The sequence below is a fragment of the Prosopis cineraria genome, unplaced genomic scaffold (genome assembly GCF_029017545.1).
Source record: "Prosopis cineraria cultivar Desert tree isolate PC_DT_omini unplaced genomic scaffold, ASM2901754v1 PC3, whole genome shotgun sequence".
NCBI lineage: Eukaryota > Viridiplantae > Streptophyta > Magnoliopsida > Fabales > Fabaceae > Prosopis > Prosopis cineraria.
Genome location: NW_026555334.1, coordinates 20687427 through 20759515, shown reverse-complemented (window position 1 = coordinate 20759515; position 72089 = coordinate 20687427). Strand labels below are relative to the sequence as shown.

Here is a 72089-nt window from a genome sequence, read left to right as displayed (position 1 = left end):
TATCACATGCAACAATATGGAAGTAAATGTATTATATCATTAAAACCTCATAAAATAGCTTTTATATCACATATCTCATTTCCTTTCTCAACGTTTCCTCAATCACAAAGGTTTCCATGTTATCTCAACATATTTCATCGTATCACATAACATGCTAGCATAATCTCTACCAATCAAACCTCTAAATCACCCTGACATGAAACCATAGACTCATCTTAAACCAATGTACACTCTCATTAGTCTTGAGCTCACCTGCAGTAGTAGAATCACCTAGCTAAAGATGTTCTAATGCACAATACAGACTATAGTTTTCCCTAATACACATGATAGGGCATCGTTGACTCCAACACCATATTACAAAGACACTAAGGAGTCTCTCATCTTTAACACCATACCTTAATAGACACTAAGAAGCTCTTTTTCGATACCGTACCATTCAAGGCACTAAGGAGAATTGTTTTCAACACCGCACCCTAAAGGGTACTAAGAAAATCTTGCTATATGGTCTTTATCATCTCCTACACTTAGGTGAACTCTCAGCCCTATGATCATGCTTTGCCGAACCATTTAAGGTTCTCATTTACCATTTCATACTTTCTTACACATAATATATACAATTAATACTTTGCATTATAAAACACACATTTTGATGCTTAGTTCAACAAAATCCATTTCACATAACAATAACTCAATGCTATAAAATATGCTCAATTTAAAATCATTTCATACACTACATAGAATACTAAAATACAATTAAAATAAGCAGTCAAACAAAGGAAGTTTTTCGGTTACCTCAACCTTTTTGTCACTAGAAAGGTTACCCGTAAATTTCAACTATCACATAAGCTTATCTCAAGCTTCCTTTCTCTATTTATGCGTCCAATATGCCAATCTGAACACATTAGGTACATTTTAGTCATTCAGTCCATTTTGACCAAAAACTTATTTTTTCTACTTAGGACTAAATTCATCCGTAAACTCTTTTCCATTAATCCATTCTAAGTTAATGACTATCTAATTACTACTTAACATCACCTCAACCAGACTTATTTCACTCAAATTAAATTTTTACCCTAACATTCTCTCTCTAAAGGCTAAAATTGAGTCTATGAGTTTAAAGCTCTACTGTTTAGCTCTAAACCAGTCATAAAGCTCTAATATAACTTCCAAAAATCTTTTTATTACTATTGGGCAAGAATCAAACTCCTCAAATTTCACCGATTCAATTTTCCTAGAACTCATTTTTTGAGAAATTTGTGTAGAATGGAAGGTAAGAGTTATACGTAGCTTTCTTGACAAGTTATCAATGTGAATCACCTTTTACCACTTCAAAATAGCTTGACTTAGCTTGTCAGCCCTTTACCTTTCTCTATCTTATGTGTTTCTCAATTTTACTCGTCTAAATTCTCCAAAATTTCATGACTTATGAAGGCAATTTCTGGTCTATATGTCATGGTACATGCAGCACAAGCTGCAGTGCTTGGACAATAAGATTTATTCTCACCACATACACCTGCTTCAACCCAAAACATACTTCTTTTTCCTGTATTTGCTCATACAACATACAACAAGTCAAAATATCAATTAATCATCCGAATCTCTAATCCCACACTAACTTTCACTTTACCCTCGATTAATCTCTAAACTCAGGATGTTAAACAATTATGGGAAAAAGCTATCATTAAGAGAGAAATCTAAACCTTATCTTAGTTTTTATATTTTGGGCATTTACTTCAAAGCCTTTTTGTTAATTACAAATAGGGGGAGAAGTTGTCATGAAAAATATGTTTTGCTAAACACTTGTTTTCTATCATATAAGCATAATTTTCATAGGTGATTTGTCATCATCAAAAAAGGAAAGATTGTTGGACATAATGACTTCTAATATTATGTTTAGTTTAAGTATTGATGATGACAAATATAAATGAGTTAACTATACTTATGCCTAATTGTTTTTATATACAGAGTAGTTAACTATGACTATAGAACAAGTGATTTTAAGTGTTTTTATTTATGTTGTTTCATATTACATTAGATTTGGAAAAATGATTTGTATGCATCAAAGCTATTTTATACTATCATATTTTTCTTATCTTAAATTGATTCTATATCTAAGAATGTTCATAATATTATCCTTCATAACTTGGATATACGTATATTGACACTTGGACTAACCATTTTATTCATGATATATCATTTAAGATTGTCTAAAATGAAGATGAGAGTAAGAGTGAAGAGGAATAAAGTTGAAGTCATCATTTACATGCTACACTCATGATTAAAGAACATAAAGATAAAGAAAAGGTTGACCCAAAAAGAGCTTAAGAAGAATGAAGACATTCATACAAGCTTTGATGTACCTTGGAAGCCTTGGACTTAATAGGTATAATACAATTAGGCTAAAAGTTTTTTTATTAAATTCACTGATTTAGATATAAAGTATTGGCTCAAGATATCTTAAATCAAAACATGCATTTTAGCTCTTAAAAGAAAGTTTAAGATGTAATTTTTTATAATCATGACTTTCATCTTTCATCACATATGTCTCACAATAGTTGAAATATTTTGACTACTAGCTCTATAAAGTTTTCAAATTTGTTTTATTTATTCAAAATGGAGTTAAGTTAAAAAATTCATGAATACTTAAAAGTCTAAGCTTTAAAAAGGCAATTGTGTAGAAAATTAGTTTTGACCTTTGGTCATGTTTCTTCTCATATCTCTCACTATAAAGATCATTTAGACTCCAACAACATCTTTTCACTAATAGTTTATTTATTCAAAATGTAGTTCCATTGAGAAAGATATGAATTTTAAAATTTGAGTGTTGAGATATTGATTTTGCATAGTTTTTGGTCTTGACCTTCATTTACTATTTTGATGATATCTCAAAATTTACATTTCACTTCAGTATGAGACTTCTTTCATTGAAAACTAGACTTCAAGACTTTCTAATAATATATAATTTGTCAAAATTATAGTTATATTGAGTGAGTTAGGACCTTATGAAACTATGAACAGTGATACCTACAAAATCATACATGAGAGCATTTGAGATGCATGTGTAATTTAGCATGAGCGTCTAAATCTCACATGTGAGCACCTTGTACGCGTGTGTGAACTTGCACATAAGAGCCTATTTTTGTACTAAATAGCCTTTGTAAGCAAAATCACATGTGAAACACCTTGTACGCACATGAGAAATGACCTTTAGAGCCTCATTTCTCATTCTATAGCCTCTATGGTCTAAATCACATGGGAAGACACCTTAGTCCCTTGCGTGGTTTATCTTATAATCACTACCACATGCAATTTCCTGTATGATTTTGTACTGGTTGCTCACAAGATTTTGCACCAATGGCTATAATCATTATGTAATATCTATAAATAACTATTGATGTCTCTAATACTTATTTCACTATATAGGCTATAAATTTAACACTCCAAACTCATCTTAACAAGGGAAAAACCTGAGAAATCATCAAGCTATGAATTCATGATCATATTACTCTTGTTATATGAAAATCATTGTTCTTGAGCCAATATCATCTATATCTTTATTATTTAAGTATTAGAGCTTCATTATACTCATCATTACTCTTAGAGAGAGTTTCAATTGAGTGATTCACATACTCAAAACCTTTATAAAGGTGAGGGAGAGATTTTTCTTGTAATCAAGAGAAGTTGTTTTCTTAGTGAAAGAATCTCACTAGTGAAGCGAGTTGGTATAAAGGCTTACATGTGCCTAAACTAAACTTGTAGATGTACTGAGGTAGTAAATACTCACTCAAGCTTATGTTGTAGTGAAGAAATCTTAACTAGTTGCTCAAGGACTAGATGTAGGCTTAAAAGGACGAGCTGAACTAGGATATATCATTGTTTGCAATCTCTCTTTCCTTAACTCTTTATATTTCCAATAACCTTAGTTAATGCTATGTTTTTATGTATGAAATTTGATTTGATATATGTACTTGCTCTTACTCAAGCTTCCACTTAGAATTTTTTTTTTAAAATATTGAGCTTGTGAAAAATAACTTTAGCATTTTTATACACAAAGTTTAGAACTTAAATTTTTCCTAAACTTTCCTTTGAGCATAGTTTTGCTAAAAAGTTTTAAAAGAACTAAAAAAATTCAATACACACCCAATTCACCCCCTGTTGTGTGCGTTGCCATATCTAATAAAATCTTTAGTCTATAGTGGCTAAAGGTGCTCTTGGGTGGGGCTACCTCCTACTAGTAGTGAGCTTGGGCTCGTCCAATCACATGGACTTGGTCTTATCAAGTTATCAGTCCATTGATTCATTCAAAAGACATAAGGAGGATATAAGGTGGTGTGTTGATCATGCATACCATGCTATAGCTATATGTGTGGATTTATGTAACTTGTTCCATGTTTTATTATGCCACTTCACATACACACAAACTATTCTCACACATGAGTAGTTGATTAGACTATTTAGATACTAAGTCCTTGACTTATCCTATGGTTACATTTTACAGGAAAAGGCTCTAATAAGGGTAATGGAAAGCAAGGTATGACTAAGTATCAATGGGACTGGCCAGTGGCTATAGAGTTTATAAAGAATGTTGTATGTATATTCCAACTTAGGACATATATATTATTTCATGATGTATTTGCATGATTCCTATTGTGAACTATGGGTTTCTCAGCCTGAGATATTGTATTTGTGTTGTAATGGCTATGAGAGGTCAAGATACTAGTATAACTGTTAGTTTTGTATTGATTCAGGTGTTAGATTAGCCATTAGATTAATTATGTAAGCTTATCACCCCTTGTGGAATTTATGTTGAAATTGGGGTTTTGGTGGCCACATCTTTTCTAGACTATTATTGTTATGATTTGAATGTTTGTACAAGTTGTTTGTGGTCCCTTTAAGTTAGTTCAAGTGGTTACAAGGTTATTGGCACTTATTTTTAGAGTTTGGGCACATTGGTAGTGGTCTTTGAAAGAAAATGTGTCATTTTGGTTTTGGGTGTCCAAATCTCATTTGGCATAGTTTGGGTGTGAGACTAGTATCCATAGTAAGATGGCTCTAAGAGTTATGTGTGGGTACTAGAATTGCTCGAATCGGATGTTGGATGGTGAAATGGCACACTCAAGAGGTTGACCCAATGAGCTATCATTATTAGGATAGGCTAGCACCAAAGAAGGGGTAAATTGGATGACACTTAAAAACTTTTAAAAAATTGAGACAAGTAAAAAACTAAAGAGTAAAGAAAGAATATAAGACACATGAGATTTATACTGGTTCAGCCTTAAACTTGGCCTACATCCAATCCTTAAGATCATACTTGAGATTTTCAACTAAGATCACAAGCTTCAATAGGTATTTGCCACCACAGTATAACTCTTAAGACTAAACTTATCTTGACTCACTTAACAAACCTTACTACAATCTAGCAAGTTATTACAAATACTTGAAAAATTCCTGTTCAAGATTTTTAAGAAAATAAGATAAGCTTTTACAGAAAACTGTTTTAAAGAGTATATGAGAATATAATTGAAAGCTTTTAAATTTATGAGAGCTTTCCACAATTCCTTTTAAGAATAATGAATGAATGCAAGATGTAAAAGCACAATTTGAAAGCTCTTTAAATGCACAAATGATAATTTATTTAAGAATCATTAGTTCTTGTTCTCATTCAAAATGAATTACTTATATAGTTTTTAGAAGTTGAGAGACTATTAGAATAGTGATTCTATCTATTTGTGCATTTTCTTATGAATAACTAGTATAATCACACATGTATTTGTACTGGAATTGTTTCAAAAAACTAACTATGATGAGTCATACGTGAACATCTTGTCCACTCATGTGTGGTTTTGCACTTTTGAATAACCATCCAATTCTGTGTGCTAAAACTCGCATGGTCCCATATTGCTTTCTTCTGTGGTTTTACATTTATGAATATTCATTCAATTCTGTATGCTAAAACTCGTGTGCTACCTCTTTTCTCTCTCTGTACTTATAAACATACTTACATATTAGAGTACTAAAACTTATGAGTGCACCATTAGCTCTCATACACAGTTTTGCACATAAGAAGCTATCATTAGTTCTATGTGACAAATCACACGTGAAGCCTCTTCTCTCTCACGTGTGAAATGGCTGGCAGAATGCCAAAGCCATCTTATGTGATCAAAACTCGTGTAAAGCTAGGAAGCTATCATATGTGAAATTGCAAGCACTAAAGTATAAACTTATTTGGTGTATTTTAATGTGTGGAACTTCACATAACTGAAGCAAGATTTTGCATGATCAAGAGATATAGATTTGTGAATCAATGATTATACAAATAAAAATTTTTAGCTTGGCTTGAGAAGACTTAAGACTCAATAAAATAAATTGTAATTGTGCAACAAGTGACAAATCACGTGTGGCTACCATAAGTCTCATGCATGGTTTTTTACTTCAACATAATGCAATGAAGCACAGATGCTAAAACTTATATGGACAATAAAGCTTTTCGCGTGTGGTTTTACATGCAGAAACAAAGCTTAAGGCATCACACAACAAAATGCTTAATAAAGCAAGAAGCACTTCTTCATATTCGTGTGACCTAGCAATCAGTATACCTAAAATGCAAAAGCTCATGAGTAACCTGCAAAATCACATGTGATTTTATCTCTCACCATGCAAACAGCTTCTATGGAAATCAACAGGTAAGAAAGACATTATTTACAAGCTTTAACATACTTAGATGAGTCTTAATGCATATAGATCATACATATGATGCATTCACTTAATAATTATGAAACATGATTAAACTCTCTAAGTTTTCATATTGAATCTAAGAGAATTTAAATAACTTATCCTAAACTTCTTCATCTTCTCTTGATTCTTCATGCTCTTGAGGTTTTATTTTCATCCATGATTCTTTATATCTGTAAACATAGCAAATACCTCTTCTTTTGGTTTTGTAATCATCAAAACACACAATCCAACAATCATGATAGCAGTTTGCTGTCATGATAGGGGACATGCACCACGGCACATTTGTCAAGGTATAGAGAGGGACATCTCCTCCTATGCAGTTCACCACGGAGGACAATGCACTGCGTCACGACCTACTACGGCTTTATGGCTAAAAAACTTTATTTTGCTTATTATTTTTATGCATGACAAATTTCCTATACTTTTGTTGTTTTATTTATTTGGTTTTAAACTATAGTTTGAGCTCAAATGACTAATAAAAAGGGTATTTCTTGGGATCTTATTTTCTTAAATATTCTTTTAACCCTTGTATTATGATGACTATTTTCTTGGGATTAGACTAATCCTAGTTATCATAATGATGTTCCTTGTTTGGTATCCTATGTGTTTGGTAATCTCAGGGATGACATTACAAAAAACATATACAGATTTTGAAAATACCACATATAAATTTTGAAAATCTCACAGCAACGCTTATTAAAGGAATTCATCGCATGAAGATACTATAATGTAATCAACCATAACCCAACTTAAATGAAAATTTGACCTGACTTTGGTACCACTGTTGGATAGGGAGGCATAGTGGAACAATAAAATTTAAATCCCTATCCTGATGTGGACTGAATGAACTCATTTAAGTTAAGGTATATACAAGAATTACCTTTTAATTTTGAGCTCCTCACATGTTGTCTGCAAGTAATTGAATCTCAAGAGATAACAATGTAGATCTACTCTCTCTACTAGTATCCACACGAACAGCTCTCTAACTCAAATAGCATGCTAGTGCTCCTAACATCCGTTCATCTTTGAATGTCAATTTTCTTTTCTTTAGGGTGTTTCGTGGCTCTCAGAGTGTTTAGCCTTCAAAACTTTTCTAACTCTCAAAACCTTCACTCAACACGTCCCTATTCTATATTATATATAGATTAGGCTTTTCTCCCTTCTATTAATGAGCCAACGAAAATATTAGAATAAATTTATCTCATAAATAAAACTTATAATACCATATTTAATTTGAATTTATCTTAGACATTCAAACTATAGAATAGATATGATATTCTCTCATATTATGTTAGTTATTAAATTTAATTTATCACGTAAAATTAAATTTAAAACTAATGCAATATAAATATATATATAATATATAATTATATTATATATATATATGTATACATGAAAATACACATGTATGTATATATAATTATATTTTGAATTTTATATTTCACATAAATATATATTTTTATCAAATATATATATATATATATATATAATTCATTCACCCTATATTACATTCATTGAATCTATACATATTCTAGATTCAATGAACTTAAACATTATAGCTCGAGTTGGGCTGTTCCTGTGTGCGACCCTAAAGGCCTATATGAAGTTGGCAGTAGGCTAATTGCACTGTTAGCCCATAAGTCACAAGTAGCCTCTAACAAGACATTAGAACTTTGCAATTCATATAAGGATTGATGATCCGATGCAACCTATCATATAACCATATCACATCCTTTTTTTTCACGCAATATTTTGGTCAAGTATGAGACATGGAATTCTCATTCTCCTTTACTTGACCATTACTTTCTTAATCTCTGCGTAGACTGACATAATAATGGAAAAACACTTTCTATTGTGGTATGACCATATATTTTATTAGTCTTACATATCGAGGGGCCTAGTAATATCTCTTAATTAACATAAGGGACAAATTTCATCTTGATCACTTATATTCCTCTGCATGAATATCACTAAACTCAATCATAATCTTTTATGATCACCTAATCAAAGGTGACTTTTGACTAAGTCAAAATTCAGTAGTTATCATGTAAGAATCCCTAATGATCTCAGGTTAAAAGGCTTAATAATATGGTTACATATAATATAAGATTATGACTTATACCATACAGCTTTTTCATAGCGGGTCGGTCTAGCACCTTGTACACTTTTAAGTACCTATGTCTTTAATTTATATCTGTATAATTAATCAAAGTCATACTAGTCTTGCTTCATCTATAATCCCTCATAGATGACTGATCAAGGACATTTAGGACAATCACTATAGTTGGTCTAAATATATAGTTATGACAGTGAACATGCATTTGATATGAAAACAAAAGATAAATTTATTAAATAATAATATGCATAGTGCAATAATTGGCCCCAAGACACAATTTCCAACAGTAAATGTTGGTCAATTAGGTGTGAATGGTCTTTTGGACTTAGTTTTAAGCCAAAAATGGCTTAATGAGACATCGTGATCCTTTTGAACTTGGTTCTAAGCCCAAAGCAACGCATGCTTGAAGTTCACCTCAGTGAACTGTCATATAATAGTAAAATCCTGACATGTGTGCCATGCTTTCTTTTTAATTTTTAGAAAATCAAATCAAAATTATTCAACCCTTTGAGTAGTTTAATTCACATTAGTTAGCTTTAATTAATCATAGTAAGCCTCATCAAGAAAATCTACCTAGATTGACTATTATCTACATAATGTGAAACTTATTACTATTTTGAGAGTTAAGGCAAACTCTTTCCAAAAATTTGGTGTTGTTGCTAGGGAGGCATAACTTTGATTAATTTGGTTAATTAGTGTTTGTAGTGTATTTTTTGTTTTTCTATGTGTTTTTAATTTTTTTGTGATTTTTGTGTGTTGGTTTGAGCTTTGATTTCAAATGAGTCAAAAACTAATTTTCTCTGTTTCTCCAACTTTCAAGTTGAACTTTAAAAATTCATCCAAAATTGCTCTGTTAGAGAAAAATTCTCAACATTGGTATTTTAAAATAATTTTATGTTGGTTATTGCCAAATTTCAGATTTTTGGACTTATAATTTGCTTTGTGCACATTTTTAAATCCAACAAGGTTAAACTACCTATTTTAGAAAAATCCAAAGTATTGAGGAAACTTGTGTGGTGCATAAATCTTTATGTACTTTTCCAAATGGGGTCATTTTTAACTCATTGTTCTAATTTTTTATCTTATCTATAACTTTTGTGTTAAGGGTTTTTAGTTTCAAAGTCCCCAACATTTTTGAATTTGAGGAAATATAATACTAGGTCATTTTGGAGGAAATTTTGTCTCTAGAGTGTTGAAACCCAAATTCAATGAATTATTGGGAGGTTTTTATCTATTCAAAAATTCTAAAATTTTAGTATGCCTTTGGCTTTATCTCCCTTGTTTTCTTGTAATTTCTCAGGTTGATTAAATGGGTGGATTTCTCTAAGGAAGGCAAACAAGCTATTGAATGTAAAAACAAGACATATCTTCAAGTGTTGAAGCTTCATGAGCCTTTCTAACTCTCTCTTCATTTCATTTTTTTTTATTTTTATCTGTTTGTTTTCTTGATTTTCTTTGTTTATATTGTTATGATGCATTTTCACTCATACATTTGTAGTGGGCATATCATTTGTGGTTCCTTGGTCATTCAATCATTTTGAGCTTAAATTTGCATCATTACTTATGGATATAAGTCTTATTGCATTTTATGGCTTGGCTTTATCATCATGATTCATTCCATCCTTCATTTTACATGAATTCTCATCCATTTCTAGAACATAATATTGGTCATACATCCCATTTCCATAATCACCTTCAACCATATACTTTGATTGTCTACCACATATTACGATAATTTCCATCCAAGTCACAATTTTGAATTTTCAAATCCCATAAGTTATGAATCCCATCTAAGTGCTCATATTGAGCATATACCACCCATTGACATTAAGTATCTTGAAGTATTACGTATACAATGGGGTGAATTTTATTGTGTGCATTGTAGGGCTACCTCCTGTAATGCCCTCGCTGACATTACCATGCACTCCACTACAATTTTAATAATCAAATCAAAATCATTTACTTTGAAAACATTAAAAGCCTTGGGACCCCAATAAAATTTTTCAAAAATCATTTTATAACTCACTCAAGTATAAATCTTTATACATACAGTGGAAGCAATAAACCTATGTGCATTAAGGATTTGGAAAACATGTGCATGACTAAAAAATAAAGTGAAATTTGGCACCATGTGTTGTGGATTGTGCCACAGAAGCCATAATCGCTCGCTTTGTGCCGTGTGCCACGGCATGCAAGTACATGAGCCGCAACATACACACTTGAATTTGCTATCAAATGGCAGTTTTTGATGTGAAATTCAAATGCATGTCATTTCCTCATACGATGTTCGATGGGGATGGTTTAAGTGCCCATGCGAAGCTTGTTTTGAAATCTAACTAATGACATTAGTTTCATTACAATCCAATATCTATATCAAAAATTGGATACCCAAGTTTATTTTGACCAATTTCTGCCAAAATTTTGCCACTCAAGTGTCTCAATTCAAAACCAAATATAATTAGCAACTTTCTAGGCCTTGACTAAGTCTAAATGGAAAATACACACCTAATTGACCATACACATGTACAATATAGCACACATACATAAATTTAGCTATAAATCACCCATTTCACCCCTTAGGCCAAATTTACTTTTTCATTTCTTTAATCTCATATATGGCAAAATCACTACATATAATCTCCACCCATCTCATATTCGCACATAATTACATCCATCCACTAGCCCAACCAGTCATTTCATTATTCACACATATATATAAGGGCTAGGAAGCTCAAAATCAAAAAACATACCACAATCGTATCTTTATACACATGTACAAATTCTCTGGTAACTTATACATTTACAAGACTAATAACAAACCAAATTCATTACACCAAAACCTTAAAGAGGCATAGTGAAAAATCTCAACTCAGCCAATGTCTTTCCCCTTCAAACTACTAGCACTAGAGCCTAAAAAATGTGAATAATCACAGGTGAGATAAAAATCTCAATAACGAATATAGTTCATTAAATGCTTATTTCCACATACAACGATGCCAATATAACAAAATAAAGTAATACCACACACACACACACACACACACATAAAAATATGAAATAATTCCTCTTTTCAAAACAATTTCACAAAAATACACACTAGCATGATCGTCTAGCCACCGAACCTCCAATGCTCCCCGACATGAAACCATAGGCTCTACTAGATCAACCACTTGTTAACCCAAGTACACTTTCGGTGGTAGAAACACCTGGCTAAAGGTAATTTAACCCACATATAGACCATGATTTTCCCTCTTCACAGACTTGTAATAGAGGCATTGTTGACTCCTAACTGCACCCTATTGAGCACTTAGGAGTTACCAGACTGCCCAGATGTCTTATGGTAACAGTGCCATAATGTGTTGTACCGGATTACCCATGGTACCAACCCCTCCATACAGATTTTTACTCACATATCTCTATACATACACATCCCCACATATCCTGGGTGAACTCCCACCTTCTATGATCATGCTTTTTCATAATTTTCACTACTTTTTCTTCACATTTCCACATCACAAACTATTATACATAGTATATCCATACAAATGAAAATCAATAGCCTTTTACAAATTGATTTTCATGTTTAAATCATTTACAATATCAAATTATGCACAAAACCCTCCAAAACCACAACTTTATCATTTGTATTGACTTCTACACAGTTAAAATAATTAATAAACACAATAAACTATATAGTTACCTAAACTCTTTTTGTTTGATAGAAAGGGTTAGCCGTGTAACTTTAACCTTATATAAGCTCTCTTCTTACAATTTGTGCGTCACACACTAGAATCTACACAGAATTAGCATTCAGAGTCAATTCCTCTATTGACCAAAGGTACCAATTATCATATTTAAACACTTAATCACTATCAATTCTACGTTTCACACTCAATTACACACATTACTATTGATTACCCGTCATTCTAAGCTTTAACATTTTCTACTAATTTTCTCTCACTACGCTCTCTCTAGATTAGGGCAATTCTTGCCTATAACTCCAAAGCTTTATTATTTCGACTCAAACTAGTCACAAAGCACCAGTTTAGTTCCAAAGAACCCTTTTATTACTACAGGGTAAGAAATTAACTCTTTAAAACTCCTGAATTCACTTTCTCACTATTTAAAACTAAGAGAAAATAAAAAGGGTAGATTCAGAGATTAAGGCCGTATGTGACTTACCCGATAAGTAACAAGTTAGAGACACTGTCCTTGCTCCTAATTTAGCTTGCCCTAACATAGCCCTTGCTCTTCTCTATGTTTGAGCTCTCCTCCTATGTTTCTCCCTTTTGTTTCATAAGCTAGACATGTCATTCTTAATCTGATTTTTGCTCCATACACTGTGGCACATCTATCCCCTGCCACTGCACATAGCACAGTAAGAAAAAAATCCTCACTATGCTTACACATGTACTTCAAGATTCCGCTCTTCCACTCATATCTATTCATATAATACCCCAATAGGTCAAAATAACACTTTACTACTTAGAATCATATTCCCACATTAAATTGTTAATCCATTCTTAATTAGTCATTAATATAAGATTAAAAATTCAGGACATTACACCACTATAAAAAAATAGTGGATTAGTAACGGAATTTAGTGACGGAAGTTTCTGTCGCTAAAATTTTATCATTATTCTGTCACTAATCTGTTGAAAATAATTTACTGACAGAATTTACCAACACAAAATTCCATCACTAATGATTAGGATATCTTTTTTTGATTTAGTGACAGAATTTGCGATGAAAAATTTCGTCACAAAGCTCTTTGTCATAATTCTGTCGCTAATTATTCTTAATTTAATTTTATTATTTATAATATATATTTATATATAATTTATTTAATAATTTATTATTATGCTATGAATAAATAATTTAAAATAATTTATTATTTTAAATGATTTTATATTATTAATAATAATTTAAATTGTATACTTAATTATTCTTATTTAAAAATAAAAATAATATAATATAATATAATATAAAAATAAAAATATTATATATTATATAGATACGAATTATAATATAATATATAATGATAATAAAATATTTTTCAATTTAATATTAAATTTATTATCAAAAATAATTTTTTTAAATAAAATATAATAGAAATAACTGTTATATATAAAATTATTTTTCCATATTAATAAATAAATATAATGTTAAAAAAATAAGTAAATTTAAATACTATATTTAATAATAATTTAAATAATATTTTTATTAATATATGTGTGTGCGGTTAAGTATTATATATTTAATTTTTTAATTAAGACTGAAGATTCCTTTCAACTCAACTGGCAATAAGGTGGATGTAAAGGCACATGGGAGAATGAGGTTGCAAGTTCGAACCTAGCTAAGGAATAATTGAAGGTAATAATATTTGACATGGCAGTGACAAATGGCGTGGCGGTGACATGGCAGTGAGATGGCACTAGTCCACTGGGTGACTAGATAATGGTGGGTGGCATTGATCCATCAGGTGATGTGGCAATAATATTTTAGTCCACCTAATAAATTTACGAGGGAATTAGCGATGGAATAAGCCCGTTGGAAAATTAGCGACGGAATGCATTCCATCACAAAGTCAGAATAACTTTTTCCTTATTTAGTTACAAAAAATTTTCATCACTATTTCATCAAAAATTAACAATAAAATGCAATTCCATTGTAAATTCTATCGATAATGAATTAGTCATGGTTTTTTACCGACAAAAATATTTTGTCGCTAATCCATTTAGCGATGAAATTTTCACTGATTAGCGATGAAATTTTTCATCGCTAATCAGCTATTTTTTTATAGTGCAGCTCCCACTTCTATTATAATTTTCCTATGCTCAACAAATATTATAAACCACATAGAGTATCCTAAGCCCTACAAGAGAGCAATTACATGCTTGAAGTTGAAGATACATAAAAAGTTGCTTATGAAACTATTAAGATCATAAATATACCTTAAGCCACTCAATCTTTAAAAGAGAAAGAGTCAATCCAACCTCTGCTTTAAAAGGTAGTTTCTCCTATTCTGAATGAAGTGGATTCTTCTTGGTTTTCTACCTTGTCTAATGAGTTGTCAAATGATTTATATAATGTTGATAATGACATAAATGAGAAAATCATATGTGTGTCCCCTAATATATTGGAGAAAGAACATGATAAATTGATGTTACATAATAATTGTGCTGTGAAAGATTGTGATGTATCTACCAATGATATTATTAATGAATCTTTGGAAATTTAAGCACATGTTTCTTGTTCCATTTGTGATGATTAGCATGAGTGTGATGCAATTTTTGAAAATAATGTGTCTTATGTAGATGAAACCTAAAATATTTCTTGTGATATTGTTGATAATGCACCTACACTTGCTTATAGTAATCAACATGTGCTTGAGAAAGGTTTTCTTAATTCTTTTGTAGAAGAAAGAGCCATGGAGGCCAAGGTACCTACTCTTTCTTCTTTAGAGATTGATGTTCAAAAGGAGCCTATGTTAAAAAAGGAAAATTTTTATACATTTGGATATTGAGGCTAAGGCTAATTAAGGAGCTAAGTGTAACATCCTAAATTTCTTAATCCTAAGTTTAGAGGTAAATCAAGGTAATGTGGAAATTAAAGTGGGATTAGAGATTCAGAGGATTAATTAGTATTTTGACTAGTTTGTGTGTTGTATGAACAGATATAGGTGATAGGAGTGCGTTTTGGGTTGAAGCAAGTGCGTGTGGTGAGAAGAAGTCTCACTGTGCCACATGTCGCGGCATGTGCTTCGTATGCCGCGGCACATAGACCCAAATTTGCCTTCATAAGTCATGAATTTCAAAAAATTTTAAAAGAGAGAAATTGAGAAACACATGAAACAGAGAGAGGAGAACGGCTGAGGAGCTAGGTTAAGTCATTTTAGAATGGTGGAAGGTGATTCAGATTGGTAACTTGCCAGGTAAGCTACATATAACTCTTACCTTCCATTCTACACAAATTTCTCTGAAAATGAGTTATAAGAAAATTGAATCAGTGGAATTTGAGGGGTTTAGAGCTTAATAGTAATAAAAAGGTTAATAGTAGAGCTTTATGACTGGTTTAGAGCTTAATAGTAGAGCTTTGAACCTAGAGGCTCAATTTAAGGTCTTTAGAGAGAGAAAGTTAGGGTAAAATCTGTCTTGAGTGAAATAAGACTGGTTAAGGTAAATGTAAAGTAATAATTAGGTAGATATGGACTTAGAATGGATAAATGGATAAAAGTTTATGAATGAATATAGCCCTAAATAGTAAAAATGAGTTTTTGGTCAAAGTGGGCCAAATGACTAAAATGTGCCAAATGTGTTCAGATTGACATGTTGGATGCATGAATAGAGAAAGGAAGCTTGAGATAAGCTTGTACGATAGTTGAAATTCAAGGGTAACCTTTCTTCTGACAGAAAGGTTGAGGTAGCTGAATAACTTCCTTTGTTTGACTTTTTATTGTAATTGTATGCTAATATGCTATGTAATGCATAAACTAGTTTTGAATTGAGCATGTTTTGTGGCATTGAGTGATTGTGTGTGTAAAATGACTTTGGGTTGAAATGAGCATCGAAATTTTGTTTTGTAATGTAAAATGATATATATATATATATATATATGTTATGTATAAGAAAAAATAAATTGTGAAAAGGGAACCTTAAATAGTTCAAGAAAGCATGATCTGAGTGGTGGGAGTTAAGCCGAATATAGGGGATGATAAAGACCATATGGCAAGATTTCCTTAGTACCTTATTAGGGTGCGGTGTTAGAAATAATTTTCCTTAGTACTTTAAAAGGTGCTATGTTAGAGAGGATCTCCTAAGTGCCTATTAAGGTACTGTGTTGGAGACGAGAGATTCTTTAGTATCTTTGTGATATGGGTGGGAGTCAACGACGCCTCATTATGTTTATTAGGGGAAAAATCATATTCTATATTGTGCATTAGAACATCTTTGGCTAGGTGATCCTCTAATTGCAGGTGAGCTCAAGACTAATAAGAGTGTACGTTGGTCTGAGATGAGCCTATGGTTTCATGTCGGGGCAATTTGAAGGACTGGTTGGTAGAGATCATGCTAGTATTTTATGATATAATAAAATATCTTACGATAGCATGGAATCCTTCAGGATTGATGAAAAGTGGAAAATGAAATGTGATATGATGTAAATACTACTTTATGAAGTTTTAAGGGTATATTATGTTTACTTTCATATTGTTGCATGTGATAGTCAATAGGAGTGAGTTATTCTGTTATTGAGATTTTTATCTCACCCCTGTGGTTACATGTTTATAGGATCGGGAAGTGAGTAGGCTAAGGGAAGAGTGTCTGGACCGGCTTGAGTTAAGAAGCCATGTAATTTGAGGTTGTATAATGAACTGAATCAAAAGAGTATATCTATAAGTGTATATGAGTTGCCATAGGTTGCATGCATATATTGAATTGAGTTTTTATGAAATCAAGTTGAATTATGTATATATGTGTTGTCTGAGATAGAGGGGGCTTTGATCTGAATATGTTTGTGTTGCAGTGATTATGTGTTGGTGAATCTTAAGCCAAAGGACAAATTATGAGGAAATGAGTAATTTGGGGGCTAAGATTGTATTTTGATTGTGATGAGTAAATGTTAAGCCAAAATTATAATGAAATGAGTAATTGGAGGCTAAGATTGTATTATAAATAGGATTGCATATGTTTGTATATGATTAAGTTGAGAAGTAGCCAAATGGGTTATGTTATGCAAAGAAATGGCATAGTTTGTGAAATTAGTAAATTGTGAAAATTGGTCGTAGAGGGGTCAAATTTTGATATATGTGTATAATTGTGATTAAACATGGTCAATCAGGTGTTTTAAATCCTTTTGGACTTAGTTTAAGGCCTAGTGTGGTCTAATAAGAGAAAGGGATTAATTTGAGCACTTGGGTACGCCAAATTTTCAAAAAAGTGACTTTTTACACCTGAGTGTCTAAATTTTGATCGAACCATTAGATCATATCCAAACCTATCTCATTAGTTAGTATACGAGCTAAGCTTCATATGGGCACTTGAAACACTCCAATCGGATTTCGTATGAGAAAATGGTGCAAGTCAAAAGTTTGTCATTTTGCTGTCAAAATGACAGCAGAAAAACAAACAAGTGCACTGCAGAGCATGGATGCACATGCTGCAGCGCATGTCACAGATAGGATGAGTATGTGGCTCTGTGCCACATGTCGTGGCACACGGACCAAAACTCAATTTTATTTTATGTGCTAAAATACATACATTTGAGTTAAGAATGCTAGTAGGTCATGTGCACTATGTGTTTAGAAAGTGTATGATTTATTTTCACTGTGTTTTCTCTGATTAAATTGTGATTTAATTGTTTTTATAAAGTAAGTCTTCGACCAAAGCTTTTGAAATAGATTTGACTATTATGTGATGTGAGTTAATGGTAACACCATAGTCTTCTCTTCTATTAAGTGGATATATGAGAAGAGGTTACACTAAGTATGATGAAAATGTAGTAGAACATGAGGTTAAGTTATTTTGTAATGAACTTGCTTTATTTAGTTGTGATCCATCTCTTTTTATCTCCACAACTTCTTGTTTTTATGAAGATGATTATAGATGTAAATATTGTGTGGATCTTGAAGAATTTTTGAATGAACTTGAAGCACCTTCCTATGGTTTGCTTAGTGATAATAGAATGTCAACTATACTTGAAATTTTCTTATGTTGATATAGGTACCACTATTGAGACTGAAATCTTGGAGTCACTACTACTCGAGCTTAATGTTCACTTGATTCCCAAGATTTTGGAAAGTGATTCAGCAGTTGATGAGATACAAGATATGACCTACATTAGCTTGGTGGTTGAAGAGAATGAGAAGGCTAAGGAGCCACTTACAATTGGCTTTAAAGAAAGTGTTAATAAAGGTGTTTCTAAGGGTGCCAAGCAAGAAGGAAAAAAATCTGTACTTGTACTTTTGGCATGCATGCATCTATATTAATCTTACCTTGTCATATCATATATCTTGTATGCATTGAGGACAATATATAGTTTAAGTGTGGGGAGAGTGAGAACAAAAAGATTTGTTCTCCTTATATTCTGAAAAAGAAATTTTTACTTGTTTTGTTTTTTTAGAGTTATTCAATGATTGAGCCTTTGATTTAGAGCCTTGATATTTGATATGTGATGATTTGTGGAGATTGAATTGTTGTAAAATGAACTTGTTCTTTACCTTGATTTAATAGACTAAAGTGGCATATTACCCTTTGTTAGAAGGAGCCAAACACTCTTGTATGATTGTTCCCTTAGTTTGGTTTTCCTCTAAAACTTGTTTCACTTCTTATTTAAGACCACATTACTTGTACTCGTTTGAAGGAAAAGGATAGATAGCATTCATGAAAAAATAGCCAAGGACCAAATGGCCAACCCTTACATGATATGTCCTTTGTTAGCCACTTTGTGACTTTTGAAAGAAATGTATCGTTCAAAAAAAATTAATCCCATAATTTCCCATGAAATCCATGTTACATTATTCTTAATATATTTTGCATAGCTTGGTTCAAATAGTAATTATCTTCCATCTTCCATCTTTCATAGTTCAATTCATATCTTCATTCCCTCATCTCACTATCCCCCAATTCAAAAAAGAAAGGTTCTTATTTCCAAAGAGCTAGAGCAACTCAAAAAGAAAAGAAAGAGAAAAAGAAGAGAAAGAAAGTTGAAGAAAAAAAAAAGAGAAAAGAAACTTATGGAATAAAGGTTGTTAGTTCAACATTATTGCCTGACTCATTCCAATCTCCATTCCTACTTACACTTCTAAATATCGCCACCTATTTGAATTTTGTTATGCATTACATATTAAGGGAGTATCATTTTGGCCAAAACTAGTTCTTAAACTACCCTATCATATCCTACATTACATCCATAATAAAGTCATCTTGATTCTTGATTGCAAATGCTATACTAGTAGTAAAGATGTAGAAGTGTTAAAAGCCCATGGTAGGGCAACTGTCTAAGGCTACTCTTTGATATTGACTCTTGGTAAAGGCTTGTTTATAAAGTGAAAATTCTATCACCAAAATTATCACATTGATTTCAGATGGGTGATGTTTATTGGGCTTTGGAATTGTCAACCTTGAAAACATTGTTTCTTTCTCTTTTGCTTCAGTCTTAGTTTTGAGGGTTGGAGGAGCTTCTTTGTCCTTGTTTTGCACGGAGTGAAGAAGATAAGTGTAAGGAAATTTTCAATAATACACACAAATGAACCAAGATTATAGCCCAAATATATGATGAAATAATCCAAAATTATGGCCTTACAACATTAAGACATTGAAGAAAACTAGGGTAGAGTAATTAAAAAAAATAAAGAAATGTTAAGTGTGGGCCTTATCCTCTTCCTCCTCCTCTAAGATTGTAATGCCCTCCCTGACATTACCATACGCTCCACTACAAAAATCACTAATTACTTCTAATCTTTGAGTTAAAATCATTGAAAACATTGAGATTTCAATAAAAGATTTCTAGAAAACTTGTTATAATCATTTGGGTTATTCAACCCATATATAATTGCATACACAGTGGAAGCATTTAGACTTAGTATAGTAAAGGTCAAGAAAACATGTGTATCACTTAAAAATAATGTAAAAATTTATACCGTGCAACACAGCCTATGCCACATGCATCATGGCATATGGCACAAAGACTACAATTGCCTGCTCTATGCCGTGCAACACAGCGCACACACCTGAATTTGCTGTCAAATGGCAGTTTCTGATACAAAATTCAGATGCACACCATTTCCACATACTAAGTTCAATTGGGGTGGCTCAAGTGCCCACATGAAGCTTATTTTGAAATCTAACTAATGACACTGGTTTCATCCTAATCTAATATTTCTATCAAAAATTAGACACCAAAGTCCACTTTGACCATTTTCTATCAAATTTTTGTCACTTAAGTGTCTCAATTTGAAACTGATTGTCATTAGCCACTTTTTAAGCCTTAACTAAGTCCAAATGGATAAAATACACCTAGTTGACCATACACATGCATAATAACACACACATATACAAATTTGGCCTGTAAGTTGCCCATTTCACACTTTGGGCCAAAACCTCATTTTTACTTTTCTAGTCTCATATATAGCCAAATCACTCCATATAATCTCCACCCATTTCACATACACACATAATTACATCCATCCATTAGCCCCTTCAATCATTTCATAATTCATTCACATATAAGGCTAGGGAGTTTAAAATCACAAAAGTATACCATAATCATATCCAATGCACATGTATAAATCCTATGGCAACTTATACTTTTGGCTCATACTATACAAATCATTATACCATATCTTACAAAGATTTAGGTGAGAGATGTCAACTCAGCTTATATCATTTTTCTTTGACCCACTAGTAGCAGAACCTGAAAATAAAAATAACCAAAAATGAGATAAAAATCTCAATAACCAAATATAGATCATTAAATGTCTATTACCATAGATAACCATACTAAAGTAACTAAAAACATTATATTGCTCACACATACATATATATATATATATACACACAACATATCAATACTAAATTATCTTTTTCACATATAAATCACATTTCAAATACTTTTACACCACAGCATGATCAACTATCCATGAATCCTTTAAAGCTTCCTAATGTGAAGCTATAGGCTCTTTTGGATCAACTACTTATTGACCTGAGCTCACTTTTGGTGGTAGAAATACCCAGCAAAAGGTAATCTAACCCACCTGCGGACTATAGTTTTTCCTCTTTACACACTTGTGATAGAGGTGTCATTGACTTCTAACCATACCCTAACAGGAACTTGGTAGTTGCCAGATTGCCCGGATGTCCTATGGTAATAGTCCCATAAGATGCTATACTAGATTACCTATAGTCACAGCCTATAAAATGCTACACCGAATGTCCTATGGTGCCAACCCGACCATATAGATTTTTCACTCATAAATCTCCACACACATACAACCTCACATATCCTAGGTGAACTCCTACCCCCTATGATCATGCTCTTTCACAACTTTCACTATGTATACACCTTTCCACAACATATAAATATATCCATTGAAATCAATAACTTATCAAATTCATTTCACAATGCAAAGTTCATGCTAAAACTCATAAATTTACAATTTAACATTTAACATTTACTTCTACACAATTATAATAGTCAATAAACATAATAAACTATATAGTTACCTCAACCCTTCTATTTGTTAGAAAGGGTTACCCGTGTAACTTCAACCCTATTCAAGCTCCTCTCTTATAATTCATGCATCCCACACTAGAATCTACTTAGAATTGGCATTCATAGTCATTTCTTTTATTAACTAAAAAATGCCAACTATCATAATTAAATACTTAATTGCTATCAAATCCATATTTCACACTCAATTATATAGATTACCACTAATAATCCCTCATTTCAAGCTTTAACATTGTCTAGCAATTTTTTCTCACTACTCTCTCTCTAGATTAGGGCAATTTTTGCCTAAAGCTTCAAAACTTTATCATTTCGACTTTAACCAGTTACAAAGTACTAGTTTGACTCTATAGAACCTTTTTATTACTATTAGGTAAGAAATCAACTCCTTAAAACTCTTAAATTTACTTTCTCATTGGTTAAGACTAAGAGAAAATATGGTAGATTTGGAGGTTAAGGCAGTACGTGACTTACCTAATAAGTAATGAGTCAGAAACACTATCCTTGCTCCTAATTTAGCTTGCCCTAGCACAGCCTTAGCTCTTCTCCACACTAGAACTTTCCTCCCACATTTCTCCCTTCTATTTTTTAAGCTAAGAACATCCCTATTAATCTGATTTCTACTCCATGTGCCACGACGCATCTGCCACCCATCATAGCGTGTGGCATAGTGAGGAAAATCCTCACTATACTCGCATGCTTTACTTCAGGACCCCACTCTTCTACTCATATCTATTCATATAACATTCCAATAAGCCAGTATATCACTTCACTACTCAAAACTCTAATCCCTACATTAAATCATCGATTCATCCCTAATTGGTTATTAACACAGGATTAGAAATTCAAGATGTTACAAAGATCCACAAGCTCCTTAGCCTTTAAACTCCATGAAAGACCTCTTCTTTATGCTTTGACCAAACTAAAACTCACTTACCATTGGAGATAAAAACCTTGGATAGATGAATGGATAGAGACTAGGGTTGTGTATATGTGTTTTTGGTGTAATATACGTGATGGATGAAATTTATGAAGAGAGATGGAAGAGAAGAGATAAGAGAAATGAATGGATGAGTTAATGGAGTGAGTATTAGATGAAATTGCTTCACCATTGAATTAGTATGGATGATTCTGTGCCACACTTAAAGTAACTTGTGATCAACGTCAATCTACATAATTTAGCACCATAAATCAATTACTAAATTGACCGCAAGTACTAATTAACACAATTAAACTAAGTTAAGCTTGCTTTAAAACTTAACGACTTCTAGTTAAGAATCTTAACTCCAATCTACCTTCCTAATGCCATTATAATTTCCATTAATCTTCATATGATCTATACAAGCCTTTTTACTGTTTTAAACCTTCTAAATTAAGCGAAATTAAGCCTATAGCCTTAAATCTTAGTCATAAATCCCTAAACCATAATCTTGGACTGGGGTTAGTCAAGGTATTAGCTAAGTCTTAGTTAATATAAATAAGTCACTAAAACTAAAGAAAAGAGAGAAGAAACCAAACTAGTGAGGTTATAATCAAATAGGGATAAGTGACCAATTCCATATAGGAGTTCTTAGTTCTAATAGGTTTACACACATCCACTTCATTCACCTTAGAATTAGGTTAATTAGCTCATTTAATTTTGAGGTTAAATCTATCCTAAATCACCCTTAACTTGTAGCACACTTCAAATCTAATTTTTCAACTAAGCTTCTTTATAGAGATTAACCTAGGCTCATACTAGTACTACATTAGTGTAGCTTAGTATTATTTTGTTAGGGTAGCAACAACCTTAATTCAAAATTTGTCACTGTTGTTGGGGAGGCAAGGCTAGGACTTATTTACGGTTGATTTATGTTTAATTTGTCAATTCTATTATTTTTATATTTTTTGTGAATTTTTGTGATTTTTGGTGTTATTGTGAAGTTTAGGTTACTACAGGTGCAACTCTATGTAAACTAATTTCCTAACTTTCTTGGACAAATTTTGAAAATTCAATAAGAACTCCTCTTTTAGGGAAAAAAATAAAAAAAATTTGTGTAGGAAAATATTCATATCTTAGATTTTGAACAAATTTGGTTTGGTAACATTAGAATTTATATACTATTATAAGTGAATTTTTAAAGTATGATAGGTAATATTTGTTATACACTTATCTTAGGCATTTAGGATCACATTTCATGGTAGAAAACCCTAAAATGTGCATTATAGGTATTAAATTAGGGTTTTAGGCCTCAATAAGAAAGTATGCATGTTAAGGATATTTTGGTCATTTTTGCTATTTGTTAGGAATTCAAGGGCAAATTGGAAATTTTATGTGTGCATTAGTTTTAAGGCCATTTCTATATGTTAAGAGTCTCTATATGCATTGATATCACATTCTTAGTGCAATTTTGCCTACGTGTTCAAATACATGTATTAGGGGTAATTTATCATAAAATGCACTTTTTCACTAAATTAGGGTTAAGCTTGAGATTTATGTCTTTTGATGAGCTAAGATGGTTGGTCTAATTAAATTTCATTGATTCATCCAAGGTTGAGATCTTTTAGAAAAAGACAATATTTCAAGGTTATCTCCTTAAGGGTTTCTAATTAGCCTTTGACTTTGGTTCAAGCGTGTGCTTATCTACACTTGAGTTTTACGAGGCTTTCATATTCATTTTCCTTTAGTAATTTTAATACCTTGGATGAATTAAATATCTCCTATCTTAGTCTACTTAAATAAATGTCATACTATAGTTATTTGATTATTTGACTTAATTGTGATTTAGGTGAATAAGTATAACAAATAAAGACATAACTCAAATGGCATATAGGGAAGCTGTTGGAAATTGTACCCTAGGGCCAATCATTGTACTATTCACATTATTATTTAATAAATTTCTCTTTTGTTATCATAACAATTACATGTTCAATATGATAACTATGTTCTTGGACAAACTATAGTGATTGTCCTAAATATCCTTGGTCGGTCATCTATGAAGGATCATAAATGAAACAAGACTAGTATGACTTTGATTAATTATAGAGATACAAATCAAATTTATAGGCACTTGAAAGAGTACAAGGTACTGGACTAACCTGCTATGAGAAAGCTGCATAGTACAAGTCATAAGCTTATCTTATATGTAACTATATCACTACGCCCATTGACCTGAGATCATCATGGATTCCTACATGATGACCACTGAACTTTGACCTAGTTAAAATTTGATTGGGTGATCATAAAGGCTATGATTGAGTTTAGTAATATTCATGCAAAGGAATATGAGTGGTCAAGATGGAATTTGTCCTTCACATTAAGTGAGAGATATTACTGTGCCCCTCAATGAGTAAGACTAAGAAAATGTATGGTCATACTATAATGGAAAGGGTTTTTTCATTGCTACTGTCAATCCACTCAGAGATCGAGAAAGTAATGGTTAGGTAAAAGGAAAATGATAATTTTATGTCTCATACTTGATCGAAATATCACGTGACAAAAGGGATGTGATATAGTTGTATGGTAGGTTACATCGAATCATCGATCCCCATGTGAATTGGGTAGTTGCAATGTCTTGCTAGAGGCCACTTGTGACTTGTGGGCTAATAACGTAATTAGCCTACTGCCAATTTCATATGGGCCTACAAGATCGCATACAAAAACAGCCTAATTTGAGCTATAATGTTCAAATTCATTGAATCTAAAATATGTCTAGATTCAATGAATATAATATAGGGTGAGTGAATTATATATATATATATATATTTGAATATTTATTTGATAAATATTTATATATGCATATATTTATATGAAATATAAAATTCAAAATATAATTATATATGTATATTCAAAAATATATATATATATATATATATATTCATATGTGTGTGTGTGTATGTATATGAGATTGATACATATATATGATATATGTATATGATATATAAAATTAAATATATATAAGATAATATATATATATTTTTTGAAATATGTACGTGTGTATATATATATAATATAACATGTATATGTGATATATATTATATTATATTATATTATGTTATGTTAGTTTTAAATTTAATTTTATATGATAGATTAAATTAAACAATAACATGATATAAGAGAATATCATGTCAGTTTTATAATTTGAATTTATAAGATAAATTTGAATTAGATATGACATCATGGATTAAATTTATGAGATAACTTTAATTATATTTTCATGGGCTTTTTAAGTAGAAGACGAAAACCCTTATCTATACTATATATAGATAGGAACGTTCTTTATGAAGGAACAAAGAGTTAGAAAAGTTCTGATGTCAAAAATACTTTGAGAGCCACAAAACACCCTATAGAAAGGAAAAATAACATTCAAAAAAGAATGGACGCTGAAAGCACTAGCATGCTATTCGAGTTAGAGAGCTGTTCGTGTGGATATCGACAGAGGGAGCAAATCTACGTTGTCAGCTCCTAAGATCCAAAATCTTGAAGAGAATGTGTGCCAAGTTCAAATAATTAAAAGGTAACTCTTCTATCCACTTTCACTTAGATGAGTTTGTTCAGTCCATATTAAGACAAGGACTTTAAAATTTTAATCTTTTGCTACACATCCCTATCTAATAGAATCTTGAACAAGCAATTTCAGACCTGAATAGGCTTCAAAATGGTGTGATTTATCAAGCCTAATAAGGCACACGTGAAGGTTCCATGCACTTGCACACAAGGGATCAAATTGACTCAAAGCTCAAATTAATTACAATGTGTTTGAGAAGCTTGGAGGAAAATTTTAAATCTAAATTTGAGCTTCATTTAGAGTGAATTCCATGGCAATTAAGAAAGCATAAGAGCTTATCATATCCATGCACATATGGGATTAGAAGAGCAAGCATTGGAATTATTACCCAAGAGACTTGCAACCTAGACTACCCTTAACCTTACTTGACATAATGACTTGTAATTAGTTTTATGGCAACTTGTTTAGTAGGTGACCATTATATTTTCATCTACTAACACATTTATAGAGGATTAGATTGATTTTTCAGATTATTCACTCATGTTTTTAGATTTCAAGCTCCATGTTCTTCATTTTCTCTCACTTCTCTCTCTACACTTTTGCTCTCTCTCCTCTATATCTCTCAATTTAACCATCCAAATTTTACCAAACCACCACCATTCTCTTCCTATTTTCTTCTTTTACATAAACTAATAGCTTTCATTAGGATCAAACCAAGCTATCTTTAGGCAAAATCATAGTGAAAAAGACCATAATCGTAGAGCTTCATCTTGTTCATCACTTGAAGATGCAAGCCTAGATTCTTGAAGGAGCTGCTATATGGAGAAGGAAACCTTGGGTTTGTATTATTTTCTAGTTAGATTTGAACTTCTTCTCTCTACTTTTCTCTCTCTAGAATTATATATTTGTATGACTCTTTGATCTTGTAATCTCAAGTGATTATTCATTTAATTGAGAGAAGCTTGTTACAAGTTGAGTTTTGTTATATATAATGCATGAATTTTGGCCTTTTGAGTTTAATCCATAATTTTGGTTAGCTTGATGAGTTTATCATGTTTTCTTTCTTATTATAATCTTTCCAACTTGAATGCATGTGATTATCTTCATGAATTATAATCTCAAGTATGATAATTCCTTCATATGTGATTGACCTAATTGACTCATGTTTGTAACACTTTGGTTAGGCTTAATGCTAGCTTTGCTTTGGCTCACTCTAAGACCATAATCTTAGATTGGGGTTAGTTAAGGTATTAACTAAGTCTTGGTTAGTATAACTGAGTCACTAAAACTAAAGAGAAGAAAGAATAAACTAAATTGGCTAGGTGGTAATCAAACAAGGATAGGTGATGAATTTCACATAGGATTTCCTACTTTTAATAGGTTTTCTTACACCCACTTCATTCACCTTAGAATTAGGTTTATTAACTCATTTGGTTTTAAACTCAAATCTGTCCAAATCATCTTTTAACTTGTAACATACTTCACTCTGGCTTGTCTAACTAAGACTCCTCATAAAGATCGACCTAAGTTTACACTGTCACTATACAAGTATGTGTAATTTAATATTATTTTGCTAGGATAGTGACAACCTTAGTCAAAGTACACAAGGTCAAATACACTTTTCTATAGAAATCCAGGACTCTATATCAAATTTGTATGCCTATAATGTTTTTTGTACATGTTGAAATATTTCCATTCAAAGCTCATATTTCTCCTCAATATTTTAGCTTCACTGTTGGTGTTTTGATTTTTTTGTGATTTAGCCACTAACCTATTTGAAACAAGTGATAAATCTCACAAGGTTAATTTGGAAGAAATTCTATTTCTGGATTGCTATAGCCTGAATTTCAAGAAAAACGAGGAAGTATTGGCTCGTTGAAAAATATGAAATTTTTATATGTTGTTTTTCAGTATCTTCCCTGATTACAATTAAATTTTTAGGTCATTTGGTCATAGGAATTAATCTGTAGAAATTTTAGAAGCGGACTGGGCAGAAAGTAAAGTTACAGAATGTCTAATTTTAGAAAAAGACTCTTCTTGAGCATTTCTAAACTTTTCCCTTGATTATTTTTGTGTTGAATTAACTTTGTTATTTTAGTTAATTTTTTTTGAGTGATTTTTGAGTTCTCTAATTTTAAAAAATAAAATATTACTTTTCTCTTTTCCTTTGCTTGTGAGTCTTTTGCTTGCTTACATTGCAAGTTTTTGTGTGTTTTGCATTCCATGTGTCATTGATTTTTCGAACCAGCTTTCAATATCTTTGTTTTATTCATGTTATGTGTTTATGTTATTGATTTTTGTTCTTGTGTCTCATTCATTCTTGCATTACATTGCATGACTCGTGGGAGATCTGGTGAGCAAATACCAATTGACCAAGAGCTTAAGAAAACCTTAAGGAGGATAAGAAAAGAGAGAAATCCAATTGATAAACACCTTATCTTAGAATCCTCCATGGCTGCTACTAATCACAATATTGATCTTGCTCATCTAGGAATGCCTAGGGACTTCAACAATAACCCTAATCCTAACCCTAATGTCAATCCTATGCTTCAAGTTCAGAACCAAAATTTTGGGATTGTCAACCAAGGGAATGGGTTAAATCTTGAGGGTCGAGTAGCAATTCTAGCTTTAAAAAACACTCAAATCCATCCACCAAACCTAAGGAATAATGGGAACTTTATGCAAAATCATAACCATACATTTAGGGAAGAAGTAGGCATGCATCATCCTCCAAATGATAAGATTTCCATTAGGCAACTTACTTCTCATAATTGGAATACCAATCTTTATGGTTTGTACATTCCTCAACATGACCATGTGTTTGAGCTTAATTATTCTCTTATTCAAGTATTGCCTAAGTTTTATAGGTTTCCTGGTAAGGATTGTCATAGATTCTTGCATTATTTATGTCTTGTGTGCAATATTATGAAACCAGTTGGTACTCATATAGATGATGTTCAAGCTAGGGTATTTGTGTTTTGTCTTGAGTTTCATGTTAAGGAATGGTATATGAACTTTCCACCTCATGTAAGGTACACACTTGGGAAGAGTTGAGAGACATGTTTTTGAATAAATTCTTTTTATCATCTAAGCTAGTTACCTTGATGTCTACATCACCAAATCTTAAGTGAGCACCTTATTTAATATGTCTATGATGGTCTCTTACCAACAGATAAAATGAGTATAGCTTCTGCCACTAATGGCTCCCTTGATGATTTTATCTCCCAATAAAGCTTGGAAATTGATTGATAAAATGGCATAAAGTAAAGCTCAATATGGGTTGAGGGAACTTAAAGTAGCTTTAGTTACTAATGGTTTGTCTAGCTCACAATTAGGTAACCTTACATATAGAATTGGAAAACTCATTTGACCACAAGTAAATGCAAATACAAATGCTAATTTGAGGGTTGTGTCTAATATTGGTGTTCCTTGCAATGCTATAGTCCCTATGTCTTGTTCTTTTTGTAACTCTTCCATGCATAATGAAGGTAATTGTCCTTTACAATATGAATATGCTCATGAATTGAATGCTATGTATAGGGAAAACAACCAAGAAGGAGGTCAACAAGGCATGTATAGAACACATATAATCTAACTTGGAGAAATCATCCCAACTTGTCTTATGCTAATCCAAGTGGAGCCTTAAATCAAGAACACAAAAAAAAAGGGTTTCAAATATACCAAAACAATGATAACTCATTGCCATATGGACAAGGTAGTGCCTTAAATTTTTATCAAGGTAAAGGTAATGGTTTATACTCTCAACCTCCTAGTTCTTCTAGGTAACTTATACATATTGAAGGACCATCTTCTTCACCTTTTAATGCCAATACCATACTATCCAAAAATTTGAGTTGTTATTAAATGAGGTTAAGAGTGATAGAGAAGCTCAACAAGATCAAAACAAAGCTACTAATGATGATATGTCTTCCATAAAAAAATGATATAGAAGCTTTGTGTAAGCAAATGAGTGTTTTAACCAACCATATTTCTTCTATTAATGCTCAACAACCTATTCTGCTAAGCAATACTGTCAATCTTATGTCTTCTATTAATGCTATTGAGCTTAGAAGTGGAAAGATGGTTGGTAAAAATGATCAAAATGAGCTTATGGATGGAAAATTTAATTCTAGAAATTCTATTCTAGCACCTTTTCTTTGTGATTTTAATGCCAATTCTTGCTCTAATGATGCTATTTCTTGTAGTAATGAAGATGAGGAAGGTGTGGAACAAGTCTATAGTGATCCCTTACCCCAAAAAGAGCTAAAAGAGCAAGTAAATCAAGGAAATCAAGTCCAAAATGTCATTGCACAACACCAAAATGTGAATGACCAGCGACATGAGAGGGAGAAGAAGGGTCAAGGAGCTATACCAAGCTAAGAAATTGTAAGGAAATTGCCATTCCCTCAAGCCCAAGCATCCAATTCACTAGCTCAAGTACTAGAAGACCAAGAGGCCATGAACTTCTTTTCTAAAATTCAAGTGAATGTACATCTTTTAGATTTGATCAAAAACATTCCTAAGTATGCCAAGTTTCTCAAGGAGTGTTGCACAAATAAGAGAAAATTTAAACCTAATACTAGAGTATAATTGCCATCCTTAATTAGTGCCATCATGAAGCCCTAACTTTCCATTAAGTGTGACGATCTCAGATCCTTTACTATCCCTTACCAAATTAGTCCTTTAAAATTTTCTCATGCATTGATTGATGTAGGTGCAGCAATAAATGTGATGCCATCTTCCATTTATGCTTCATTAAAAATTGACTGTTTGTATGTCACTAACATGATTTGTCAATTGGCCGGTAGAAGTGTTAGGAGGCCTTAAGGAATTGTTGAGGATTTGATTGTCAGTATGAAAAATATTTTATTTTCAGTTGAATTTTATGTTTTGGATATGGCTAGCAAAGGGAATGTGATAGAACATATTTGTTACCCACTTTTATTTATCAATTAGGACCTTTTTATTAATAATTTATCACCTCAAAGTGCACATATTGCATTAGATTTGGAATTTTGCCTAAGCTTCAGGTTTAGTGCACTAGAGGCATTTTGGTCCAAAAAATGAACTTTTGAGAAAATGTAAAAGAAAATTTGACAACGTGCATTTTATGTCCAGTTGATGAGTGATAAAATTATATTTTTAAAATTTATTTTAGTTTGGAAGTAATTAAATAAAAAGTCAACACTTTCTAAAATGTCTTAGTTTTAATTTTCGGTTTGCTTTTATGTGAAAATTTTTATATAATTTTATGTAGCCTAGAACTTAGTTAATTTAATAAATTCTCCTTTCTAATTATGAATTTAATTCTGTACATTAATTAGATTTTATTATATCACATGATATGTAATTGAATTATGTGATTTATATACCATAGCAGGCATGTGACATGTGCATCAATTGGGCAATTGAGGTCAATACTCCTTGAGGTCAAAGCTGATGGTTTGCATGTGAATTATACTTTATTTAGGGATCAAATCAGCTTGAAAATGTGGATGACACATGGGAAATTACACACATATTGAAATCAGCTACCAACCAATAGAAGATTGCCACCTTGCAAGTGTGATAAGGCTCCCATTTTTATTTTAATTTCTTTTCCTTTTTTAATCAAGCTTTAGCTTATGAGAAACAGAATGAGCACGCCATTCAGCTTCCTAATTCTGATCCAACAATCATCTCATTTATCTTCCATATTTTCTCTCTCTTGTTCTTAGTGTTCTTCATTTTCTCTCTTTTGTTCTTCATTTTCCAACACCTTAACCTCCATTTTCAGCCACCAAACCTCCACAAAACTCAAACCGTTCTTCTACTCTCCTCAATTTCATCCTAACCCTTTCATTTTCACAAGGATTGCAGCTTATTTCTATCATTCAATAGCTATGGAGTTTGGCCTTCACAAGAAATCACTAGGGTTCTTAAATATGATGAAGATTGGCCAATTTCTTTATGGAATCCTAAAGAGATGAGATGAAGGATGAGTCTTGGGCTTCAAATTGGGTAAGTTCTTTTGTTTCCTACCCTCTTCTCTTTTTACTAGATGGTTAGATTCCTTAAACAATGGGTTTAATCATCTTAGCTTGTAAATTTTAATTTGAATTTGATGTTGATGTAAAGAGAGAGGATTGTTTTATTTAATTTCTTCCTTGGACAGCCATGACTGAATTTTGTCACTCTTTGTTTAGCACATAATCTTGTGTTTTTAAATTAGTGAATTACTTTTATTAATATTGCATAATCTTGTAGTGTTAATGCTTGTGTTGTTGAGTAGCTTGACATAATCTTGTGGTTGCTCAATTTATATGTTTAATTGTGGCTGTTGAGGGAGAATTTTGACTAAATCACTTGGCTAATTTCTTCACTAATTGGTTAATTGAACTAGGGACTTCAATCTAAGACCTAAGAAGGTTATCTACTTAGGTTAATTGGCTTAGGATAATTTTCTTAAGTCATAATAGCTTCAATCAAGAGGAAAGGGAGGCTAAACTTAGCCTAATCATGAGAAGATAATGAGACCAAAATCAACTAATCTCCAGGGCTCCACTCTTGTGAAAAGGGAAGTTCATTTCACTCACTTTCACAAGCATTTTAATTACTTGCACATTAGGTAATTAGTTTAGATAATTAGTTAGGTAACTAAATTCCTACAAACTTTGGTTAATTTATTTCACTAGATAACTTTAAATTAGACTTAAACCCATTCCTTAGGAGATAACCTACAGTTGGTCATATATTGCATTAGGGTTAACTTTATTTTTGAAGGCAAGCGACTAAACCCTATCAAAATAGGGAGGAAATACTTATTTTGGGAAGGCCATTCATGAGGATCGTAAAGACCTTTACTGATATGGACAAGGGGACTCTTGTGCTTAAATGTAGTGATGAGAGTTTTTTCTTTGATATCTATGAAGCCACGAAACGTCCTTATAAGGATTATTCTTTGCTAGGTCTAAATGCTATTGAAATTGTTGTTGATGACTTAGTAGATGATCATGCTTTGTCTTTGCCTCTTTCATGTGATACTTTGTCATTTAATTTTTGAGCCTAGTATTGATTGTGCTTGCATTGATGGAGCTTTATGTGAGACTGGTAAAGAAATTGAGTCTAGATTGCTTAATGAGGATTTCCCTTTGGACATGTCTCTTGTGGATGATTTAGATTTATCTTCTTTTTTATTGTTATGCTTAATCATGTGGAAGGTGTTTCTCCTTGTGTTGTAGGTACTAAGGGCATAAGCAACCATCCTTCTCTTGATGTTCTTAAGATTTCCAAGCATGAGAATGGAAGCCTATACATAATAATAATAGAGACCTTGGAAACTACTAATTCAAGTGAGAGCATTGACCAAGACAACAATAGAGGGATGAATTGGTTCATGAAGAAGATTGCTCAAATCTAGAAAAATTTCTAGCATCATTGTGTAAGGTTGATCTTGTCCAAGACAAGGAATTTGAAGAGGAACAAAGCAAAGTAAGGATGTACAAGGATTTAAAGGTGACTCAAGATGATAAAGAGATGGGAATTCAAGGAAATCATGGTATAAAGCCTAACAATAATAATATGGATGGTGCACATATGGACATGGCTGGAATTGATTATGAAATTGGGGGTATTGTACTTGAATTGGAAGAGGCCATGCGACTTAATAAGAGCAATTCAAAAGCTCATACTTTAGATTTTTAAGATGTGCCTCAAATTCATGAAGATCGTGTTTATGATGCTTTCAAAGAGATCATTTCATGTGATCTTGCACTGGACAAAGGAAGAGCTTAACTAATTAGAATTACAAGCTTTAAGGAGAAACATAACTTCAAGCCACCATGAAAGCTTCAAAGGTTGTAGCTATCCTTGCTTATTGCTTGAATTTCTTTGTACACATAGCACACAAGAGGATATATTTATTGGTATATGCTTGCTGCCATTTTTCACACATGTGGAGCACTTTTTTTACATGTGTTTGTGCTTTGTGTAACTCTTGTTAAAGCATAAATGTGGGGGAGGTACAACCATGCTCATTAGTTTAGGAATTTCTAGTTTTGTTTTAGCAAATAAATTGTGCCTTAATTTTTGGTGAGTTTGGTTTGATCAAGTTTCCATTTTTCATAATGTTATTTTGTTTTCAATTTTTAACCCAAAGAAAAAAAATCACATCTTTTAGAGCTTAATTTCAAAAATTCAATGAGAACACATTTGAAGGAGGTTTTACTGGAATTTATTTTATTTGAAAGCTACATGTATTAGCTTCAATTTAAATTTAATTTGGTCAATTTTAGATGTGAGGAGTGTTTTGTGCATTATTTTTAAACTACCAAGGTCTTAGGAGTCTTTACAGAGGATTTTGAAACCTTGAGGCAAATTGGAGTCAACATATTTCTTATAATGTGTGTCCAAATTGCTTGGTTCTAGTCTTGGATATCTCCTTATTGTCTTGGTTCTATTTCTTCTATTTAGCATTTTATTTGATGTTGTTTTTATCTTGTTGAAAAATTTATTGGAGTCTCATAAGGGCCTCTGGATGAGTTTCTATTTCTCCAGAATTATGGACTATTTTGTGAAACATTTTGGGAACAACTGGGAAGGAATTTTGAGCTAAAATTGTTATATCATTTTCCTATGTATATCTTTTATTTGTCACAAAATTTTCATGGGAATTGATCTTGTGGATCTTCTGTTATAAAATCCACAAGTTCACTATCCCTAGAGAGATATTTTTAGAATTTCCAGAATAGTCACATTTTTTATATTTTCAATTAAATGACCTTATTTGCTCTTAAAAATTTTTTTCTTGCACTTTTCCTACATTCGTTCATGGAATTAGTGTCTTAGGACATCCTTGAGCAAACATTGAGGACAATGCATGGTTTAAGTTAGGGAGAGAGCATAAAAATTATTTTTCATTTTGTTTTGTTTTGAAAAATTTTTTGGAAAATTATAAAAATTTTATTGTTTTGATTTGTCTTAGGAAATTAAAAATTTGTTTTGAATTTTTAAATATGGACTTTTGAGATGATGTTGCCCTAATTTTTTTACTTCATAAAGCAAGTTTTAGAGTGTGTGCATTTGATTAGAAAAGCAAAATTACCCAACATGCAAGGAGCTTTTAACCATTGAGAACGTTTGCATAATTAGAAGTAGAGAGGTAGAATAGAGTGAAATGATATGCCTTTAAACACTTGAGTGGATTGAAAGTGAACACTATTTTCTTGCAAGGCTTTAACTATGGTTTTGCGTCTCTTTAATGGTTTATTTGTGAGGGATAAAGTTTCTTCATTAGGGTAGCAACATTTTTGTTTGTATGAAGAATTTCCTTGACTTTTTATTTGATTTCTCTTGGCATTTCATTTATTTTTTTTCTTCTTTGGCTTTTAGGTCTTTAGGAAGTGTGAGATGAGATATTTTCTTGATTTAATTTTGCCCAGAGTGCCAAAGATTAATGTGGGAGAATTTTGATAGGTCATATTTGTTACACACTTTTTTTAGGTATTTAGGACAATATTTCATGGTAAGAAACCCTAAAATGTACATTCTTGGTGTTAAATTAGGGTTGTGAGCCCTAATAAGAAAGTGTGCATATTAGGAGTATTTTTGTAATTTTTTACTTTGTTGGGAATTTAAGGGCAAATTGGGAAATTTATATGTGCATTAGTTTTAGGACCATTTCCATATGTTAAGAGTCTCCATATGCATTGATATTACATTCTTAATGTAATTTTGCCTAAGTGTTCAAATACAAGCATTAGGGGTAATTTGGTTATAAAATGTACTTTTTTTTTACCAAATTAGGGTTAGACTTGATATTTATGTCTTTTGATGAGCTAACATGATTGGTCTAATTAGTTTTCATTGATTCATTCTAGGTTGAGATTTATTTATTAGTAAAAGACAAAATTTTCAAGTTATTTCCTTAAGGGTTTTCAATTAGCCTTTGATTTTAGTTCAAATGTGTGCTTGTCTACACTTGAGTCTCGTGAGGATTTCATATTCATTTTTCCTTAGTTATTCTAATACTTTAGATGAATTAAATATTTCATATCTTAGACTAATTAAATAAATGTCATACTATGGTTATTTGATTATTTGATTTAATTGTGACTTAGGTGAATTAGTGTGACAAATTAAGACATAACTCAAGGCAATTGAAGAGAGCTTCCAACGAGCATTATGGAAGAAACTCAGACCTAATTTGGCTTTAATTTGGCATGATTAGGCTAAATAGGTCACACAAGAGGTTTTCATGCACATGCACATAAGGGATCAAGTTGACTTGTCAAAACTCAAGTTAATTGCAATGTGTTTAAGAAGCTTTGAGGCAAATTTCATATCTGAATTTGCATTACATCAAGAGTGAATTCCAAGAAAATTAAGGGATCAAAAGAGCTTATCATATACATGCACATATGGAATTAGAGGAGCAAGCATTGGAATTATCACCCAAGTGACTTGAAACCTACACTACCCTTCACCTCACTTGACCTAATGACTTGTAATTAGTTTTATGGCAATTTGTTTACTAGGTGGCCATTATATTTTCGTCTAGTAACATTAATTTTTAGATCATTCACTCATATTTTTAGATTTCAAACTTCAAATTCATCAAATCCTCTCACTTCCCTCTCTACACTTTAACTCTCTCTCCTCCATATCTCTCAATCTAACCATCCAAATTTCACCAAACTACTACCATTCTCTTCCTCTTTTCTTCCTGTACAAAACCTAATAATGTCTCAAGGATCAAATAAAGCTTTCTTTGGTCGAAATCATGGTAAAGAAGACTATAATCATGGAGCTTCATCTTATTTATCACTTATAGATGCAAGGCTAGATTCTTGAAGGAGCTACTATGTAGAGAGGGAAACCTTAAGTTTGTATTGTTTTCTAGTTGGATTTGAATTTTTTCTCTCTACTTTTCTCTCTCTAGAACTACAAATTTGCATGACTCTTTAATCTTATAATTTCAAGTGATCATTCATATGATTAAGAGATACTTGTTACTACTTGAGTTTTGTTACTTTGAGCTCTAAATTTTGGCCTCTTCAAGTTGATTCATAATCTTAGTTAGCTTGACAAGTTTAACATATTTTCTTACTTGTCATAATCTTGCCAACTTGAATGCATGTGAATATCTTCTTGAATCATAATCTTGATCATGTTGATTATGTGCTTGACCTAATTGACTCATATTTGTAACACTTTAGTTAGACTTAATGATAGCTTTGCTTTGGCTCACTCTAAGACCATAATCCTGGATTGGGGTTGATCAAGGTATTAGCTAAGTCTTGGTTAATATAACTAAGTCACTAAAACTAAAGAGAAGAGAGAAGAAACCAAACTAGCAAGGTTGTAATCAAATAAGGATAGATTACCAATTCAATATAGGAGCTCTTACTTCTAATAGGGCCTTTGATATTTTGATATTGACATTCTATATGTAACCCTCCCCCATATACAATCGATATTGGAGAAGATTAACTAAATCACCACTTAAATACACCAATTAATAATTAAATATTTTGTTTGAAAAGCTTTTGCTAAAGACTTGTTATGCATAATCCTCAAAACCATAATGCAATTGAGTAATACACAGAGGAAGCAAATCATACACATTCACAACACTCATTGTGCATGCCATAAAACCATAAAGATCAGGTTGGAAAATGTACCATATGCTACAGCATGTGGCACAAAGCCATATGCCCAACTTTCTGTGCCATACACCATAGTACGCCAATCCAAAATTTCTGCTGTCATTTTAATAGCAAAGTAATAAATTTTCGGCGTGCGTTGTTTTCACATATGACATTCATTTGCATTGATTCAAGCACCCACATGAAGCTTATCTCATAAGCTAGCTAATGTGATAGGTTTGGACATGATCTAATAGTCCAATCATAATTTGGACATCTAGATGCAATAAGTTACTTTTTTAAAAAATTTTGTGCACCCAAGCACTCAAATCGATTCATTTCTCTTATTAGACCATACAAGGCCTTAAATTAAGTCCAAAAGGACCTAATACACCTGATTAACCACAACATATCACATATATACGCATACATCAAAATTTGACCCTTTAACAACCAGTTTTCACATTTTATAAATTTTCACAATTTGCTATCACTTAGCATATCTTAGCCCCCTTGGCCCTATTTTCTACTCATTAACATAAAACCACATTCATAACATCACCACTACTCAATCGTAGCCCTAATTTACTCATTTCATCATAATTTCACACATGGGCTTAAGATTCACTATCGTTTGCAACATTTTATACACAAGCTCACACAAATCTTAACCCTTAATTCATTTCACCATATATATACACTATTGAGCTAAGGTCTCACAAAATCACTACTCAAAACATTTATACAACCTTATGGCAACTCATATACATAAAATTCATACTAGATTATTTCATTACACAAACTCCGAGTTCACACAGTTTCAACAACTCTAAGCTGGCCCAGACCCTCTTCCCTTACCCAGATTACTACTTTGTCCTATAAAAATATGTAACCACAGGGGTGAGATAAAAATCTTAGTAACAGAATAACTCACTGCTATTGACTATCACATACAATTATATAAAAGTAAAGCATAATATAGTACTTAATATAACATATAACATATTTTATTTCATCCTTTTTCTACTTGTTTCACCACTTTTCTCCTCTTTTACAGCATATAACAACATATATCATTACCTAGCATGATCATTATCAACCAAACCTCCAAATCACCTCGACATGAAACCATTAGCTTGCTTTAGACCAATGTACACTCTCATTGGCCTTGAGCTCACCTTTTATCTCACTTCCAGACTATGGTTCCCTTAATATACAAAATGGGGTGTCGTTGACTCCAATACTATATCACACGAACACTAAGGAGTATCAAATTTCCAACACCGCACCTCAATAGGCACTAAGGAGATCTTCTCCAATACCACACCTGTAGAGGCACTAAGGAGGTATAATTCTCCAACACCATACCCCATCGAGCACTAAGGAGAATATGCCATATAGTCTTATCACCGCATCTCCACTTGAGTGAACTCCCACCCTTATAATCATGATTTTTCAAACCACATGGGTTCTTCATTTACCACTTTGTATACTTTCTTACACATAATATATATATATATATATAAATTACATACCATTTTTGAATCACATTTTTCAATGCTTTTATTCAATCAAAAGCTATTTCATGCAACACTCACACAATACATATGCTTTGTCTTAAACAAGTTCATACACTACATAGTATACTCATACACAGTTACAATAAATAGTCAAATAAAGAAAGTTATTCAGTTACCTCAACCCTTCTGACATTAGAAAGGTTACCCATGGATTTCAACTACCACTATAGCTTATCACAAGCTTCCTTTCTCAACTCACACGCTTAACACGCCAATGTGAACACATTTGGCATAATTTAGTCACTTAGTCTAATTTGACCAAAAACATATTTTTACTACTTATGGTTATATTCAGCCGTAAATTCTTTTCCATTTACCCATTCTAAGTCCATTACTACCTGATTACTACTTTACATCACCTCAATAGGTCTCATTTTACCTAAACATAACTTTCATGCTAAAATCTCTTTAAATAAGGGTAAAATTGAGCCCATGAGTTCAAAGCGCTATCGTTTAACTTTACACTAGTCACAAATCTTTAATTTAACTCTTGAGAACTTTTTTATTACTATTAGGCAAGAATCAATCCCTTAAAATTTCATTGATTCAATTTCTCTATAATTCATTTTTAAAGAAATTTGTGTAGAATGGAAGGTAAGGGTTATACATTACTTATCCACTAAGTTATTGATTAGAAGCACCTTCTAATGACTTAAAATGGCTTACCCTAGCTGACTTACCCTTCTTCTCATCTCATCTTGTGCATTTTTTATTTCTTCCTTCTAAAAATCACTTAGATTTCACAACTTAAGGGTCATTTTCTATTCCATGTGCCATGGTATATGAAGCATAAGCCATGGTGCGTGGCACAGTGAGAATAATTCTTACCATGCATACTTGCTTTGACCCGAAATGTAATCCCTCCATGCATACATATTCATTTAACATCCCAATAAGTTAAATCATCACATAACCATCCAAATCTCTAATCTCATAATAGTTACCACTTTACCCTTAATTAACAGCTAATCAAGGGATTAAGAAATTCAGGATGTTACTGTTCTCCCTTTCTTTTAAGAATTTTACCACCAAAATTCATAAAGCATATAAATACATACCTAAGAAAACAGGTAAGGATACTGTTCCCTCATTCTATCCTTTGTCTCCTAAGTAGTATCACCTAGAGCCATACCTCACTAAAAAACCTTAACTAGTCATACGACCTTGTTTCCCAGTTATTTCTCTTTCACATCTATGATTCACTCTGGTTTGGCCTTATAAGTTAAATTCTCTTGGAGCTTAACCTCCTTTGGTTCTATCACATGAGAAGGATCAGGTTGGTAATTTTTTAAGTGTGACATATGAAACACATTATGCATACCGGACAATTGTCGTGGTAAAGCAATCCTATAGGCAACTGGTCCAATTCTTTCTAAAATCTCGAAAGGACCAATGAATTGATGAGTCAGCTTCTTAACTCTAATCGACCTTCTAATTCTTATTACTGGTGTAACCCTTAGAAATACATAGTCTCCTACCAAGAACTCTAACAGCCTTCTGCACCTATCTACGTAACTCTTCTACCTACTTTGAGCTATCAATAGCTTTTGCCTGATTAACTTAACTTTTTGAGTCATTTAATCTATAATATCTGGTTCTAACATACTCTTTTCACTTAATTTTGACCAACAAAGAGTCGACCTACATTTTTTTCTATACAATGCCTTATAAGGTGCCATTTGAATATTAGAGTGGTAACTATTGTTGTAAGCAAAATTAGCCAAAGGGAGATGGCTATCCCAGTTACCTTTTAACTCTAATACATAGGGTCTCAACATATCTTTTAGGGTCTACATGGTTCACTCTATCTGCCCATCTATCTGTGGGTGATCTTATTAAATCTCAACTCAGTACCTATGTCACACTGTAAAGCTCCCCAAAACTTGAAAGTAAACTTTGAATCTTTATCAAAATTTATACTCTTTGACACATCATGCAGCCTCACAAATTCTCAGATATAGATCTCTTTCAACTTTTTTAGAGAATCACTGATTTGAGTTATTAGGAAATAAGTCAATTTTGTGAGTCTATCGACCATAACCCAAATGGCATTATGTCTTGACTAAGTCCTTAATAACCCAGTTATGAAATCTATAGAAATGCTATCTCATTTTCACTTAAGAATATCTAATGGTTGCAACATCCTTACTGGTCTTTGTTGCTCTATCTTAACCTTTTAACAAGTCAAAGATTGAGTTACAAACTCCATAACATCTTTCTTCATACCAAGCCACCACTAATATTGCCTTATATCCTGGTACATCTTTATAGCTCTCGAATAGATTGTGTACTTGTTATAATAAGCTTTACTCAATATCACTTTCCTTAGATTGGTATTGTCAGGCCCACAAATTCTATCTTGATAAACCACAAAACCATCATCATTGAAACTCAAATCAATAGCTTGATTCGCTTCAATCTCTTCTCTAGTCCTAAAAACATTCTCATCTTCTAATTGTGCCATTCTCAACTCTCTCTAAAAATCATTACTGACATTCATGGAATAAGCACCAACTAATGCCTTTAGTGGAACATCCTACTGCAACTCAACAAAAGACTCCATCAATTTGTACTCTCATATCATTAGACATTCTATATGCAAAGTCTTCCAACTCAATGCATTAGCAACCACATTAGCTTTACTTGAATGGTATATCAATTCAAAATTATAATCCTTAAGAAGATCCATCCATCCCCTCTTCCTTATATTCAACTCCTTCTAATCCACCAAGTATTTCAGACTCTCATGGTCATTAAACACAGTGAATATTGCACCATACAAGCAATGGTGCTAAATCTTTAGAGAAAACACTATTGCTATGACCTCTAAGTTATGCGCAAGATAGTTCTCTTCATGCAGTTTCAATTATCGAGAAGCATAAGAGACAACCTGACTGTCTTACATTAAAACACATCCAATACCTCTAAATGATGCATTAGTGTATACCTCAAAAGGTAACCTTGGATTAGGGATAATTAACACTGGAGCTATAGTCAACTTCTCTTTCAATTATTGAAATGCCATTTCATATCAGTCATCCCATACATAAGGCTGATCTTTTTGTGTCAGCTTAGTCAAAGAAGAAGCTATTTAGAAAAATTCCTGGATAAATCGTTGATAATACCTAGCTAATCCCAGAGAAACTACGTATCTCTATGACTAAACTAGGATGCTCCTACTTTAACATTGCATCAACCTTATGCAAATCTACTAAAATTCCATCTGCAAACACCACGTGTCCCAAAAATCAGACATTTCTCAACCAAAACTTACACTTACTAAGCTTGGCATACAACTTCTTATCTTTCAAAATCTGGAGTACCATCCTCAAATACTTCACATGTTGCTCCTCATCCTCATAATAGATTAGGATGTTATCTATGACAACTACAACAAACTGATCTAAGTATGGCCTTAATATGCAATTCATATAATCCATGAACACAGTAGGCGCATTGGTCAAACCAAATGGCATAACTAAAAGCTCATAATGGCCATGCCAAGTTTTAAAAGCTGTCTTGGGTACATCTACAGTGCTAACTCTCATGTGATGGTACCCAGACCTTAAATCAATCTTGGAAAAAATTGAGGCACCAGCCAACTTATCTAAAAGATCATCTATCCTTAGTAAAAGGATACTTGTTCTTTATAGTCATGTTGTTCAACTGCCAATAGTCTATACAAAGATGTAGACTACCATCCTTCCTCACAAACAATACTAGTGATCTCTAAGGTGATATGCTCAACCTAATGAATCCTTTATCTAGTAAGTCTTCAATTTGCTTCTTTAACTTAGCCTATTTTGATAGTGACATTCTATACAGAGCCTTTGATATTAGTTCAGTTTTAGGAACCAAATCAATCAAAAATTCAACTTCCCTTATATGAGGTAAATCAATCACTTCATCGAAAACTACCTCTAGAAACTCACTTACTACCCAAATCTTCTCAACTCTACTATCATATACCATACTGGTTGCAAAAAACACCATATACATATCACAACTTTGCTGGATCAACTTCTCAGCATTAACCACTGATAAGAAATTAGGTTGCTCAAATGAATCCATTGCTACGAACAATTGGTAGTGAAACCACCTTTTTAGCACAATTAAGGGTAGCATTATTTGCTGCAAGCCAATCCATGCCAATAATCACATCTATTCCTTTCATGAGAATATAAATTAGATTGATCTTAGAAACTCTGTCCTTAAATTGAATCTCCATATTTTGACATGCTCTACTTGTAATACTAGACAATCTAAAAGGCATCATCACTTTAATAAGCACAGATAATCCTTGCAATGATAGATTCAATCTATCCACATACTCTTCAAACACAAAGAAATGAATGACACTCGAATCAAATAGTGCCTCTACTCTGTCAACACAAACAAAAATCATACCTTTGATTACTAGAGAGGGTAACCTTTCTAGTGATAAAAGAATTGAGGTAACTAAATAACTTTCTTTATTTGACTATTTGTTATAATTGTGTGTGAATATGCTATGTACTGCATGAAAGTGTTTTGAACTAAACATGTTTTATAGCATTGCGTGATTATTACATGAAATAGATTTTGATTGAAATAGAGCATTGAAATATGTTATTTCAAATAGTATGTAATATTTATATATGTTATGTATGAAAGAGTATGTTGAGAGCGTATATTGCTTACACCCTAAAATAATTAAGTTAATACTAATATAATGCTAGTGGCAACTTAAGTCATTTTTCACTAAGGAGGCTAACTAAGGTTAACTAAGGCTAAACTACTAAGCTAAACTAACTAAGAGTTGATTGATTTTAGCTAATTAAACTAAGTGGATAGATTTAATTAAAAACCTAATGATAGAACACATTTGTTACCCACTTTTATTTGTCAATTAGGACCATTTTATTAATGATTTATCACCTTCAAGTGCACACATTGTATTAGATTTGGAACTTTGCCTAAGTTTCTAAGATCAGTGCACTAGGGGCATTTTGGTCCAAAAAATGAACTTTTGAGAAAATGTACAAGAAAAATTGACAAAGTGCATTTTATGTCTAGTTGATGAATGGTGAAATTATATTTTTAAAATTCATTTTAGTTTGGGAGTAATTAAATAAAAAAGTCAACACTTTCTCAAGTGTCTTAGTTTGTCCTAGTTTTTGGTTTGCCTTTGTGTGAAAATTTTTATATAATTTTGTGCAGCCTGAAACTTGGTTAATTTAATAAATTCTCCCTTCTAATTATGAATTTAATTCTGGACATGAATTAGATTTTATTATATCATATGCTATTTAATTGAATTATGTGATTTATGTGACATAGGTGGCATGTGACTTGTGCATCAATTGGGCAATTGAGGTCAACACTCCTTGAGGACAATGGCTGATGGTTTGCACGTGAATTATGATTATTTTGAGGGATTAGATCAGCTAAAATGATGTGGATGACACATGGGAAATTAGGCACACATTGGAATCATCTACAAACCAATAGGAAGTTGCCACCTTGCAAGTGTGACAAGGCTCCCATTTACATTTTAATTCCTTTTTCCTTATTTTAATTAAGCTTCAGCTGATGGGAGACACCAAGGAGCACGCCATTTTAAGTTCCAAATGGGATCCAACACATATCTCATTCATCTTCCACATTCTCTCTCTCTTGTTCATAGTGTTCTTCATTTTCTCTCTTTTGTTCTTCATTTTCCAGCACCCTAACCTCCATTTTCAGCCACCAAACCTCCACAAAACTCATACCATTCTTCTCCTCTCTTCATTTTCATTCCATCCCTTCCATTTTTACAAGGATTGAAGCTCATTTTCATCATTCAAGAGCTATGAAGTTTGGCCTTCACAAGCAATCACTAGGGTTCTTGAAGATGAAGATTGGCTAAGTTTCTTTGTGGAATCCTAGAGAGATGAAGATGGAGGATGAGTCTTGAGCTTCAAATTGGCTAAGTTCTTTTGTTTCCTATCCTCTTCTCTTTTTACTAGATGGTTAGATTCCTTAATCCAGGGTTTAATCATCTTAGCTTATAAATTCTAATTTGAATTTGATGTTGATGTAAAGAGAGAGGATTGTTTCATTTAATTTCTTCCTTGGACAGCCATGACTGAATTTTGCCACTCTTTGTTTGGCACATAATCTTGTGTTTTTCAATTAGTGAATTTCTTGTGTTAATATTGCATAATCTTGTGGTGTTAATGCTTGTGTTGTTGAGTAGCTTGACATAATCTTGTGGTTGCTCAATTTATGTGTTTGACCATGGCTGTTGAGAGAGGATTTTGAATGAATCACTTGGCTAATGTCTTCACCAATTGGTTAATTGAACTAGGGACTTTAATCTAAGACCTAGGGAGGTTAGCTAATTAGGTTAATTGGCTTAGGATAATTTTCTTAAGTCATGATAGCTTTAGTCAAGAGGAAAGGGAAGCTAAACTTAGCCTAATCATGAGAAGATAATGAGTCCAAAATCAACTAATCTCTAGGGTTCCATTATTGTAAAAAGGGAAGTTCATTTCACTCACTTTCACTAGCATTTTAATTACTTGCATATTAGGTAATTAGTTTAGATAATTAGCTAGATAACTAAATTCCTACAAACCTTGGTTGATTTATTTCACTAGATAACTTTCAATTAGACTTAAAACCATTCCTTGGGAGATGACTTAGGGTTGGCCCTATATTGCATTAGGGTTAGCTTTAGTGTAATTTTGAGGATAAGCGACTAATTTCCTATCACCTAATTAACAAGTGAAATGGAAATGGGAGTGTTTTAACCCTTTCTAAGGTGGAGTCTAAAGAGTTGTGGGATGCTAAATTCCTTGTCTACTTTTTTTAACTAGGCTTAAGTTAATTTCCATTCTCTTGATCAAATTAAACCCCTTACACAATTTGTATAAGTGTGCCTTTCTAACTAATTCAATTAACCGAGTCCTTGCATAATTTTGTACAAGTCCCTAATCAATTCCTTAGTTATGTACAATCTCCTTAGGTTCCATTTATATGCAGGTCGGCCTATGGTAAGTCTAATGCATAATTTTACACACAAGACATTTTATCAAACACCAACCAAACATATTTATGCATAGCCAATGTAAGAACACACATAAAACATATATTTATATGAATTATAATGTATTGGAGAAAATTTTTAGCAACTACATAAGGGGAATCAAGTGGAAAAACACGAAACCAACAAGTTAAATACCAATTTTAGTCAATAAAAACAAGATATAATAATGCTCCTAATTTTAAGAACAAGATTACATCAACTTAGATTTATAGAGAGTGGCCATATCCCTTAACCTTCCTTAAGGCACTTTAAGACTCCTCTAGCATCCTTCTTTCTTAGCACTCCTTATAGATTTAGCCTCTAGTCATCTTAGAACCCATTTGAGCACAATCCTTCCACCATGGCTGAACCATACTCATGAACACCTTGAGAATTTTGAAGCCAAACTAAGAAAATGAAGCTTAGGGTTTGAAGAGTGAGGTGGAAGAAGAAGAATGGTGGAGTCGGATTAAGATTTTGATAGTTAGATCATGAGATATGGAAGAGAGAAGATGAGATGGAGATAAAGAACATGAAGAAAAATGGAGAGAGAATGGAGAAGGGTGGAGGCTACAAAAATAAGAGTGAATGGGAGAATGAATGCTGAAAATAAAATTAGGGTAGTTTAATTCAAGTCTATGGTGAATGAGCCTAACTTTAGTGTTAAGAAAAATGGGTGAAAAATGAGCCAAGGTAACTTTACTATTTACCAAGGTAAAATAGACGAAAATTCAGATGAAAATGGTCAAAAAATTGAATTAAATAAAGCTAAAGGTAATGGAAAGTTAAGAGAGAGAGTGAATGGATTCAAAGTATGGTACAGTGTGTGCAAGATCATACAAGGCTTGTACTTTCACCCTAAAAATCAAGTGTTTTGCCTCTTGACTCGTCTATTATTCTAACTCAGTGGTCCTCATGTGCCAAATTCAAGATGAGTAATCCTACACAAATAAATGTGACACACAAGATCAAAGTTTAAACCAAATGAATAATAATTGCATTTCCAATTAAAATTAATTTTCAAATATGTGGCATAATGAAATTAAATAATAAAAGCTAATTATGAAATCATAAAAGAGCCTTTAGAGCATGCCAAAGAGCCTAAAAATTGTAAGCCCACGCATGCACAAAAATAACCTAGCCCAAGTGCAAGTAAATAAGTCAACCCACAATAAGCTTTGTGTGGGCACTTGAATCACTCCAATCGAACATCGTATATGGAAGCGATACACCCTGGAAGTTTGTCATTTTGCTGTCAAAATGACAGCAGAAATTTTAAACTGGCACGTTTGCAGCACATGTTGTCACATGCCATGGTACATGGCACAAAAAGTTAGACCGGGGGCTCTGTGCCACATGTTGTAGCGCACATACTGTATGTCGTGGCGCATGGCCCATTTTCCAACTTCATATTATGATTTTAATGCATGCAATTGGTGATGTGAATGCATATGAATTGCTTTCGCTATCTGTTACTTAAATGTATTATGATTTTGTTGATTTTACAAAACAAGTCTTTGGCCAAAACTTTTTGAACAATCTCATTGATTATTGATCGGTGTGTTTAAGTGGTGATTTTGTTACTCTTCTTCCATACTAGAGAATATAGGAGGAGGTTATATGTGGGCTAATAGCGTAATTAGCCTATTACCAACTTCATATGGGCCTACATGGTCCCACACAATAATAACCCAACTCAAGCTATAATGTCCAAGTTCATTGAATTTAGAATATGTCTAGATTCAATGAATGTAATATAGGGTTAATGAATTTTATTTATATATATATATATTTAAATATTTATTTGATATATATATATATATTTATATGAAATATAAAATTTAAAATATAATAATATATATTTCCAAAATATGTATATTTATGTGTATGTATATATATGATATATATATGTATGTATGTATGTATACTTATATAATATTTGAAATTAAATATATATACATAATATAATATCTATATGTGATATATATATATATCATATCATATTATATTGTGTTAGTTTTAAATTTAATTTTATATGATAAATTAAATTTAATAAATAATATGATATGAGAGAATATCATAATATTTTTATAATTTGAATTTATAAGGTATATTAAAATTAGATATGATATAACATATTTTATTGATGAGATAAATTTAATATAAATTTTTGTTGACTCATTAAAGGATCACTAAAACCCTAACCTATATATATAGTATAGGAGGGGGCGTGGTCATTAAGAAAGAATTTAAAAAGTGCTAATGACAAAACACTTTGAGAGTCATGAAACACCCTAAAGGAAAGAAAATTGACATTCAAAGATGAACAGACATTGAGAGCACTAGCATGCTATTAAGGTTGGGCTATTTATGTGGATACCAATAGAGGAAGTAGATCTATGTTGTTAGCTCCTAATATCCAAACTCTTGAAGAGAATGCATGTCAAGAGCTTGCAATTAAAAGATAACTTTTCTATCCACCTTGACTTAAATGAGTTCATTCGATCTACATGGGGATAGGGATTCAAAAATTTAATCTTCCGCTGTGCTTCCCTATCTAACAAACATATGGCAACTTTTCATTTAAAACTGATAAAATAAAACATGTTCATTACACAATCTTTGAGACCACATGAAAGTAGCCTCGCTATATTGGTCCAAGCTCTTTCTCTTTTTCTAGCTCACTACTTTGTCCTGTAAAAAAATGTAACCACTACGTGAGATAATAATCTCAATAATAGTCAAACATAGCATAAAACACAAAGTTTCACTTCATAAGACCATTTTCACAACAAAACACTACTTCTAGTATGATTAACTACCATCCAAAGCTCTATGTCACCCTGACTAAAATCATAGGCTCATATAAGGCTAACACACTTACATTGACTATAGTGCATCTTCAGTGGTAGAATCATCTGCCCAAGGGTGTTCTATCCCACTTTTAAACTATAGTTTCCCTTTATCTCATATGATCGGGGTGTCATTGCTCCAACACCACATCATACAAATAATGGGAGCTCAGATGTCTAACACCATACCCCACATGGATAATAAGGAGAATATGCCCCTATGATCATGCTCATGTACAAATCATTTGTTTGTATTCGAATCCATATATATATATAGTATATAATCATTTATTTCCACAAATTTGTTTAATTGAAATTCTTTTCATGCAACAATCATGTATTGTCTCAAAACATGCACAATTTAAAACAATTTCATGAAATAGCTATAATACTCTCAAATAGTTACATTAGACAGTCATATAGAGTAAGTTATTTAGTTAACTGAATTCTTCTGTTACAAGAAAGGTTACCTGTGGATTTTTCAACAATTAATGCTTCCCTACACGCCTCCTTTCTCAATCTAAATGTATAACATGCCAATCTACACACAATTAACACTATTATTCAATTAATCAAATTGATCAAAAGTACTAGTTACGACTAAAAACCACATTTAGCTGTTTATTTCCTTTCACTTAATCAATTTATGCTCCTTATAACACAATTATCCCATTCTATCACTTAAATTAACTCTAACACATTTCCTCCTCAATTCCCATTCTCATTTCTTTCTAGTTTAGGTTACATGGAGCATACTACCTTATAGCTTTATCATTTAATCCCAAACTAGTCACAAAACTCTACTTTGATTCTCAAGAACTTTTTCATTACAAAAGGGTAAGAAGCAATCCCTTAAAATTTCCTGATTCACTTTCTTTATAACTTATACAAAGAGAAATTATAGGAGAATTGAAGCTACGGGAGGTATGAAACTTACCCGATAAGCTATCGGTTAAAAATATCTTCCAAGCTCACAAAACTTGATGCGCTAATAGAAACTTTGCTTTTTCTCCTCTCTATTCATGTTTCCTTTCCTTTTTCCTTTATTTTCATGAGCTTCCCATGCCACTTAAAGCAATTTTTTGTGTCATATGCCATGGCGCAAGCAGCATTAGCAATAGAGTATGGCACAATGAGGAAAATCCTCACCACCCTAGCACACTTGATTTCAAAATGTGATCCTTGCACTCGTATCTGTTCATCTAACATTTCAAAGAGTTCAAACATCAAGTCATCACCTAAAATCCTAATTACTAACTAATTGCTAATTTACTCCTAATTAATAATTAGATTCAGGATTAAAAAATCAAAATGTTACATGTTTCATATTTAGCCATGAATTTTAGAAATGGATGATTTAAATGACGATAATTGGAAGTAGAAGACAACTAATAATTTGAAAATGGAAGGAGAATTTTGAAAATAGCATGATGGTGGTGATGGAAAAATGCATAAAAAATAAGGAAAAAGGAAATTCATTTTGGAAGATGGAATTGTCATGCTTTCTTGAAATTTCATCAACCATTTGTGACCTTTTGATCATCAAAATAGCTCACTCAAGGCTCAAAATTTGTGCAAGGGGGCTTCCATCATCATCCAAGAGTGTCCTATGGCTTACAATAGATAATGAACTCATTAAATAGTATGTTGTGTGCAAATAATTCTATGCATCTCATGAATTTATCTAACGTAGGTGTTAATTATGAAAATATGGTGAAGTGAATTAAAATGATCAAATTGAAGATTAAGAGATGAATTTAGCGATGAGAAATCTCCTAGGAGTTCTTGATTACAAAACTAAACCTAGTACACTTCCAAAATTTATGAAAAGTACAATTAAAGTATAAAAAATGTGTACTTTAAAGGATATTTTAGTGAATAACTTATAATCTAAGTTGAATTAACTCAAATTAAACTTGTGGGATTAGTGAAGAACTAAAAATTAGAAAATGATGATTTTTTTATTTTTCTAAATTCATTATTCTGCCCCCTTAAACTTTTAGAAATTGCACTTTTGCCCCAAAGTGTGTAACTTAGGCAAATATAACATGATTTTTTGTCAACAATAATAAGGAAAAGTATATTAAATTTGAGATATCAATTCCTCCACACTTATTGTTTCACACTCCAAGCAAAATCAAAGCCAAAAACAAACTCTCTCAAAATCCCAAAACAAGAATAAAGTAAAGCAAAACAACTTGTCATGGGTAATCAAGTTAAAAGTCAAGGAACTTTTTCACCAAAATACAATAGATGTTGCTGCCCTTGTTAGAATACCCCATCAACTACAAGCACACCATTAAAAAGATGCAATTTTGTAGAGAGAGTCTCAAAAGGATAGTGTATGCACTCAAGTACTCAAGTGTTTAGGGTTTAACAATTTCACTCAAAGTCTTTAGCAAAAATGCGCTATTATAAGCTTTTAATCCCTTTACTACTCCATTACTAATATGAAAATATTCTAAAGAATCAAATGGACTTTAATAGGATGTAATGTGGCTATCAAATGGATGCTCTTGGATTTGAATGTAAAAGCTAGGGTTTGACTCAAGGAATTATGTCTTGGCCATAATATAAATATAAAATAATATTCAAATCTTTTTAAGACTTCACTAAGTAGATACAAGGTGAAAAATGGATGGAAATGTAAGTGGAATAGATATGAAGAGTAAAGAACAAAATGTGTAACTTGTAACTCAAGTATTAATCCTTTTATTCAAACTTTTTCTTTTCTTTTCACTTTTTGATTTTCTCATCATTTTGTTCTTTCTTTCTTTTTTTCTTCTTTGGCTTTTTTTTTTCAGAACATCTTTCAAGTCATCTTAGGTATCAAGTAATGGGAGAATAAGGCACTTTTTCTTTGAATGAAATGGAATAGTAGAAGAATGAAAAATCAAAAAATGAGTTGCATAATAGTGGAAGAATGAAAAATGTAACATCTTAAAATTTTAAGACTCAGATTTATAAAAAATAAAATATTTATAATTAAATTAAAATTAAGAATAGTATGATAGAGGTCCTGAGTTTGAATTTTACTAAGCAAAAGTTGGGTTTTATTTTATTTTTAACTATGGGAAAAGTTACCAAAGTTAACCCAGCTTTTGTGTTATAATAAGAAATGTTGGGCCCTTTCTTATAATTTTCTATAAAGAGTTAGATCAGCTTTTTAAAGAGAAATAGAATGCAAAAATAAAAAATGTAACAAAGAACAAAGGAAAGAAATGAACAAACAAGAGAGTGAAAGGAAGAAGAGAGGGAGTGAGGTTTGAATCTAGGAGGCTTTACGACTATTGCGAGCTCGGCTATACGATAGGTAAACTCCCTACTTCAATCTTCTTCCCTCCGTCTTTGTTTTCTTAAATTTTGGAAGAGGAAATTTTTAAAGTTTGATCCAAAAGGCTTTATTCTTGTAAGCTTTAGTTTCCTTGGGTCCTTGGGAGGTTGTTTTGAGTTTCTACATGATACCTTAATGTTTTGAGCGGATAATTGGATGAAAAATGAAGTTTTAGGGAAAAAGTTAAACCCCAAGAGGTTGGGTTTTGCTCCTTAATAGTTTAAGTATATTGATTTAGTTATAATTTTGTTATTTGAGCCTAATAAGATTTAAATTAAGGTTTGGTTTTCATTATAAGGGCTAATGGTGAAAGTTTGTGATACTAAATAAAGGTTTTTAATTGATTAAAATTTATATGAATTGAAAATTAGCCTAGTGATGGCTAATAAATGGTTTTGGTGGTTAAGTGATACTATATGAATGGTTGGTTTAATATATGGACTATTAGGATGGATTATAGCTCATTGACCTAAGTTGTATGGTATGAGTTATAGTCTTCATTAATGCTATTTGTCATTATAAGTGATGTGGACCACTTATATGTTGTAGGGAATTGTTGGTGGAACTTATTGAGAAGTTAAGGAATAAGCCAAGTCTTATTTTGTACAAAAGGAACCCTTTTAGTACTAAAGGGTTGAGGCAATAAGGGAATTTGTATTTCTTATTACTTTGTTTAGCTATTTTTGAGTAGATAATATTATCTAGCATGCATTACATGTTTTAAACAATTGAATGCAAATAAAATGTGTTTTAAAAGGGTTTATAGGGTATTGCTTTAATACTAATGCATATATATTTACTATTTATTTAATAATGATGTTACTTATGGACATAAGATTATTAGCATGCATTATGATAAAAAAATGAGGAGTTGTACTTAGGAAAGTACAACTAGGTTTGGTACCTTAGATAGGTTAAGGAATCGCTTAATAGATGAATTATGAGTGTTATACTATCTTGAGTGTTGATGTAGTCAATACTCAAGAAAGGTAGAAAAAGGGTAGGAGGCATGATCTCAATGGGAGTTTACCAATATAAAGATATGGTCTTGTGATATTTTATGGCTCACTATCAGTACTCAATATTGCCTTTCATATTATGGGTTCAGTACACTAAAGTAGTTAATGGATTGAGTATTCAACACCTCTCAGTGGGAGAGGGAATCCGGCATATAAAGTGTGCAGTTGAGTGCCTAAGCCAAGGTAGCCTTCACATAAAGAGTAAGTCGGGCTAGCTTTGGGAGGGAGTTAGCTTTGATGGCTCAGGATTCACATCGAAGGGGCACAGGCAGTTTAATGGATCAGATCATGCCTTCCTTTATATCTTGTGCCTGTGAAGGTACAGTAGGTATAAGGTTTACCTACAAGCTAAAGAGTGTCAGGGGGTATTTTGTTGTCAAGAAAGGCTATATCGGCCTATCACATGCATTCAAGCATTTTAATTAGTTAATTATATGTTATTTTGAATATATATTATTTACTTACTTGACTATGGCTTTCCTTGTAATAAGGAATATTGATTTCTCTGTTATTGAGATTGTGGTTGTCTCACCCCTTTCTTTTCAATATTTCCAGGTTCAGGCGAAAGAACCAGTGGTGGACGAGGAAAGGAGCAGAGCTAAGGGTTGTTTGTAGATTGTAAAGAACTGCAACCCCTTTCTTTTGAGTAAATCTATTATAATGTATTTAGAATTAGGGTGCCAGTAGGATGTGATTATGTATATATGTGTGCGAGTATGTGTGGATTGTATGGCTTGTGTATGAATTTTTTGTTTGCTTCTAGGCTTGTGGCTAGAAAACTTGATTATGGTGTGTGGTTTTGATGGATTTATTTATTAGACCAAGTTTTCACTATAAGCAAATATTTATTTTGATATATATGTGATTCTAGAAGTAAATGCAAAGTACAAATGATGTGCTATGGGCAAACATACACCTTGGTCTGAGATGATCTTATGGTTTTATGTTGGGGTGATTTGGAGGTTTGGTTGGTAGAGATCATACTAGTATTTTATGATATGATGAAATATCTTGAAATAGCATGAAATCCTTCGGGATTGATGAAAAGTGAAATATAAAAAGTGATAAGATGTAAATACTACTTTATAAGCTTAGGAATCTTACCTTTAATGTTGAAAGCTTCAAAATACTTCCAATACTTCTAAATTCCAAGCCCTAGTAGAAGTTTTCACATCCTCCTTGTTTCCTCTTTTTGTTTCTTCTCTATTCTATGTCTGTTTCATCTTCTTACCTTTATAGAAACACGACCGTGTGCTATGGTTCATGAACCATGCACTGTGGCATGTAGTACAAAAAAACCTACCTCACTTTCTGGTGGCACATGTGCCATAGCATGTGGTATAAAGCTATTTCTCTTTGTCTTTCTCACTTTTTAATGTTTGATTGCCCGACTACCTTCTAGACTTAACCCTAGGAATAAGAATCACAACCAAAATATTCATTAGCTCTCTGTAACCAAACACCACATTAATTACCTAATTAATCTCATTTACCAAGCTAATCAGAGATTAATTTTTCTAATATGTTATACCACCCCACTAAAATGCCCCAGTTAAGGTTAAATTGAGCTCACAACTCCAAAGCTCAATCCTTAATCCTTAAATTAGTTGCAAAACTTTAGTTTCATACCTAATAACTTTTTCACAAAACAAAAGGCCAGAAAATAAATTCTTAAAACTCCCTTACTCAGTTTCTTCATACCTTAACCCAAGAGAAATTAAAGTATAATAGAAGTATAGCATTACAAAATTTACTTGATAAGCAACAAGTTGGAAATGTCTCCTGGTACCTGGAAAACACATGCCCTAGTAGAACTCCACTTTGTCTCCCTCTCCTTTGTTCTCTTTTCTTTATTTTTTTCTTAGTACGTACTTATAAAACACAAGCCCTAGTAAAAGTTTCTCTATTTTCTCCTATGAGCTAGCGCATGCGACATATGTCGCAGCACATAGCACAATGTCAAACTTCTCATTGCAACTCACATACTTCATTTTGAACCGCCATTCTTCCACCCATTCCTAACCATCCACCAATTCAACTAGTCAGATTACCAATTCACCTTCCAAAATCCTGACTATTAAAATAATAGTAGTTTTTTGCAACTTAATATAAGGGTTTTCAGCATTTAGAATTAGAAATTGAAAGGAGTTTTTGCATGTTTCAAGAGTTTAGGGTTCAGGATGCTATTCACGTAATAGTTTAGGGTTAAGGATGCCTATTAACCCAAAAAATAATACCAAGATAATGTTTGATACATGGAAATTTTTTTTAGAAAGAAAATGATGAGAAATTTACAAATAAAGAAAATGAGATAGGTATATTTCTTGTTTCCTTTTTATGGAGTCTTTCTACCTACCAAACATCACATTAAGAGCTACCTCCACGTAAAATTCAAGTAGTCTTCATAGAAATAATGAGTATACTAGAAACGTAAGATGGAATAGAAGAATAACTTATGAGGCATAAATTGAGAAAATTAGTTTTAAGGACAAAACTTAAAAATTATTTATTTCTAAAAATTACTAATGAAGAATACTCATTGAAGAAAATTACTCCCTAACACATGATTGAAAATAAAGTTTTAGGGGAAAATACCTAATTATCCTTGTTGCATTTTACAAGTCTTTCTCTAGTATAAACAACAAAGCATTTCACTATTAACAAGTTACCTAACATAGGTTTGTTCATGAACATAAGTTACAAAAATTTATAGGCTCGATTTATTGTTTATAGCTTAATGGTAACTTGTTGACAGTCAAATGCTTTGTTGTTTATGCTGAAGCAAGACTTATAAAATTAAACCAGGCCTATAAGTTTCTGTAACTTTTTCATAGATAAATGTCCACTTGTTAATTACATATGATAACTTGTCAATATTGAAATGCTTTGTTGTTTATACTTGAAGGCCTGCTAGTTTTGTAATTTGTTCATGAATGAATTAGCTTGCTAATTATATATGGTAACTTGTCAATAGTTGAATGCTTAGTTGTTTATATTGTAGCAAGCTAAGAGTACTTGCAAAATGCTATTAGGGTAATTAGATCTTTGTCCCCCAAAATCTTATTTTCATATAGGTCCCTAGAGGGTGCAATGATATTTCAGATTTTTATAGTCCTTCTTTGATAAAAAATGATACAGGGGTCCTTAGATTATATTTTTCCAATTTGAAATGTGTTCTAATATTTATTTTGTAATGTTGGTCCTTCGTTGTAATTCTTCCAACATTCATTTATGCAGAGCCAAATAACCTAAGTATGGGGATTCTGATAGTATCAAGATGTTCTTTTATTCGTCACTACCAGATGCAAAGCCATGCAAGGAAGGGGGTGGATGCCGGACGGTCTGGATTACATGCAACGAGATTACATTTTGCTTAAGAGGAAGCAAATATAAGTGGACTAAAATGTTGAGGAAATCGGGGATGATCATCAAATAAATGAAAACTTTGGGAGAAAGGATCGGAATTTGAAGATGATTGCAAATTCTAGCGAAAATATATATGTTATATCAAGCTTTGAAATACTTTTAAGAATTTATATTGATAATTTTTAAAACTTTTTTGTAAGTCACATTCCAGAACTTTCAGTACTTGATACACCCTCCGTTTAATTTATAAAACAATTTTTTGAAATAAAATGTTTAAAAATATAAGTCATTTTGAGTCTTTTAATGTGTAATTAATTTTGTTTCAAAAATACTCTTAATTAGGGGTATAATCAACAAAGTTTTTCCAATAGAGAGATACCTTATTAAATAGGGGCTAAACATGAAAATAATATGTACTTTTAAAAACAATTAACTAAAATATATTTTTGTCAAAATGACTTATAATACTGAACTGAGGGAGTTTTTTCCCTCAAATTGCGTTCATTTTTCCATCTCTATCGTTAATTAGGGCTAGAAGATGTGCCTAGAAGAATCTCTAATTAACAATTTTTAAGGAACTAGATATAAAAAAGTGCTCCTTTTATCGCAAATATGATTCTCGTTTCTCACAAACATCTCATAATATACCAAGAGAATACACATTAATATTGAGATTTGAGAAGAAATCACGCACTGGAAACGACAAACATCCACATAAAACTAGAGACGCATATGGCAATAAATTGCACGCCCTTATTTTCTGAGTCTTCAGCTCGCCTAACAACGCTACACCCTAATCAGTCTTTAAATTACACTCTCTTGCCTCTTTCGATCGACCAGATTGATAATACTAATGTGCATTCTTTCACACAATAATCTAACAAGTGACGCCCAGACAGCTTACTTTTGCTTGGGGCAGGCTGGCCATTTCCAAGATTTGGGAGAGAGTGTCTTGAGAACTGCATTCCTCTCAAAGAAGTTGGTCGGCCTCAGCTCAAACGAAGTGCTCAACAATGGCATTATCGGAAAATCCTCTTGCGCTGGCACGTGATGAATCCCCACAACGTGCCACAACACTATGTCCTTGTTCTCAATATTTCTATTACTGCAATGTTACAATGATATTGAGCAGCTTAATGTATTTATTTTTAAATGTTGAGTGGTTAAAATTGTTAGGATAATTGGTTTGTTTTTAGAATTAATTACCTGAGGTTGTTAGCAATCCTAAACCTTGTATAAAGGTTATCTCATTGTATTAGGAAAGTTTATTCTGTAATCCATTATTTGTTTCTCCCAATAGTTTAGGGATGATTGGTTTTTCATCCTTTAGTTAAGGGTTGATTTGTATCCTAACAATAGAGATTCAGCCTTCTACAAATGAGGTGTGCAAGATTTCGACTAAAAGAATCAAGATGTAAGCATATCCCCAATTGACAAAGCATGAGTTGACGTGCTTAATGAATTTGTCCTCCCCTGACCTTTAAACTCTCCCCCCAAAATCAGGGGGATTCATACCCTCCCCTCCCCTCCTCTCCCTTCTAACTAAACGTAAGGGTTGATTTGTATCTCTTTATTAGTTTAGATTTGATTTGATGTATTGACCATGTTGTTCATATTTGATGAACACTGTTCTTTCATTTTCTTGTTATTTAATTTCGTTCAACTTGCTTAACAGTAAATGTTATACATCAAAGGATTTTTTAGGTGTGAAAGGAAAGAGAAAATGAACTTACTTTTTGGTCCAAACAGCCAAGGTATCTTCTCCACGGCTCTGATCAACATAAAGTCCACCAGCCCACTTCTCGCTCCTGTTATATGGAGTCACCCACACATTATAGTTTGTAAAAGCTCCTCGAATTTGTGGGTAATCATCTTCGACCAAGAGGGGATGAGCTGGCATTGCCGGAATGAGGCGGTAGCCGACTTCATTGCCGACCGAGGTCTTCTTGTTAGGGTTTACGATAGCTAGCTCTGATGGGCTAACTCCTAACCTGATCTTAGCTGCAGATTCATTCTTCAGCGTCTGAGCCTCAGCTACCCAATAACTCTTTCTTTTTGAGCTGCGGTCTGTGACTTTCACTGTCTTCAAATCTGTCTTGACGAAGGAGTTTTCTTCACCGTCAATGTCGAGGTCAAGATGGTAAATATAGAAGTGGTCGTGGTTTATTCCGATGCTGTTCTCCGACACCAATGTTCCGTGTTGCTCTTCCTTTATTTCGTCCTTGTGCTTAATGTCAACCGCCTTAATTTCCAGCATTCCAGAGAGTGCTATCTATTGAATTTGAACATAAGAAACATTACATACATACATACATACATACATACATACATACATATATATTAATTAATAATAATAATAATAAATATTCAGATCTTAAAATGTTCAAGCTAGAAAACTGTTAATATAATAATTAATTTTAAGAATCAAAGTTCTTGTTATCATATATTAGTGATATTACTGTCTAATTTTTACGCTGTCATTTTAAACTTTTTACAAAATAACATAGTTATAATATAATAGTAACCTTCAAAACATGTTCTTTAACATAAATTTTGAAAATAGTTACAAACTGTAGTAAGAAATCAATACAAATTCTCAATATAATTTAAATTTAAATTTTAAAATGTAATTTTTTTAAAAATTTGTTGGATTTAATTAGTTTTCCGCTATTTGTCAATGACCCTTTGATCTAATGACATTCATCCTTATGATCCTACCTCTTGATGCAAGATGTTAAATGATAAAACCCTGACGTGGGGAAAAAAATCTGAATGCGTAAGATTGTTGTGTCATGTGTGTGCTGAGTAGGTGAAAGAGTTAGATATAATGTTAAGAAAATTTGGTATTTGGCTATTTATCGTCCGCATTCATAAAAAATAGATTTTTTTAGGAGGTGGGGCCGGAAGCAGGTAATTAAGGAAATAATGTTTGACATGTGATTAACGTTGAATTAACCTTCTTCAAGTAGATTCCCAATTCTTTCATATATGTTTAATGTTTAATGGAAAAGGATCTAAGTTGGATCAATGATTTGCTGCTTGCCGACATACGATCCCTTGCCTGTAAATTTAATTATGTATTTTTCAATTTTTCTTTTATTTTTCAAGTGATGTGTAATACATTGAGAGCTGGACCCACTGTCTAGTGTGTTGGGTCTTTTTGCATGGTGCTTTTCTTTATTTGGTTAAAAAAAAATTAATCATTTAATTTTTATAATTTCAACCTAATTATAATTTAATTTTTAAATTTTATCTCTTACAGTTCAATCTCTATAATTTTAACTATTTAAATATTAACTTTTATATTTTAAAAAATTATAAAGATTAAAATCATGTTAAAATTTATTCTTAATATTTTTAATTACTAAACCCTTTTAATCTTATTTTTAATCTTTATAATTTTATTTTTAAGATATAAAGATCAATATTTAAATTATTAAAAATATAAGGATTGAATTGCAAGAATTAAAATTTAGGATTGAGTTACAATTAAGTTAAAATTTTAGGGGCTAAATTATATTGAGTTAAAAATTACAAGCACCAAATTAAATGATTAATTTTTTCTTTGATTAATAATATTTTATTTTACTTCAAAAAAGAAAAAGAAAATTAGCTGGTGATTCTTGTGGCTCTTTCGGTGTTTGCTATGAGAGCGTTTAAATGGGAAACCCGGGGGGGGGGGGGGTGGGGGGAGATGCGTGCCCCAAGCTTGATGGAGCCACTGGGCTTGAACTCCCAATCGATAATGTTGTCGTAGTTGCCTACCGTCACCACCGATCTCACCACCAAGCTTACGTCTAACCTGACCTCGCGAACCTATGAACATTAACAGCCACAACGAATCAAATTACCACATTTTTAATCACAAACGATGATACAATAAAAGAAGATTCTGCATTTTTTTTTATTTTTTTGAACCAAAAAAAAACTCACAGTTTGATTGGGAATGCTATTCTCTATGTGACGCCACGAGATCACGCCATGCTTTTCAAAGATACAGAAGGCATTTTGGAGGAGGGTGGGGTTTCCAGCACGGTCATGGAGGTAAGCATCCATGAACTGAGCATGAGGAGGACAATCTCGGTCGGGCTCCAACGACACCACGGACCGTCCGAACCCGTATTCGCCGGCATCGAAAAATGTCTTATAGTACCATTCATCGGATGGATCCTGGTAAGGCACGAACAACTCCGAGATAAAACCTCTATGAAGCACCCTTCGAAACTTGTGCTTGTCCAGATCGTAGATTGATGCCAGCGATATTACTACTCCTGCTCTCACATCGTACCCAACATGGAATTTCCAGTTTGGCCAGCTACAACAGATCACAATACATGCTACGTTTACTCAAATCAAATTATGCCCACGAAATATGGATCACGGCGAATCGTATGAAGACTCCGTTTTTATTAATTATTTTTTTGAAAAGAGGAACGGAGAGTAGCATTCAACGACCTCTGGAGATATTTTATAGCAAATAAGGACTAAAACATTATGATATATCACTGCAGAACCAATATATGCACTAATTTAAAAATAATTTTAAATGAAAAAATACTATAATATTCATTAAATATTTTTTTAAAAAAAAATTGACCATATTAATCAATAGTATTCATTTTTTAAACTTGTTCCCATAACAACGCTTAGCTTGTTTGTCTCAAACAAAATAACTATTTTTTGAATTTGTTAATTTTGAAATTGACATTTGTGAAAATAGAACAAGAATTTATTTTTTAAAAAATAATAACTTATTCGTCAGATAATAATACATATTCCTCTCAAGTAAAATAATTATTTTTTAAAATACATGTTAATTAAAAAATGTCTTAGTCAATGTTTGCTATAAAATATCTTCAAATGTCTTTCAATGCCATTCTATCCAAAAGATGCTATTGATTAATATGGTCCCACCCAATTCCTACAGTCTTATCTCTTTCATGTTTCAACCAAGCAGATATGCATTGCCAGACTCCAGTTCCAGGGCCCCCCAAGTATTTACCCCAGTCCTTTATAAAAAAGTTACATTTTAAAAAAATTTATAATCCTTATATAAAAAATAAATTAAAATTACACAAAAGAAAATTAAAGCATTTGAATAAATGATGTAATTAATAAAAGTAAATTATAAAATTATTTTTTAAATACAATATAATTAATAATTTAACTACCTCTTGTTAATTTAATGAAGTAATTAGAAATTATTTATATATAGGGTCAGAGATAATGAAGTAATCAACTACGTCAGCTGCCCCAAAAAAAAAAAAAGATTATATTTATATATCTAATATTGTTTATGCAAAGTGTAGCAGTAGAGAAGAAACATCCGGACTTATCTCATATTTTGGTAAAATAATGCATCCTCAATTTATATTAAAACAAAAGCATTATAGTACACATGACTTTCTATAATTCTTTTGAAAATTTTTTGAAAACATTTTAAATACGAACTTTTGAAAAAAAACCATGTTCCAATAATGCTTAAAAAATTTGTGGACCAATGATTTATAAATTATTTTGCTAATTATTTATAAAAAATACGTAAACATGAAGATCTAACATGTACTCTCTTTAGTTGGCAAAAAAAAAAAACTCTCTTTAATCTTATATATAAGTCTTTTTTTTTTTTACTTTTAATTAACTTGTCATATCCATACTAAAAAATATATATATATTTAGAGATTAGTCGAGACATTAAAATTGCCATGTAGTCAACGCAATTAGAAATAGTTCTAAACAATACCCTTATGATCAACTACACTAAAATTCATCTTCATACCAACTTTTACTTCGGCTTATTAACTGCTTCAAGGCCTGAGTTTCCGGTATAAGGCCTGCACTAAAAAACTACATTTCTTATTAAAAATGCAAATCACAGTAGATAAGGTCCGGAACGCCAAAGTTCTTCCGGACGTCGACCATTATCTTTTGTTAAGGTGGGGTGGGATTACATCTAAATAACTGTTACTGCAGTCCCATGAGTTGGTAATGAGGACGAAGAGCTAGTGTTGGAAAAACAAAAAACAAAAGCAAAAACAATAATTGGTCGATTGAGATTCGTCACCCATCACCTCTCACCCCATGATTAATTAACCTTCTATTTGGATGAGAATAAAAGTTGAGAAAAAAAGAAAATTGAAGAAAAGAAAATGGAGAGAAAAATAAATTGAGGAAAAAACTTTAAGGCCCACATGTTAGATTCTACACATTAAGATATGACAATTTTTAGAATTTTGGGATATGCATATACTATACAGATACATAATTACTATATACTTAGTTGCATCCATACTCAACAGATCAATTTACCATAAAGTGAAAAAAAAAAAGAAGTATTGAATATTTTACAAGCTGGTTTTTTTTTTCTTTTTTTGAAGTATCCACAACTACTATATCCATACCGTGTTACAGTGCGTATCCTATACTAACATCATCAGTGCATTTAAGATTTTTGACTTCACTTGCTTCTGATGTTGATTTTGTAGCACCCAGAAACCACGTTTTGTTAATGCTTCCAACAAAATTGTGCTTTGACGCCATATGAATGTGGCTCTAATAAACGTGCCATTTATCTAAACTTCCATTTATGCTAACAGAAGAGGACATCATTTGCAGAATCTCATGTTATGGGCTAATCCAGAGCGAATGAGTTGTTTAGGAAAAGGATGAACTTCATGTTTTATATTTAACATGGGATAATGAAAATCAATTTGTTAATATCCAGTATAATCTTGCTTGGATTTCTCTTTGCAAAAGTAGTGCCTACGTGATAATCTTGTATGGATTTCTCCTTAGCAATACGCTTGAAAAAGCAAAAATGAATGTTGGTGTTGCTTACTCGAAGTGTGAAGACAAAAGAGACGGAAGAAAGAAGGATAGAAGGTGGAACAAAAAGTTTTACTCTCAGTGTCTCTCCGCAAAGTCATGGGTTCTACCCACATTTTTATTCCCACTTTTTTTTTTTATTCGAATTGGGCAAAAGCTATTTTTCTATTTTCTCTCTATATTTTATTTCTTTTTCCTTCCACTCAAACAGAACATAAGTTTATTAGCTTCTAGAAACCAGAAACTGCTTACTCGGATAGCAGTGAGGTCAGTAGCATAATCTATACACGTACCTGACGCTGTGGCCTTGGATCTTGAATCCCGGTCCTTCCGGTTGAATGGTGGCTAGGCCGTGGAGCTTAGGACCAAAGGGTGGCTGTTGATGGTCAGCTCGATACTCAGTATTGTCGGCCTTAGGCAAAGGCTCGACGGATCTATCCTGGTACTGAATAATCTGCATCTTGTCAATATCCACCATTATGAGCATCCCACTAATTGGCCTCACATATATATTGGGGGTCTCACCCATCATAAAACACTCCACCTTCAAAGCTCTAATGCTCTTAATCTCGCCGTACCACCCCATAGTAAAAGGGCAACACACAACGTCCGACAAGTTGAGCCCTCTCTTGTTGACGGACTCAATAAAGGGACCGTACTTCAATGGAAGCGAAGTGGCATTTACTTGTTCCTCAGCCGTCATGGTGGGGAAACCGTTACCTGTGTGGACATTATCGTAGAGGATTTGTTGGTTTTTAAGGTTGATAAGGATCTCGTGGATTTGGGATTCAATAATGGCGTTGACGAAGGCGAGGCGAGGGATGTGTACGAGGTTGTTGGTCGGCGATGAAGCCCATTTGAGGAGGGCGGCCTTGTCGGGGTCGTTGAGGCCGATATAGTGGAAGTCGGTGCCGGCGGAGGGGTATTTTTGGAGGACGACGGTTCTGATGAGAGTGACCTCTTGTTGAGTGAGAGGGTCAAGTGGGTGTTGGGTGGGGATGATTGGAGAAGCTGAGGAGACAGCTTGGAGATGGAGAGAGAGAAAGAAAGCCATGGCTTACTTCCTCCTTCTCCTTCTCTGAGCGGAGCTTACTCGGCGCAGAGAATGGGAAGCACAAGGTGCCCTTCACTTAAGTAGGCGCTGTGCGCTGCATTCATCAACGAAGTTTCCACAAATTGTGAGAATTGTCGCATTGTGAGAATTGTCGCACCCAAATCGTGATCTCTTCAATGAAGGAAGGCCGATGAATGTATGAAAATGAGAGTCCTCGTCAAAATTTTTAAGAAAACCTTAAAAAACTGTATAATGAAAAAAGATAGTCTGCGAAAAAAATTCGGAAGTTGATTTTTGTGGGGAAGGTGTTAGGTACCCCATGACACCCATTCATAAGAACGGTTACCCTAAGTTGATTGCGTAAATTAATTGACCTTTTAATAATATCTTAATTATCCTTTATTTCACATGGAAAAAAAAAAGATAAAAAAATAAAGGAAAACAAATTATTTATTTACATAAGAAGACTTAACCTAGGGTCAAAACCTAAGGCCTACATACCCTGTAATGGGAATCAAAGTCCACGTAATTTAAATATTATTATTTAATCTTTTTTACGTTCTTTTAATTAATTTTTTTTATGAAGAGAATGATATTTTGGGTTATATTTTTATTTATTATTTTTATAAAAATTCATTATTTGAAAATACCTTTGGGTAGGAAGAAAATAACCAGTTTTGAAACCTGTAGTGATTTAGTACTGCTTACAGTCCATTGGTTGATACTCTAAGTACATGGTGATTTAATATCACTCGTGGTAAACCCTAAGGGAAATTTCTAAGTAAATAATTTTCTATAAAAGAATTTAAATATTAAGTTTTAGAACAAAATTTGATACTTGCGATGAATTAGTGTCATTCACGGTTTCTTCTTTTGATATTTTTAGGGATCAAAGGTGATTTAGTATCACTCATGACATAACTTAAAATTTGCTAAGAGTTTTATTTTTTTTAATAAGGTACAAGAGGGGGAAAATTAACCACTATTGGAACCTACGGTGATTTAGTATCACTCACAGTTCATCAGCTGACGTTCTAAATGCACATGGTGATTTACTATTACTCATGACAAACCCTAAAGGAGTTTTCAAAAGAAAAAAATTAATTTAGTTTTGAAAAATATAAAATTTGATACCTATGATGACTCAGTGTCACTCATAGTATCTCATTTAATATTTTTTAAGGATTCACGATGATTTAATGTTACTTATAAAAAATCAAAAAGATTATACTTTATGAGAGCCTATAAAATTAAATCCATTTTCTTTTTACGGATTAATACCAAAATTTATGAGACCTTTTGTTTTTCTAGAGACTAGGTTGATTATGGGAACACGCTAATTCCATCTATTCACGCTGATCATCTTGACTTATATGGCCATGAAATAGTTTTATATGGAATGATTGTACAAGTACTATTGAACAAGAGAAAGGGGAAACAAAGATAAAGGATAAAGCGATGAAAAAAAAAAGAACAAAAAGAAGACAAAGAAAAAGCAAATGGTGCCTCTCAATTTTGCTAGAAACGATAAAGATAAAAGAAAGCAAAGAAGAAAAATAGTAAAAAGGAAGGAGAGGATTAATATGAATATGTGGCATTCCAATGTCTGATACAAATACCAACAAAACAAGAAAAAAGACACTACTCTAACTATTAGACTTAAAAGGTAATTCATAGCTTCATAATCTTTTGAGCATGAAAGGTACATAATAGTGATATATTACATTTCCTCACTGTTCTACCACTCTTCCAAGAATGAAAATATGAAAAGCATGAAAATCGTCTACATACCTTTAATAATTTCACTGTTTGTCCTCACTTTTCTCCAGAACTTTTTCCCCACTAATTTCTTCTTCTCATTTTTTCCCCAGTCCTTTTCTCTTTCACAACTATCTCTTTTATAGGTACTAACTAGGGTTCTTTCACTTAATGATAGAATCAAACAAAAAAGAAAATTTTTATTTTGACACTTTTTCATTATTTTAGATTTCAAATTTTTTCCTTAACAAATTCCAGTCAAGGCATAATTTTCTCAAATCAAATTTCAAATATTCTAAATTTCCTTTTAAAAAAAGTTAAATTTAATGGGAACATAATTAAAGGGATTTGGGGTAAAAAGAAATATATTATTGTTAATATTATCATAAAAGCCCCCCTCTTTTATTCCTTTATTCCTTTATTTTATTTATTATGCTTTTATTAATTTTTAATTTATACTTGAAAGCTCAGACAAAATACAATGTTTACAATTGCCCCTCTTTACTTGTTTCATAAGTGAGAGGAGTGAATGTATTTTTCTAAAATTCTCGCTTAAGAAGCAACTAAAGATAAGAACACATATTTTGCTCGATTGAAAGTACAAAACCAAGACAAATTATTGTAAGTGAAAATAATAAACCCCCTCATGCTATCATAAGGATCCAAAGGCATTTGGACAAAATGTCGTGTCTATGCCCCTCTTTACTTGGTTCTTAGGGGGGAAAGTGGATGGAAGAATGTGAAAAGGGTGTCAGCCATTACAAGGCTTCTAAAGAGGCGCCAGCTATTACTAGGCTTTGTGGTGCTCGCTGTTACAAGGTTTTAAAAGGGGTGCCAGCTGTTACTAGGCTTTAGAGTGCCTACCATTACAGGGCTTAAAAGGGGGTACCAGCCGTTATTAAGCTTTAGGGTGCTTGTTGTTACTAGGCTTTGAAAGGGGTGCCAGCCGTTATTGGACTTTGAAAGGGGTGCCTGTCATTACTGGGCTTCAATGTGCCAGTCGTTACTCGGCTTCAAGGTGCCTACCATTACAGGGCTCTAAAAGGAGTACTTGCTATTATAAGGCTTGAAAAGGGGTGCTAGCCGTTACTAGGCTTTGGGATGCCTGCTATTACAGGGCTTAAATATGTGCTTGCCGTTACAAGGCTTCAAAAGGGTGCCAGTTATTACTGGGCTTTAGGATGCGTATCGTTACAGGGCATTGAAAGGGGTGCCAGCCATTGTTGGGCTTAGGATGCCTATCATTATAGGGCTTTAAAAGGGTGCCAGCCATTATTAGGCTTTAGGATGCCTGCCATTACAAGGCTTTGAAAGGGTGCCAGCCATTACTAGGCTTCGGGGTACTTGCCGTTATAGGGCTTTGAAAGGGTGCTAGCCATTACTGGGCTTTAAGGTGCCTGCCGTTATAAGGCTTTGAAAGGGTGCCAGCCATTATTGGGCTTCGGGGTGCCTGTCGTTACATAGCTTTGAAAGGGTGCCAGCCGTTACTGGGCTTCGGGGTGCCTTCTGTTACTAGGCTTTGCAAGGGTGCCAGCCATTATTAGGCTTTAGGGTGCTTGCTGTTACAGGGCATTGAAAGGGTGCCTGCCATTATTAAGCTTCAGGGTTCCTGCCGTTACAGGGCTTTGAAAGGGTGTCAGGCATTACTGGGGCTTCAGGATGCCTACCATTACAGGGCTTTAAAAGGGGTGTTAATGGTAGTGATAATGATGATGATGTTGATGAAGATGATGATGATGATGTTAACGAAGATGATGATGACGACGGTAATGGTGATAGTGGTGGTGATGATAATGATGATGATGATGATGATGAAGATCGTGGTAACAAGCAAATAAAAATTAAAAGAGGAAAGAGAAGAAAGGAAAAAAAGAAAAGAAGAAAGAGAGAAAAAAGGGAAGAAAGAAAGAAGAAAAGGAAGAAAGAAAGAAGAAAAGAAAGAAAGAAAAGGAAAAACCCAATATGCAATATTATCCTCTTTAATAAACACCTAACCAGACCTCGGCTACTTGCATGTTCGATTAAGACTTCTTTTTAGTTATACTGATCCTTATAGGCATTGTTGCTCATGATCCCTTGATATATATTAAATACGATTAGCCTTTCGACTTCAAAGTTTATCCTTAATTGCAAGTACTACTAATACACCTGAAGCTGCACTGGTTAATAAGGAGTAGAGTATACCATGTGTAATACCATGAGCATTTATTGAGACCAAAAAGGTGCTCCTTTATTAATGATATGCTTTCTTCTACAAACTGAGAGTACTAAGTTTATTAAGCTATTCAAAGGAAGAGGCAACAAATAATCAACAAAGAGAGGGATTCATTTAAAAGAAATGACCCCAATAGATCATAATGCGAATGTATGCAAAAATATAGGGAAAGGCTTTGATGACTATAGGGCAAATTTAGTTGCATAATAATGAAAGATTTGTAATGCTAATAGGATGTCCTTTACTTGTGATCCATATAATACCTTTGGGTGCCTTGCTATGTTGCCAAGGATATGCACTTTATGAGTGATGACTGAGTTATTCTAAAGGAAACATTGCTTGGATGGTCACAATGAGAGGTAATGTTGGTAATTCGATAGTCTTTAGGCCTCTGATATACTCTAGATTGCCCTTTTAGGATTTCAACCTATCTTCTTAATGCTCTAACTTTTGCTTAAGTTGTCCCTTTTAATCTGCAACCTAGCAAGCTCTTTCTTTTTTTACTCTAATTTGTTGCCTAGGTTGCCCTTTCAGGTTTTCAACGTAGCGAGCCTCTGTGTGTGTGTGTGTGTGTGTTTTTTTTTTTGCTCTAACTTTTGCCTATGCCGCCCTTTTGGGTTTTTTGACCTTTATATTTGCCCTAGTCTAGCATATACATTTTTTCAGTGCAATGAATGACATAAATACATTTGAACCCTCTCTTTTTTTTTTATTTTCTTTAAAAGACCGAGTTCCAATTCATTCTTAGGCTAATAACTTACCTTTTGTATGGTGCAAGGTTTAGCCACAAATGCAAGATCACCCTTGTAATAGGGCATTATTAGACATGCAAAGTATGTACTCAAAAAATGCTTGATGCATGATGCATTGAGAATCAGATGTTTTATCTCTCTATCAAGTAGAACTTGATGCATGAGAGTAGTTTGTGAAATATAGGATTACTTGTAATTGGAAAATTTTTTATTGCTTGGCTTGTTACCACAATTTAGATACAAGAAATAGCTTTTGAGGAGTAAGCACGTCTAGAATATTTAAAGATTTTTCATGGCTTAGTTTAAGACATTTTTGCCTCAATATGATCCACCTAGCCCGACAATCTCTTTTTGCATCTTTATTTTTAATGCTTGCATAGCTTAAAAAAAAAACTTGTGACTTCATTTAGCAATATCAATGTCATGTATTATTTGGCACATAGCTTATAAAGGCAATGAAAGAATTAGAATATGTTTTCCACTTTAGGTTGCCTTTCTTGGATGGCAGATGGCATGATGTGAAGTGATAGGATTGGAAAAGGTCCTCATCCTATGTTAGAAGTAGAAAAAGGTTGAAATGGAGAGTTGCCCTAAATTCAAACACTCGTAGATGCACTTGTATGAATCAAAAGAAGCCTCACAAGTCATTTGGCCAAGAAATCTCAAAAATGATTCTAATATAAGTGAAAAATGATTATGTATCACACCCATCCTTTGTCCTTCAAGGAAACACCCATGCTTTGTCCTTCAAGGAAACATAAAAAAAAAGGAAAAAAGGGTCATAAATCCTCAAGAGCATAATCACAGAAGACAAGGCCCATGTCACTAATATAGAGGATAAACAAATATATCCATCATGCACTGCTATCCAAACCATATCTCCACCTTATGTTAGCTAATGCCATGGTAAAAAGCTTAACAAGAGTACAATGCTATATTGATTTCTCTCACTAGATATAGTGTTTACCCTCATCATTTAGTGTTTAGGAGATAGTATTTGCTCTCTCTCTCTAAATTATCCAATTATAAGCTTGGCAATAACCTAAAGTCTCCACCACTCAAAAAGTCAAATGCTAAAAAGATCACAAGGAATTTTATTTGGTTGTAATGTGGGCTTAGGGTACAAATGAAGGGTAATGGAAAGAAGAAGAACATTCAAAAGTCAAAGTAGATACTCAAGATAACTAAGAGCAATAAGAGGAAATTAAGAAGTCAAGCAAGTGTACACCTTGAAAGCCTTGTTAGAATCAAGTAACATGTACAAATGACCTTTTTTGCATTTTCTTGGTATTTTTTTTTGGCTTTCTTGCTCTTTGTTTTCTTTTCCTTTTTGTATTTCTGTTTTTCAACTTCTTTTCTTTTCTTTCAACTATTTCTTTTTTTTTTTTCACTTTTCCAACCTTAACCCAATCACAAAGAGCAACATCAACTTGGAAGCCTTGACAATTGTAGGAGTATATGTCAGCTTGACCCAACCAAAATCAATTGCTCTTAGAAGTTGAGAGTATCCTAAATAAGAAGGTAAGAGAGGTGTATAAAATGTTCAATGGGCTAAAGGGTAAGAAAGAAATATTACATAGGCTCAAAGGGGCTACATAAAGAATAAAATATCATGCGAGGATGGCTTTTGAACAAGTGTTGTTAAAAGTGAAAAATGAATGCCTTGATCATCTCTATATTGAGCAAATAAACTCAAAATGTGATTTCAAATAAGATACAAGCCAAGTTCTAGATTTGGTAAGGGATAAATGGTACCCATTGTAATGTCTACCTTGACATTACTAAAATTCACCACACAATCACAACAAACAATCATAATTACGGATTGCTCCTAAGCTTATATTATAAATATAAGGGTTAAAACTAATAATCCTTTAAAAATAATTGTGAAATATTTGGGATCCCATAAAAACCCTTTAAATTGATAGTTTGAGCTCAAACTTAATAATTTATATAGGTATTAGAAGCATGGAAAAGTTTTGGGAAGCAAAACACTTCAAAACAGGGCTAAAAATGTCATTTTTGAGTGTTTTGGTCCATGCCTTGTGGCTCGTGGTCCATGCACCGTGGCATATGGCACAGAAAGCCAAATTCACTCGC

The 72089-nt window shown here is 32.6% G+C and overlaps 1 protein-coding gene across 1 annotated transcript; it reads right to left on the bottom strand.

The window, feature by feature from the left end:
* Positions 1–58218: 58218 nt before the first annotated feature.
* On the bottom strand, positions 58219–65299 carry LOC129307478 (primary amine oxidase-like). The gene is made up of 5 exons (XM_054948458.1): positions 64504–65299; positions 61319–61700; positions 61151–61201; positions 59119–59657; positions 58219–58490 (listed from the first exon to the last, which is right to left on the bottom strand). Exons 1-5 carry the CDS (start codon positions 65262–65264, stop codon positions 58286–58288), a joined length of 1938 nt encoding a protein of 645 aa, XP_054804433.1. The 5' UTR covers positions 65265–65299; the 3' UTR covers positions 58219–58285.
* Between the last annotated feature and the right edge of the window lie 6790 nt (positions 65300–72089).

What these genes read in the sequence shown, in the direction of transcription:
- LOC129307478 (XM_054948458.1), bottom strand. Translation starts at nt 65,264, where the DNA reads ATGGCTTTCTTTCTCTCTCTCCATCTCCAAGCTGTCTCCTCAGCTTCT. An exon ending in TGGTGAGATCGGTGGTGACG is followed by an intron (nt 59,658 to 61,150) that starts GTAGGCAACTAC and finishes CAAATTCAATAG; the next exon opens with ATAGCACTCTCTGGAATGCT. An exon ending in TTGGCTGTTTGGACCAAAAA is followed by an intron (nt 58,491 to 59,118) that starts GTAAGTTCATTT and finishes GTAACATTGCAG; the next exon opens with TAATAGAAATATTGAGAACA.